The sequence below is a fragment of the Impatiens glandulifera genome, chromosome 5, assembly GCF_907164915.1.
Source record: "Impatiens glandulifera chromosome 5, dImpGla2.1, whole genome shotgun sequence".
Taxonomy (NCBI): domain Eukaryota; kingdom Viridiplantae; phylum Streptophyta; class Magnoliopsida; order Ericales; family Balsaminaceae; genus Impatiens; species Impatiens glandulifera.
In genome coordinates this window covers 47,810,398-47,871,345 of record NC_061866.1, presented here as the reverse complement: position 1 = coordinate 47,871,345, position 60,948 = coordinate 47,810,398, and the positions used below count along the sequence as shown (strand labels likewise).

At 30.8% G+C, this 60,948-nt stretch overlaps 5 protein-coding genes across 6 annotated transcripts; 3 read left to right on the top strand and 2 right to left on the bottom strand.

Annotated features, from left to right (window-relative positions):
• The first annotated feature begins 1,096 nt into the window (after positions 1-1,096).
• LOC124938145 (cytochrome c oxidase assembly protein COX15) lies at positions 1,097-3,268 on the top strand. Its single transcript, XM_047478521.1, has 7 exons — positions 1,097-1,403; positions 1,521-1,822; positions 1,903-2,128; positions 2,218-2,463; positions 2,538-2,648; positions 2,718-2,849; positions 2,933-3,268. Exons 1-7 carry the CDS (start codon positions 1,185-1,187, stop codon positions 3,101-3,103), a joined length of 1,407 nt encoding a protein of 468 aa, XP_047334477.1. The 5' UTR covers positions 1,097-1,184; the 3' UTR covers positions 3,104-3,268.
• Positions 3,269-10,153: 6,885 nt separating this feature from the next.
• On the bottom strand, positions 10,154-23,288 carry LOC124940204 (proteasome activator subunit 4-like). 2 transcript variants are annotated; one of them, XM_047480689.1, is made up of 35 exons: positions 23,045-23,288; positions 22,747-22,849; positions 22,547-22,659; positions 21,516-21,638; positions 21,294-21,395; positions 21,041-21,206; positions 20,351-20,467; positions 20,199-20,266; positions 19,995-20,096; positions 19,659-19,875; positions 19,181-19,399; positions 18,979-19,100; positions 18,741-18,858; positions 18,444-18,662; positions 18,193-18,348; positions 17,966-18,042; positions 17,647-17,855; positions 16,941-17,157; positions 16,775-16,854; positions 16,549-16,666; positions 16,283-16,453; positions 15,863-16,031; positions 15,715-15,758; positions 15,581-15,623; positions 15,369-15,514; positions 15,152-15,246; positions 14,181-15,067; positions 13,192-13,452; positions 12,319-12,414; positions 11,596-11,774; positions 11,350-11,431; positions 11,052-11,179; positions 10,865-10,960; positions 10,492-10,645; positions 10,154-10,413 (listed from the first exon to the last, which is right to left on the bottom strand). In XM_047480689.1, exons 1-35 carry the CDS (start codon positions 23,203-23,205, stop codon positions 10,372-10,374), a joined length of 5,400 nt encoding a protein of 1,799 aa, XP_047336645.1. In that variant the 5' UTR covers positions 23,206-23,288; the 3' UTR covers positions 10,154-10,371. The 2 variants fall into 2 exon arrangements, with proteins under 2 accessions (XP_047336645.1, XP_047336646.1); XM_047480690.1 differs by having other exon boundaries at positions 22,547-22,654; positions 23,045-23,061.
• A 5,592-nt stretch (positions 23,289-28,880) lies between these two features.
• On the bottom strand, positions 28,881-30,826 carry LOC124938519 (probable calcium-binding protein CML21). Its single transcript, XM_047478965.1, has 4 exons — positions 30,543-30,826; positions 30,091-30,315; positions 29,774-29,976; positions 28,881-29,396 (listed from the first exon to the last, which is right to left on the bottom strand). Exons 2-4 carry the CDS (start codon positions 30,287-30,289, stop codon positions 29,127-29,129), a joined length of 672 nt encoding a protein of 223 aa, XP_047334921.1. The 5' UTR covers positions 30,290-30,315; positions 30,543-30,826; the 3' UTR covers positions 28,881-29,126.
• Positions 30,827-32,925: 2,099 nt separating this feature from the next.
• On the top strand, positions 32,926-37,054 carry LOC124938210 (uncharacterized WD repeat-containing protein C2A9.03-like). The gene is made up of 10 exons (XM_047478607.1): positions 32,926-33,091; positions 33,614-33,792; positions 33,871-34,038; positions 34,108-34,194; positions 34,526-34,660; positions 34,723-34,833; positions 35,264-35,355; positions 35,457-35,562; positions 35,985-36,071; positions 36,260-37,054. Exons 2-10 carry the CDS (start codon positions 33,652-33,654, stop codon positions 36,671-36,673), a joined length of 1,341 nt encoding a protein of 446 aa, XP_047334563.1. The 5' UTR covers positions 32,926-33,091; positions 33,614-33,651; the 3' UTR covers positions 36,674-37,054.
• A 701-nt stretch (positions 37,055-37,755) lies between these two features.
• Positions 37,756-38,415, top strand: LOC124940583 (photosystem I reaction center subunit V, chloroplastic-like). The gene has a single exon (XM_047481109.1). The coding sequence runs from the start codon at positions 37,837-37,839 to the stop codon at positions 38,284-38,286; it is 450 nt and encodes a 149-aa protein (XP_047337065.1). The 5' UTR covers positions 37,756-37,836; the 3' UTR covers positions 38,287-38,415.
• Positions 38,416-60,948: the final 22,533 nt, after the last annotated feature.

Below are 60,948 nucleotides of genomic sequence, written 5' to 3'. Positions count from 1 at the left end.
TTCTCTACAAATGAACATTTGATTTATGCAAAAGTAAAAAAAACAAACAAACATTTTTTATACCATTTCATTTATGCATCAAATTAAAACATAACCATAACAAACATTTTCTATACCATTTCATTTATGCATCAAATTAAAACATAACCATAACAAACATTTTCTATACCATTTCATTTATGCATCAAATTAAAACATCTATACCATTTCATTTATGCATCAAATTAAAACATAACCATTTCTCTACAAATGAGCATTTGATTTATGCAAAAGTAAAAAAAAAAACTATAAAACGCCATCTATTGGAATCGAACCCACAACCACATGATTAAAAGCCACACATTCTACCAGCTGAGCTAAGACGACTCATGTTTACATATTTAGCGAAACGATAAGTCCTTAGAGAAACGGGAAGTCCCTTCGCGTTTCGCGAAAAGGACAATTTCGTCAAAAAAAAATAAAAAGACCACGAGCACAATTTAATTATTAAATTACCACCAGCTCAAATAATTGAGGTTATTTAGTCAAATTTCCCAATAAGTGAGGGGAGGATGAATTTGAAATTAATTGTCAATTGATGTTGTCATGTCTTGCTATTTTGATATTTGTTTTGGTAAATTATTTAAAAATATTGAGTTAATTATTGAAATTTAAATGGTAAGATTCAAACTGATAAATAAACCCTTAAACTAATTAAATTTTTAAAATTTAAAATTTATTTATTTTATATTATTTTATAAATATAAAGTTAAGAAGAGTGATAAATAAGAGAAATTGAGAATGGGAATAAGAGGAAATGACATAATAAAAAATAAATTTTTTTTTTTTTTATTACTTTTTCAATAATCAGATTACGTCTACTCATTCCCTATTCCATTCACTCTTCCAAATTCCTCCTATTATTTTTCTTTCTAAAGTTAATTTATATTTATTTAAAAAAATATAATATTCAAATAAAATAACTCAAACAAAATATCATCTAAAATTTATTTTTATAAAAAAGGATTGGGCTTGGCCTAAGTTGGTATAAATGGGCTTGTGCCTTAAAATTAGGCGCGCCCACTGTTTGTTGTTACTTGGTCGGTACTCTATTACATCTCCCAAAACCTCACATAAATCTCCGGCACCGTTGATCGGAGAAGAGAAAGATTACCTCCGGCGCCGTTCAAGGGAGGAAGGTTACCATGTTCGAGAGTAGACTTGTTTCTCTTCTGAAGAGGAGCAAAGCGCTCAACGGCATATATACTGCAAGAGGAAGAACATTCAATAAATTTCTGAATGAGCTCTCTGGACCGTCGCCTGCTTTTCCGGTTCCAAATCCGTCTAGATCATTCTCTTCCATGATTGGACCTTCTGCGAGGAACTCCATCGTCTATGGCCTCAGATCCTTCCCTCATCGTAAGGTCCTTAATCCTTACCTTACCTTACCTTGTATCTATTGTTTGATTTGAATCTAGACAATTTCTTCAATATGTTTCACGAATTTTACCAATCAATTTTCTAAATGCTTGTCTTTTTAGTGGATCAATGGACAAACTTTTATGATGATATCCACAAATGCCGCTGCTGCAAGCATAAAGAACAAGGAAGCTTCTAAGTTTCTAGTAACTGCTGGATCTAAAGCTCAAAAGGCAGTTGGAATGTGGCTTTTCGTTTCTGCAACATGGGTTTTCAGTATGGTTGTTCTTGGCGGTATCACTAGGCTTACACGTTCTGGTCTTTCCATGACTGATTGGAAGTTCACTGGCGGACTTCCTCCTATGACAAATGAAGAATGGGAGATTGAATTTGAGAAATATAAGCAGTCACCTGAGTACAAGCGGTTAGTTCAAGCATATTACTTTAAACTGTTAATAACAATTGAGCCTTGTCAATTGAAAAAAAGAAGTGAATGTCTTGCAGAGTAAACAAGGGGATGAATATTGATGATTTCAAGTTCATATATTGGATGGAATATGCTCATAGGATGTGGGGAAGGGCTTTGGGGATTATGTTTGCTGTACCATTTTCATATTTTCTACGAAAGGGTTATATAACTGTTAGACTTGGTTTAAGACTTGGTGTTTTATTTGGTCTTGGAGCTGGACAAGGACTAATAGGTTGGTGGATGGTTAAAAGCGGGTTGGAGGTATTTTTCCTTGAAGTCGAATCAATTCCCAATGTTTATTGAATGTTATCGTTTATTTTGTTTATTTACATTTTGTCGAAATTTTAAAGGAGCCAGAGTCTGAGTATTCTCAACCAAGAGTAAGCCCTTATCGCTTAGCCATACATCTTACTTCTGCATTTGCGATATACTCTGGCCTATTCTGGACTGCTCTTTCTGTGGTTTTGCCTGAACCGCCTGCTGAATCGATAACATGGGTTCGTGGGGCGGCAAAGGTCAGGAAATTGGCAATTCCTGTTAGCATTCTTGTGGGAATTACTGCAATCTCAGGTGCATTTGTTGCAGGAAATGATGCTGTATGTGACCTAATTTTCTTTATGATTTGCTGCCAGATCTTCATACGAAACTTATGACTTGTAAATTATGTCAGGGTCATGCATTTAACACGTTCCCAAAAATGGGTGATAACTGGATTCCAGATGATATATTTAACATGACTCCAGTTATTCGCAATTTCTTTGAAAATACATCAACTGTCCAGGTAATAAGGTTCTCCTTGTGTATCATAGAATTTATTTGGTTTTGACTTTTGATTAATGTTGTTGGACAGCTTGATCATCGCATTCTTGCAACTGCGACATTGGTTTCGATTGCGACCCTTTGGTGGTCGACCAGAAAAGTGGACATTCATCCTGCTATACGTAGTTTGATAGGAAGCACTATGGGCATGGCCGCTCTTCAGGTATAGTATTCTACATTTGGTTGATGATTTGAAACGATTCAAAAACAAAGGAGGCCTAATATTTGAAATTTGTAAACATACAGGTTACTTTGGGAATATCAACATTGCTTACATATGTGCCAGTTTCATTAGGAACTGCTCATCAGGCTGGAGCCCTAACGCTATTGACACTCATGATCATGTTAACTCATACTCTAAGAAGGCCATCTCCAGCACTTCTTAAATCTCTGCCCTCTGTTGCCAAGGCATTATAAGCCGAAAACCATCTTTTTATTTTTCTCTATTTGCTTTATTTATTATAAAACCCTATTTTTTTTCCCAATAAGCAAACCATGTTAATGTTCATTTATGAACAACTGTATGTATGTATGTAACCACCACTCTTATTAGAAGTTCATCATAATGTATTTGAAAACTTCTTAATGTTATGGCTACGTGTAGAGCGGATTAACTATAAATACTTTAAAACTTCTTATTCAAAATCAAGGGAAAGCAACAAAAAAAATGGCTTTCTTGGCCCAATTATATTTTTATTTGGTTATTCCGTGGAGGGATACGGAGGGAATTTACGAAAGAGAATGATGTCTCACCATATTATTCGCTGAAAAAATGATAAAGGGTGAAGAGAGAGAACAAAGAGAAAATTTGTTATTTTTTTAACAAATTAGATTGTGTCACGTAATTTTCTTCTCTTAAATTCCATCTTTCAATTATTTCTCATATTTCTCCTATAACTTTATAGAATCGAAGTGTACTTACTTTCTTCTATTTTTATCGTTCAGATTTGAGTTGGTATTGCATTTTATTTGGGCCAACATCATGTTTAGATGGATCGTTTTTTCGTCATAATCAATTATTGGTGGGTTGTTTGTTGCTTATACCTTTCGATTGTGTTTGTGATTTTTTATCAAGTTTGTGTATCTTTTTTTAGCAGCAAAAGAGATGAAATAGTCGGATATACGAAAGATCTTTTATATGTATCTTCATCATTTGTATAATTTTTCATAATTTCGGCCAAAAAAATAATAGGGAGAGCTACGCTGGACAGCGACTCTCCAGTGACGCCCCACTTGACTGCTAAACCCTAAACCCTAAACCCACTTGACATGTACAGTGGAAAAAAAAAGCCACAGTGGACTAAAATAAAACATATTTTAAAATTTTTTTAATCCCTTTCTTTCTCACTTTCTCCATTTTCGATTTTTGGATTTTGAACCGTTTGTCTTTCTTCTTCCTTACGCGACTTCGTACTGCGGCGATTTCTTCTTCCTTTTTCGTGACTTCGGCGATTTATTCTTTCTTTCGAGCTTCAAAAATGGTAAGTCCTAAAATCAATGGCGAACAACAATATTAGCAAACGACTAAAACCTTAAAATTGTTTTACTTATATTTTTTAAGAATAATTAGTTTCTTTCAACTACATCCAATTCCAACCTTTACAGAAGGTAAGTTCCGGAACATGATTATCCTATAGTTAGAGTTTTCCCGAACATGTTCATGTTCAAGAACTTGATTTAATATTTGTAAACTGTTTTTATTTTTGTTTTTGGTTTGTGTTTCTGAGTTAGAAGATTTGAGAACATGGTATAAGTGACCATGTTATTCATAGGTTGAAAATTTCTTTGGATAAGACTGTAACCATGTTATTCATGGATTGATTATTCATAGGTTGATTATTCATATGATTGTTATTCATAGGTTGATAGTTTCATAGACTACTTAAAATATTCCCGAACATTGTCATATTCGGGACCATATCTTCTTTGACTAATATAATTTTTCTTATTTGACTTTATTTGCTAATATACTGTTTATTTTTTTAAAGTATATAAAAGAATCGTCGTCGACCCTCGACAACATATTTTTCATTGCTGGCCAATACTGCTACAATTCTCTCCGATCCCTCACCTCCAACTCCCACTGTACCATTCGCTTCCTCATCTCCAGCTTCCACCACACACTCCGTTCACTCATCTCCAACTTCCACTTCACCCTCCGTTCCCTCATCTCCAACTTCCACCCCACACTCCGTTCACTTATCTCCAACTTCACCTTACCCTCCGTTCCCTCATATCTAGTTCTCACCTCCTCCTTCCCCAAGACAATCTAAACACAATATTTTATTGACTATGACCTCGTCAAATGACCTTTCAAACTAATAAAACAATTGACAAAAGAACAAAAAGAGGTCATGAAAGCCATAGGCTTCGAAGAGCTTCTTACACTTGACTTTTCAAAATGTCTGGGCGAACTCTCTCGACACCTCATCGATAATTGTACGATCAAACTACATAATGGCGAGAAAGTCAAAATTGAAGAAGAAGATGTTCAGTGCATACTAGACATCCCTATAAGGGAAATTGAAATTATTGAGTCTATTGGAAATGATATAGAGTCCCCCGAATATGATGAACAATTGAGAGACTGGAGGAGACGACGGGGAATGAGACAAAATAATTTTGGTCCTAGAACAACTGCAATGCCAAAGATGATTTTAAACAACAGAACAACTAACAATAATTTTAAGATAGATTTTGTAGTTTATGTTGTCATTAACTTTCTTTATACCTCACATAATCAATAGTGCAAGTATACACTTACATTCTCAAAACTTACAATCCAAAGCATCATTAAATTATGTACATGTTTCTTACCCAAATTTTGTACATCCATATTTAAAATCCTGAAATCTTTATTTGATGTCAATAATATCTGAATTTTAATGGGTGCAAATTCATAATGAAAGGCTTAGTTGAAGCCTACTAACAGTGGAAGAAGAATGAAGGTCGTCATTTTTTTGGACCGCAGACATTTTTCATTGTAAGTAATTTTTGTCAGTACTTTAATTCAGTGATTTATTCAAATGTAAATGTAAATGTACATGTTCTAACATATAATTTATTATTTCAATTGTTATACATGGATAAGATTGCGGACCCTAAACTTCAACTACCTTACGAACGGAAATTTTTAATATTGTCATGTTTGAATGACAATAAACTGAGAAGTATGATTCAGATGAAAATGGAACGAGTAATATTCGGATATGAAAGAGATGTTCGATGCCTTTCACTTCAAACACCCACCAGGATGAACCTGAGACAGTGACCGATGAGGTGCGAGATTGGGTGGAAGATTATTTGATAGATCAGGTGACAGATCATGTGGAGGAGCTCAGATTGGAGAGGATGAGCTTAGGTATTAACTTCTGCCATCGTTAAAAATGCATTAAACACTATTGTTATATCTGCACAGAACATCCTAAATCTGCACAAAACATGCCTAGATCTGCACAAAACATGGCTAGATCTGTACAAAATATAGCAAAAGTAACACAAGTGTTGGCAGATGTAGCAACATCATCACAACAATAAAAACTCAACCCATTTGTCCTATTTGATTCCTCTATCCATGTCTTGTACAAGGCTATGGACACATGTAGAAGAACACAATTATTTTAATGTTCAAGTTGAAACACCACCCGAAGTGGTGGTGGAGGATGCAACTATTGCAGATCATCAACCCACAGATGTTCGAGTTGAAACACCACCTAAAGTGGTGGTGGAGGATGCAACTGTTGCAGATTATCAACCCGTAGATGTTCGAGTTGAAACACCACCCGAAGTGGTGGTAGAGGATGCGATTGTTGCAGATTATCAACTCGCAAATGTTCGAGTTGAAACACCACCCGAAGTGGTGGTGGAGGATGCGACTGTTGTAGATCATCAACCCGCAAATGTTCGAGTTGAAACACCACCCGAAATTGTGAAATCTAAGAGGAAGCTTAAACTTGAAGCTTATACTCGCAGATGTTGGAGAATATTTTTCAAAAACATGGACATGTTTGAGAATATTTCCAAAACATGGACATTTCGCGAAGATATTGTATACTAAACTGTAACTTATTTTACATTAAAACATTAACGTTGAATATTGTCCCCACAAGTATTATATTACAACATATAACATTATCTTCGATGAATATTGTCCCCACAAACATTATCTTCGGGATATGTTTGAGAGGACAAAAGTGATGTGAAAGAATATTGAGTCGAGACATTGTTGTTGTTGTTGTTATTGTGCTGAATCATGCACTATTGTTGTTGTTACCGTATTTCTCTAATACAAAAAAATGGAATTTGCATTTCATTGTAGTTTTTATAATAGTTTACAAAAATATCCAAATAAAATAACATCTTAGACTAACCTTATTTCGACCATTTTTGTTCATAACTCTTTCGATTACAAATTGTTTACGTTTGGTTGGTGGTCGACCTCTAGCCCTTACTTTTACGGGAGAGTGAATCAATTGTGTTTGTGCAAAATGTGTTGATGCATAATATGTATGTGAAGAAGGTGTTAATGCAGAAAGTGTATGTATAGAAGGTGTTGGTGTAGAAGGTCTATGTGCAAAACGAGTATGTGCAAAAGTTGTTAGTGTAAAAGCGAATGTTGTCAAATATGTAATAAACTTTTGATAAGATAGTTATAGCGATTTCTTTCAATGTCACCCATATTAGAATCGTAAATGTTATTGATATTTTGATAACATTGTTTAAATCTTTACGACAACGTTTAAGATATAATTATTCGGCACCATATTCACCTTCATTCTTCACAAACCGCCAAAATATGTCTACACAGTAGTCCTCTAAGCTCAGACAGTTGACATTGACAATTTACAAAATATGTCTCCGTCGGGGGTGAAGTTTACCTTTATTTAAATATCTCTCCAATGTTCTCCATCATGACCAGGGGGCGGAGCCAAGTACAAGCCGGCCCGGGCTGTAGCCCGGGTAGCTTTAAACTGGTTGTATGTATTTTTATCAATAACGACGGTAAATTACAGTCGTTATTGGTTATTTTCCATCGCTAAGAGTCATTGGTGACAGCAAACTATAAAACTAGCCCGGATAGATTTTTTAATAAAAAAATAGCCCGGGTAGGTTTCAAATCCTGGCTCCGCCCCTGAAATATATTTGTCCTCCCATCATCTTCAAGTATGGAGGTGTCCCAAAATATCAACCATTTCACCTCATTTTGGAACAACTTAAAAATGTCGTTAGTATACACACTCTAAAATTATTTTTCCAATGAATACAATTTTTCCTTTCTCTATGTTCCTCTTAATAGCCTTGTCATATTGCTCTAAAAATTGTTTTAAGGATGTTTTAGAATGAAGAAAATCATAAAAAAAACATTCATAAATTCACTTCTTTAAGATGTTAACATGCCTGTCCATAAGTGACATTTAACATACACAAGAATTCATTTTTCACGTTCTACGTGTAAGGAGTTCAACCAATAATTGTTATACTACTGAAACTCATCTATCATTTTCATTCAACTATTTTCATACTAATCGACTATGATTGAATTATAGACAATGTTCTTGATTGTCTTTTTTATACTTTTATAATGAGCATATGTAGAGAATTTAGTGGGGAGTTTCTTCATTATATGCCAAAGACAAAAGCAATGAAGGGTATTCGAAAAGACCTTTTCAATTGCAATGATCATTGATCGACATTGGTCAATGATTATTACCTTTGAAGCACATCCGTTCATACATGTCAACCATACTTTGAAAAGCTAGATAAATGATTTTTAATCCTCATTGAACATTAATCCGCATCCTAACAAAATTAATTGTCCATGATAATTAACACCGACAAAATGAGCAAATGACATATCATAGAAATTTGTAAAATATGTTGTGTCAAATGTGATGACATTCGAAAAGTACTTGTATGCAGCCCTGCATCTTCCATCAGCCTAAAAGACATTTTTTATCAGTTTTTTCTCGTCCACATCATATATATTTAAAAAAAACAAACATCGGCTTTGAATTCGGTAAAAATACTAACATAGCATTTTAGCATCACCATTTCCTAACCGCAACCACCTAGTTTGTTAAATATAGTTTTTACAGCTTTTCTCATAAAAAGTCATATTATCATATCCACCAGCTTCAACTACAAGTGATTAATATATTTTTGTCAAAGTAATTTCAGCTTCGTCGTTTAAATCTAATATTCTCTTCGTACTTGGATCTAGAACCTTGTGAGATCTAAGATGTCTTGACTTTTCAGGATTCAAGATATGGTTATGGTCATAGAAAATACTAATTATCTTAACAACACATTCATTCTTGGTGGAATAAGAGAGAAACTGTATTAAGAAAAAAATAATGTTTTGGAAAAATATTCCCGAACATGGTCATGTTCAAGAAGATATGATTCTGAATATAGAAATGTTTTAGACCAATTCATCCCCAACATGGGTTTTGGACAATTTCTTCCCAAACATGTTCATGTTTTTGGACCATTGTGTACCCAACATGAGCATGTGCTGGGTGGGAGTATTTCGTCCCAAATAGACCAATATTACTAAAAAAATCATAAGTTTAAGTAAAAAATCATTACATTTTAATTCGGTGGTCGTCTTTTTCGCGGTAGTCGTTTTCTTCGCAGTGGACTTCACGGTGATCTTCTTCTAGGTGGTCTTCTTCGCAATAATCATCTTCTAGGTCGTCGTCTTTTTTGATTTGGGTTTCTCATTGAAAGAGAAATCTAAAACTTGTACTTTTGAGCTCTTTTTGATAGAATATGTTATGATTTGATCAAAACGAAAGAAAAGCACGCCATTTTTTTTTCTCTCATCTACCGTGGCTTTTTTTCCACGGTGGCTGCCATGTGGGAGGTCGTTGTCCCATCGTCGTTCTCTCTATCATTCTTTTTTAGGCCATATATGTAGATGGTCAATTTTTGCTTGACATTACTTTTTTGGCGTTGCTTATTAATCCTCAACTAAAATTTTTTTTAACTGCAACTCAGAATATTTGGTAGAGATTTTTTCGACACTGTTTCATTGGTTCGTTCAACTTTCTCTACTTCAATATTTATCATTCAATAACTCATTTGTTTAGAATCTTCAACAAATTGAATGATCGTTGAATCTTTTTCATTGAAAGTTTTGTTTTTACAAATAATTTATAAAATTTAATATTTAGATCATCAATTCAATATTTTAATTTTATATATTTTATTTTTTATTATATGATGATTGCATACGAATGTAAACATAAAATTGTCCCTAAAATTATCCATTTTTCTTTTGTTTTCTTCACCTAATACGAGGAGATTTTTCATCAATATAAAAGGAATAATAATCTTTATTTGAGGATGCCTAGAAAAAGTCTTAGGTTATTTAAGGAAAAAATGTTTTAACCTTTTCGATAAAGATAAGGTAATGGAATTAATAGATATACCATGTGAATTTAATGAGAATTAACTCTATAAAAAAAATATCAATGATATATAATTTTGTTTGAAAAATTATACAAACTTTTGAGAAGCAATGTGAAACAATAACTGTGACTAGAACTAGAAGCAATGTGCTTTGGTATATACCAATATTAATCACCATCTCCACATTGTTGATGAACACTATCAATAAACTATAACTATTTATGGACTTCCCTACACTTTTAACCCATAAGGTGTGTGTGTATAACAACTCCTCAAGCGAAATAGGACGAAGAGGATGATGTATCAGCCAGAATCTGCATGTACCCAAGTGTGTTTGATTATAAACTAATAAAGATAGGTTATAACAAAAATGAATCAAATTTTCTTTATACCTCGAGTTGGTCTTCCGTAAAGGAATCTTTCTGAAAATTCCATGTATCTGCATGTGTTCTTCGGAACTCAGCAACTGCTTTAGTCACAGCTGATTTCACTGGCGATGGTTCTCCAACAAATTGAGCTAGCAAGGTAACATGCTCCGGTAACCAACTGCAGTAAGAAAGCAAGCAACCATATTCAGTTTATTAGAGAAGGAATGCTCAATTTTAAGTACTTAGTATGTGAAATTAATGTTGGGACTATTTTACCCATATTAAGTGATGCTAACTGCTAAGTAGCAATTATTGAATGAACTTAGTTCAAATAAACACTAAATCATTTAGATTAAATGATAAGTTTTGTCAGATACAATGGAAAAACATTACATACCTGGGCATGTCATAGGGAACAGATAATACACAAGCTGCCAAGGCAAGAACAGCACCATGTGTAGAGGCTACCGCTTGGCCACGAATAGAAGATCTTCTGCATTTGCACAATCAGAAAGCAACTATCTCAATGAATTTCAACAATGATCAGAAATTAAAAAATAAAATAAAGAGTAGGTAAAACAAGCCTTTGCTGCTTTCTCTTCTTAAATATGATGCTCGCGTCTTCAAAAGCTCTATTTCGGAAGTCTTCAGACATATTTTCATCTCCACCCTTCATTAGTCCTGCTAGAACTGCTGCAGCATGCTCTCTTACCTGTACACATGTTTAACCCATTAGTTCAATCGTTTTATATGCTAAAATTAAGGGTTTGGTCATCGTTATCTGTTGTAATGTGGTTGTTTCATATTAATGAAATCTAACTTTGAACCCCCTAAAAAAAATTAACATGAAAATCAGAATTTTGTATCAACTAGATAACTTGCCTCTACTTGATTGTCTTTGAGGAGATCCTCCACTGTTCTCCAGATTTGTCTTTTCTCCCCATCAGAAAGGACAAAGATGTGCCTGTTATTATTATTACAAGAGTTCAAAAGAATTATTCAAAGGAGTGCTGTGTTTATACAAGGGATTTAACAGATGCCAATGAAAAGGAAAAAACACCACTACTTTCTACAAAACATGAAAACCTTCTTCAAGTTTGTAAAGTTGGTTCTATCAAATGATCATACCTATACATAAATGTACGCAAGAAGGTAAGAGTGGCGGATCTAGTTCGCCAGTTGGAATCGGTGGCTGAAGAAAGGATCACAGACACTGCTTTTTGTAGATGAGGGACCCATAAAATCCTCCATTTCAGCAAATGAAAGGCTGTCTTGGCCAATGTTGACAGGTCTTTATTTGATGTTTCCTGCAAACAAAACCACCATCAAGAAAAAAAAACTAACTAATCTAATATTTCATTTCCTCCTTCCCTTTTCAAGATCTATCAAGTTAAGACACTACAACATTAAAATGTAAGAGTGATAATGGCAGCTATTGAAAGCAGGGACTATGGTCTGTTTCGGTATCAGTTTTCTTTCATGTTGATCATGATCGAAAAAATCTATATTTATTATGTTTGCAAAAACCCACAACAATCTACAAAATAATCTGATCATGATTGACAACAAAAAAATCTATACCAAATGAAGCAAGAAAATTACACTTTAATTGGAACATTATGGAGATAATGATTTGTATACAGAACGAAGCAACAAAAATCACATTATAATCTAGATCATGATACCCAAAAAAAATTATCTTATTCCAAAAGGCTCACTAATTGGGTTAAACTGTTAACAGCACAAAAATGTATAGCAAAAAGTCATAAAATGCTTCAAGGAAGTGAGAAGAGGTCATGCATGATTCACACACAATTGGCAGACAATAACTATAGATAACCCTACACATACCTGCAAAGATATTACAGGATAGAGAAGACCCACAATAACATCCAGTAGATATGAAGACCTTCCTGACTTACAAGATGAGATAATAAAATGGAATACCTGATACATTGAAGAGAATAACGTTAGTGGTACAGGATGAGTTTCAAATATACATAAAATGCATAATAGGTCGTTTTGTTATCAACATTTTTTCATGTTGATCGTGACCTGAAAAATCCACTTTTGATATGTTTGTGAAAAATTATAATGATCTAAAATATAATTTGATCATGAAAAAAATCTTTATACCAAATGAAACAACAAAAAATCACAGTATAATTTGGATAGTAATTAAAAAATAACTTGTACACCAAATGAAACAACAAAAATGACAGTATAATCACGATCTAATAAATAATCTAATCACAATCTCAAAAAAAACTTATACCAAAAAAAAAGTTACTTTTAATTTTTTCTTTTGATGATTTTCAATTGGGATAATGATTGTAACAAAATTCAGTGTTCAAAAAGTAAACAAGAAAAGGCTCATGGGGCAACTATATGTGGGGATTTGACAGAAAATGACCTACCATATGTTGCCATCAAATTGTGGCGTTTTGCTTGATTTTACAAGTTAAGGGGCATATTTATGAATTTCTCTAAATATATACTTGAGAGGAAAAGATGTACCGTTTCCATCCATTTCATATCATCTTTAGAGAAATTCAGTGTTCAAAAAGTAAACAAGAAAAGGCTCATGGGGGCAACTATATGTGGGGATTTGACAGAAAATGACCTACCATATGTTATCAAATTGTGGCGTTTTGCTTGATTTTACAAGTTAAGGGGCATGTTTATGAATTTCTCTAAATATATACTTGAGAGGAAAAGATGTACCGTTTCCATCCATTTCATATCATCTTTAGAGTCACCATTTGAAATGTCATTTCCATGAATCGCATCTGATTGCACATCCATTCGATCAGAGTTCCCGGCACTCTGGATGTTGAGGACAACTGCAGAAGCATGTTCTATCAAGTATTGGTCCCAGCTTCTCCCTTCTATTCTAAAACCAACATCATCATCACCAGTGAAGAATGTGTGAAGTTGAAGATTTGAGCACACAATGGATAGAGTAACACCAATTTTTTCTCTCACCTATACACACAAAGCAGAAATAAAATTAGAAAGCTTCAGCATGGAAGCTAAAATCCGAAATGTCCATATCTGATTTTGAACAGAATGTAGAACCTCCATAATCTGTTCTACAGTTCTACTATGACTTTTAGTAAGTGCAAAAGGAGGTCCAAAATATTTGAACAGAAAAAATATGGATCCTTTTAGAAATCTAGCTTCTGCCAGAACTTTTTGAAGGAAACTAATCATCTTCAGAAGGATAAAAATAATATAAAGTGGCTGTATGCCATTCAAATTTCCGTATGTTGGCTGGATTTAGTGGTTGCGCCATATATGCCCAAAGCCTATAATTAGCCTTTAACTGCAAAAAGATGATATCGAGCCGTGACAAAGAAATATTGCCTTTTGAAAGTAGCATTTTTTCTTTGGAGGAGGTTAGCACATCAATGACCCCCTACTTCTATTAAGCCCATAATAAAATCTCAAACCTCAGCCTTTTAGTTCAGCACTTTTACCACTTTAATTACCCAGGGTGGATATTTTTTACTTATTTTTATTTTTAAATCAGGGATTATTCCCTGAAGGAAGTTAGTACAACCTCCCAACTTCTAACAAAGCGTTTTTAGTGGGAATCGAACCTGAAACCAGGGGTGAGTCATAATTTCATCATTAAGAAATACCAAAAAAGAAAGTACATCATAGAGCACAAGAACCACTTAAGTATGAGATAACACAGATTGATCATTCACCTGTGCAGATGAGTGCCTCATATTGTCTAGCAATTCCTGCATAAGTTTCCAGTGTAGATGAATTTCAGACACGGGCATTCTAGGTGGGGAGACTTCTATAAGGGCTGCTGAAAGAAATGCTATACGTTTTGCGACTACAGTTGTATTTACTGTTAGAGGTAAAGGCGTTGCCAAACAATCCAGAATCTTCTCACGAAGAAGCGGGATTCTCGTTCCACGTTTCCCCTTTCCAGTAACAGAATACCGTATACATGTGGTCCATTCTGGTATTGATTCCACAGAAGGAGAAAGAATAACATTCTGTAACTGAACCATCATCCAGCTGTCCCACACTTCTTGTACACCACTAACATCAGAATGCAATAATCCAGCAAACACTTCAGCAGCAACACACTGCTTAGACCTCTCCTTTGAATTTGTAAACTCATCCAATGCATTTTTCAAAGAAACTAAAACAGGCATGCCACATTCTTGAAATAATCGCTTAAATATGCGTGCAAAGCTTGAGTAGAAAGTATCACTTCTCAGCATAGAAGTCCAACTGGGAGTCCTTGGCCATGAAGACGAAAATTCAAAATAGAAGTGGGTAATTGACTTGTCTGCGTAACTCTGAAAGGAAGCACCATTGCCCCTGTTTTCAGCATCACTAATGATGTGAAGATGAGAGAGACAGTTTAGAGTTTCGATGAAGAAAGCTTCCTCCTGAAAATTTTTGCTTAAAACTTCTTCAAGGGAAGACTTGGTTTGTTTTTCAACATCCACTGAGAAAGTAAGTTGTTTCTCAGCTGTTTCTTTATAAGGTGATTCTTTTAACAGTAAATTCAATGCAGAGATGGCAAGTATTCTTGTCTGGGGAAGTTGGCTCTTCAAGTTTTTCAAGAAGTGACCTGAAAAGGACATGTATGTAATAATAGTCATGTGCAAAGTTAACAAGCAAACAAAGGCATAAGGTGAATATTATGTGACCAAACCAGCAGTTTCACTCAGAATTCTTGAAGATACATTTGGGTCATTCCTAGATGCCATTGCCAGCAAAAGTAGAGCCCTATTGGACATAAGGTTATACCTGAGAAAAGATAGATAAAAAGGTTTAGTGATCCAAAGCACCATCATTATAAGCAAGCTTTCTTCATATGCCTAGTTCAGATAAAAAGGGACTAATGAAGTCACAAATGTGAGAGCATTTACCGCCAATGTAAGTTGGTTGACTCAAAGCTCAGAGAAGCAATATGAGAAATCAATTCTGGAAAACTAGGACCATCCAGATGGTTTCCAGAAACCCCAAGAATTCCTTTGGAGATGCCCGCAAAATTCATGTTATATTTGACAAAAATCTGTGGATATTTGAAAGTAAATTGTTATAAAAGCAAATATACCCTGTGTAGTCAAGAAGGTCTTACCTCATTAATAGCCTTCTGAGCTTTGAGTGATTCATGATGAGAGCTTCCAGAAGAAGAAGAAAATAAGTCAGAATAAGGCACGTCATCATTAATCACTCAGACAACTTGGACAAAACATGAGAAACAAATAAAACCTTGATAAAATTCCAATGGCGAACGAATGAAATGCCTTCAAATCCTAGATTGAGGAAAAAAACATACAAGTAAAACCTTATTTTAGAAAATTTAAAAGGATTATTTTTTCCAAGTTAATTGACTCAGGGATCACACCCATACTATTACCGTTGTAAGATGCTTGTGCACTGTCTGTGAAGAAAGAACAGAACAAGAACCTAGAACAGCATGCTCTGGCGTATTGAGATTAGATAAATTTGCTGACATGGTGAGCACACACTTAGAAGTCAAGGAAGGCCATCTTCTCAACATTTTCAAAAGGGCCTTGCATGCAAGTCTGGAATCAAGGCAAATCATTGACATAGAAAATGAAGAAAATAGAAAATCAGCACAAAAGAAGAAAAAGAGGAAGGACAAAATCATCATAACTAGGCATGTGGTAAGAAAAAACTAAATTTGACAGGTACTAAATTAGATGAAGAGATCAAAAGCTTTAGCCAGATAGCTTTTACATGTGCCTAATGTTTACAGAGAAGTCATTTGATAAAAACATTATAGTTTAATTAGACTGAAAACATTAAAACTTACATGCGCACAATTTCATATTGGTGCACTGAAAGATTAAGAAGATCATCCACCAAAAGAATCAAATGGTCTGACGGAGATGTCTTTGCACTTGTGCGGAACAGATGGTAAGATGATTGTGAAGCCCGCCAGGTGTGATGCATATATGCTTTGTCAACAAGTGCCCAACGAGGCCTAGGACAAGACAATACTTCCATGGTCAGAATCTTACAGAACCATCTAGAATTTGGATATATGAAAGAAATAACACATTGAAAAAGAATTCAGACCTTCTCTTCCCTTTAGAATGAGATGAAATGATGAAGTTTATTGGCGGTTCAATTATGGAAGGAGATTCCAACTTCCAAGCATGCCTGTAATGTGTCCAGTCATCATATTCAGCACTTCCTGTTCAGGCTCAGATAGAAATGATATCAGATTTAACAGTATAAAATGCAGAGCATGTAGCTTTCAGTTCTAATCAACAATTGGATCATATAATGCAGTTTCCATTACCATAGTTACCCAAAGCATCCATAATGCGAACAACAATTAGGAGTAAGATGCTATCATCAGCTTTTTCCTCTAATAAGTATCTGTTAAAAAATGATATTATGTGACGAACGAAGGCAAAAAGCTGAAAATTATTCCTAAATTACCAATATATATAAAAGAAAATTACTTGCAGGCTGTATGTATGACTCCCGCTGCTTTTTCCCTCAATTCAACAGTGCCAACACTAGCACCATTAGCACCAGCTATTAAGAAAGATAAACTACCCAAATCCTCGATAGATCTGTTGTTAGCCGATGGTCTAAAATCAGGCAAGCATGATAAGACACCTTGCAATGAAGAATTCAACCGCAAAAGTGTCACCTTGAGGTGCTCTTTTTCACTTCCTGAAATGCCAAGAACTCAAATGTTACGCAAAGAAATATTGCATAAAAAAGAAAATACACAATATAAAGGCATGAGTGTTGTTTGGAAACCAATGAAGTGAACTATCCAACAGTTTAGATCTACAAATGACAATTGTCGTTGATTCATACTATCAATCAGAAATCACTAAGTGCCTTTCAACTTCATCATCTTGCAATTTGAGAATAGGAGATCAACCAACCAAGGGATCCTTCCAATACGAATTTTGATATGGAGAAGAACTTCTTTCTTGGTTCCCAGGAGTTTCAATCATATCATTGAGGTAAAAATGAGGGAAATAAATCACCAACCATAATGTGCAATCAATAACCATTTCATTTAAAAATTCAACACCAAAGTTATGAGAACAAAAGGACGAAAACAATTTGATGAAACTGGTCGTACAAAAAAGGAGATGATAAAAAGAAGGAAGAACATCAGAAGAGGCTTTTTGTTAATTTTCCTTTTACCTGAATCAGAATGAATTTTAGTCTGACATATTCTGATAAGATCATCTAAAGCTGATCTTAAATGCAGATCTAACAGCTCATTTGCAAATTGAATTTCTTCATCACTAGGGATATGCCACTTGGGGATCAACGACTGTTTATGATCTGAATATTCTTGTGTGCTTATCCACTCCTCCAATGCAGAGGCTACTGGGTGATGAAGAATGCATCTGCAATTTGAGTAATATCTCCATTCATACCAATAGTCATAGACAAAACAAAATTGACAGTGAACTGCAACTGGAATCATTTCCAGAACAAGAAAAGGAAGAGAAATTACCTGTACTGATCAATAGGATAATAACGGATGAGACTTCCAAGAAGAGATCGGAGAACAAGATCACCCGCACCATTAACCTGTTACATTGATTGTAGCATCTCAAAATAGAGAACAAATGTAGTTCTAACTGAATTTATGAAAACAAAAAGTTTACAAGAAACTCCCATCAAGAAGTACTTTTCAATACCATTGAAGATATAAGAAGTGAAAATTTGTGGAGAAATAACCTTCCAAGATGGACAATCAAAGGCAGACATGATAACTTCTTCAAACTGATGCTTATAACGGAGAAGGGAAGAACCCCCATAACTGATGGTGACTGACAACACTTTTAGTTGATAGTCAACTGATGTTTCAAGTGCTGGAGACAGCGTGGCTTTTGCCTGTAGAAAAAGAAAAACAGGGTTCCTTATGGAAAAATTTAAGTAAAATCATACTAAATCAGAAAAAGGGAAAGAAGAGGTAAAAGAAGATAAACCTTAGATGAAAATGATCCATCAGGGATTGACTTTCCTCCGAACCCTGTAGTAGGTGTGCCTTCAAAAGAGGATACAATAGATGCCAAAAGTGGTTCAATAAGGTGAACAGCTGCCTCAGAAGGATCTGAATGTACACATGCACAACAGAGCAATCCAATCTCTGCAACTGCACCAGGAAGAATATTTGTTTTCACGAACTTCGAGATTTTTCTTATTGCCTGCCAATAATATAACAAGTTCAAGTAAAGTTCAAGAGAATTTTCTAGAAGATAACTTGTCTTTTCATAAATCTAAACCTGGGTGTAAAGAGATTTTGAAAGCCTCCCAAACAAGACTTCTAGCATGCAAAAGTATTGGGGATTGTCATCAACAAGGAATGTTCCATATGCAGAAGATGAGTTAAGGCCTTCATTCCTGTACCAATATATTCCATGTTTAAGAGCACACAAAAGATTTGATGTTTACAATTTCTCTAGATATAGACCATAAAACAAAAGAAGTGGGACCCATTGACTCGCTCATATCACCACTTACACAGCACTACTGGGTTCCAAGTGCCGTAGTAAGGAAAACAATCTACACAGGAACTCATCAAGCCATTCAGAAAAGCTAGGAAGTAATGCCCAATCTTCTGCACCGTCTTCCAGTTTTGCCATCTGCCAACGTAAGATAAATAAAGGTCTATTCAAAATTATATGCATCTTAATAACAATGCTTTTAAATAGTTGGTACTTACATTTGAAAATATGGAACCAATCAGTTGCATCGTGGCCAAGGTTTTAGGAGGGTCATTGGCATCCATACCCAGTAAGGCATTTGTCAACGAAATCATCAGTAGATCAGTGAATCCATCAGCACCACCAACTGTAGACGATGACAATGATGTAAAAAATAGTGACCGCCCTGCAAATGCCACAGATGTAACAGCAGTCTTCAACTGGTGGGTGGCTGTGATCTGACAAGACAAAAAAAAAACAGATAATGATTTAGCTGAAACTAAATCACAAAAATAAATAAAAATTTGTTTGTATTTAGAAATCGTGACAAATCTATTAATACAATATTTAATAATAATAAAAAAACAAGAAAGGCAGAGAAACAGACTACTTATAATGAACTACCTTGCCTATTTAATACAAGATCTTCTGGGTAAACCGTACTAAGATTTATAATTATTGCATCAGATTTATGAAAAGCAATGCAGAACAACTAACCGTTTCAAGAGCCATATGAAACCGGGAAGCCAAAAATGGAAGAACAATGGAGGGTTCAACATAAGACAAAATAGAAGTAGTTGCAGCAACCGTTTGAGAAAGAAGTCCGTTTTTGCTATACTGACCACGGTCTATCAATTTAAGCACTGAATTCACAAATGCTACTCTCTCTGATGGTCCCAAACATAGCTCAGCTTGTATTTTGTCATTTTCACCCCTGTATTAATTTTTTTTATCAGTTAAATGTAAATATTGAATGTCATACATGGATTTTTTTTTAACTTTTGGGGGAAAATCATATATGGAAATTTAAGATGGTTCTGCAGAGAATCTTACAGTTGCTCCTTCTGCAAGCGCTTCTGAAATACAGTTACTAAATGGAACAAAAAACGCGCTAAAGAATGAGTCCAGCGACCGCCATTAGAAGGGTGATAGTATCTACAATCATAAATGCCAATACAAAACATGATACGGTTGACCACATGTATAACATCTATAAGTGAGGCTAAAGCAATAATTGATAGTTTGACAGGAACATACTGTTCTAAAAGATTGACCATTTTCTCAAATTGTTGCCATGATGAGCTACCAGGTTTTAACAGATATACCTGCATTTAGAAAATAGTTAAATGAACAATAGCCACTGTATTTACATGAAGGCATAATGAACTATATATCTTTTGAAAACTTACAATTGATTTTGCAATGGACTTCGCTGGAGTGATAGATTTATTAGAAAATAAAAATCTTGTGTTTCTAGGTACATCTGCTGGGAATGGATAAGACCCACTTCCATTTGCGACAGGAACCTATTGACATAACAAGTAGATACTCCGGTTAAGTGGTGAATTGTTCTTTTAATGGCTAACTGATGTACCGGTGTCAACAAGAGTTGCTTCATAAGCCTCTAGAAACTTAGTAACAAAATGTCCTTTGGAGATTTCAAAGAGAAAATATCACTGCATTTACAAATAATATCAGGCAATACAAAATGCACAAGCATCTTAGCTAACAGTCTTTAAAATCTACCAGTCCATTAATGACAAAATCTCTTGCAGGATGAAACCGTTTTACATTTGCAGTCCACCCATCCATTTCAAAGAGTATAATGTTTGTTAGGCCTCTCTCTAATGCAGAAATTGATTTATGTGATATTATGGATGACTGATTGCGGAGGGACCGTTTTGTTTTTGTAGATCTCAATTTCAGCGACAGTTTCATTAGATATCATACAAATAGAATCCTTTCAAGCAAATTTAATCAGATTTCACAGATATATAAATTCATTGGCCTATGTCTACCTCCAAGCTATGGGAATACTTATTAGCAAATGATGTGTGAAGTTACTGAATCTAGAAGGTAAAACTACTACATGAACACACCTCAAACATATTCAAGTATCGGGTAAAAAGAACAGGTAAGAAACTATCCCAGTCAACGAAGGCACAGTTTTTAATGACACTGGAAGTAATAGCTGTCCATTGAGCGTCCCAAAACAGACAATTTGGTATTGAATCCCATTTATCAATACAACTCTTGACCCAATCCCTGTAACAATAAGAAAATGCATTAACAATGTACAGGCTGTGTATCAAGATCTATATAATTTATAGTAGTTGTGATAAGAACGCTTACTGTTGAAAGAAGTCCAGATTGTCCACATTTGTAGGGAGAAACAACCTTACAAATCCAGCCCCTTCATATGATGAATTATGCCATGGATTTTCCAGAAGATCTCTACAAGCCCATTTTAGGGCAGATAGAAGCATATTAGCCACATAAGCAAAATATGCAACACACTTATTATACTTAAAATGTCATAATTGACAAAGAAAATACAAAAACGGAAATAAATACCTAAACTCAGACCAGATTTCAGAGGCAGCGCCTGCGTGAAAGAACTTTCGGCATGATATAATGAGGGAAGTAAGTGTTAGAAAATGTCTTTGTCTCAGGTTCCATCCTTCTGGACCCGTATTCCTAGAAGAAATAGTAGAAGAAATTTCAATGCCATGTATTATTAAGAAGCAAGAGTAAGTTCAAACAAGAGACAAGTGCTAGCTATTTGAAATAATGAGACTTCGGAATTAATGATTGGCCAATATGGCAATCTCCTTGCTAGTGGGACATGAATTAGATAATTTCGATTAATGTCGTGTCAACATAAGGAGCCTATTTGGAAACTGGTAGACACGTTGGAAACGCCAAAGTTAAAATTGAAAGTTAGTTTATTGATCATCGTCGGATTATTTTTGGATAATGATCTATATTACTTTTTTAGAAATCTTTTATTTTGTTTTAATAAAATAATAATGATCTATATTATAGTCTGATTTTTGTTGCTTCTGGTATCCAAATTACTTTCTAGATGACGGTCCAAATTATAGTATAATTTCTGCTTCATTTGGTATAGAGATTTTCTTTTCCATCATGATGAAATTATTTTTGACAAACATACCAAATCTACACATTACGATCAACATGAAAAAATTTGATACCAAAACAACGCAAGCTAAGCTATGAACTTCTCTTTGTCAACACCACAGAATCATATAGGATTATGAAAAGTATATCATCAACTTAACGAGAGAGATTATTGCAGAATCATAATGAATGTAAGACTATCACTCTGGGTTAATTTCACAGTTACTTTGTAGCTTTAGATGATGTCCATTATGGAAGATATAATAGTATTCTTAGCCCTAGAACCTAAGAATTCAACATGATTGTAGGCTTAATGGCAGAGCTTGAAAAATGAACAGAAGGGGAGCATTGACATACTATTTCAGCTGGGCATAGTAAATAAATCTCCAGGGACAATTAAAGTAGTAATTTTGAAGGAGAAAGACAAGAATTCATTGCTTCTGTGAGGAAAGGAGTAAACTTGCCTACTAAAATGAGTATTGATTAATGTCTCATATAAAGACCGCCATTGAATTTTCAGTGATAACTTCTTCCTGTGTTTATTCAACAACTTCACAAGGATGCTTCCCCATCTAACCTAATGACAGAACAAGGACTTCCATAACAAAAGAAAACAATGCAGAGTATATATATGTGAAACTTAAATCTAATTTGATAAGCAAACCTGGGCATAAAGTTTGCAATCTGATTTAAGAAATATTTCTAAACCCAATTTGACAAGAGCAGACACATCTTCTGATGAAACATCACTTTTTGCTCTCAGAAAGCTACATAAAAATTAAACCCAGAATTAGTAAGGAGAGAAGTAATGAAGTGAAACATTCAATTGCATATCAGTTAATTGAATTGATTCTCATGTCGGCGCAGAGCTGACAATTACTACTACTAGTAGTAGTAGTGATTCATCGCATTTCAGTTTTGAATTTGACTGACTATAAATCTATGATAAATTGGAAACTCACAGGTCAATGATTGGGACCCATTTCAGTGTGGCGTAGACCGATTCGGGATCATCCGGCAAGTACAATTCTTGCAGCGAAGTCACCACGAGGGCGAACGATTCCTTCTCTTTCTTAGTTTCCTCCGCCACGGGAGGAGGAAGCCAAGCGTTATACAAATGCATTTCCACTTCTTCTTCTTCTTCTTCTTCTTCTTCTTGACTGATCAAATTACACCTATGGAAATGGAACGGAGATAAAGGAATGAAGATGATGATGATGGCTCGACTATTATATATATAAATGCGTCTCCCAATAAAGAGAGGAGCAGCTCAATATTAATATTGTAGTAACGCATCTAAATAAATAATTTAAACAATAATAATAATAATGGTAATCATAATCTGATTAATAATATTACGACAATATTTATAATATCTCTACTTAATATTTTCAGCATTTTTTTCTTGTTTCATTTATTATGATTTTTTTTTTATGATTTTTATATTTTATTTAGTAAGATTAAAATGTTCAAAATTCAGCCTAGATAAACCTAAATGGGTTGTTAATTAATTAGTTTTTAAATGAAGACAATAAACAGTTTCAATTTTTTTCAAAATAAAATAAAATAAACTAGTATGAAACCCTACGTTGTACGGGAAAAATATAAACGAAATTTTTATAAAATATTTAATTTAATAAAAGAGAATATATTTATATGAAGAGAAAATATATATAATATATATATATATATAATTAGAGAAAAAAATAGAAAAAATAATTATTATTAATTGTTTCATAATATAAGTAAATTGTATAAAAATAAATAATAAACAAATAATATATAAATAATTGTAAAAAAATTATGTAAGGAAAAATATATTTATATAAAATTATTTATGAAATATATACATGATGTGAGAAAAAAGTTAAAACTGAAAATAATAATAATTCAATACAAACCAAAAGGCTTGATTTAATTTAAACTATTGAAAGCAAAATAAAAATTTAAGTTAACACAATATTAAACAAACATTCATAAAAAAAAAATGTATAACTCTAGTACAATTTAAGATATCCTATATTATAATAATAGTTAATAATGTATACTAATAAAAAAAAACAACTTCCATAAAATGAAATTAAAAAATTAAAAAATAAAAAATAAAAACTAAATTTTTTTTCTTTTTCGTCCTATCTCTTCAACAACTTTGTTGGTATTCAAATATTGGACCTACAAAATTTTTTTGTATAAATATATGGTCATTATAAACTAAAGAAAAAAAATGTACACATTCAAAGAAAATAAAAATAAAAATTTAACCAAAATATGACAATAACCAAAAAAAAAATTGATATAAACTTACTTACGGTGTAATGTAATCGAGAATAATGTTGGTGTAATGTAATCGAGAATAATGTTGGTGTAATGTAATCGAGAATAATGTTATCCAATCTTTTAACAATAACAAATTTAAGAATGAAGAAGTTTATAAAACCCATAAGGAAATATGTATATGAGAGTTATAAATGAGATTAATAATAAATTATAAATTTATTAATAATGAGAGTTACAAATCTTTAATTAAATGATAAACAGTAATTATAATTTATAGTATAATTTACTAAATTACTATATTTTTAATTTTTTGAGAGTTATAAATCTTTAATGTGATTAAGTTGACATAAGTCTATTATATAAATATATATATAATAAATTTTAAATTTATATATAAATAAAAATTATAAACCTTTCCTGTTAAATGATAAGAGTAATTATAATTTATAATGTAATTTATTAAATTATAATATTTTATTTTTTATTAAATTAATACTATATTTTTATTTTTATATTAAATAGGTTTCATGACATAATTTAAGAATGATGAAAAGAAACCTACAAAATCACAAATTGCATTCTATGGAGGTCAACAACTTGATCCTTTTCTCTTATGTAGGAACCTAAATGAAATGAAGTTCAAAATTCTTAAATCTGTACAATAAATATTTACCTATAAAACGTATATATATATATATATATATTGATTATATTCTTATAAAACCTGAATTATAAATCATAATATTTATTAAGTTACTTCTTATTTTCCCAATAAATACAATTAGGATATACTTACTTTCATTCAAACAAAAAAAAAACTTTAAGGAACCGAATTGAAATTTGTTTAAGAGAGTGTTGATTAATATACAATATTTCTAGTAAATCAAACAAAGCATACATATAAACACAATCAAAAATACTTCATCGACAGAAAACCCTCCAGCAACTGGTAAAGGAGGATTGAAATGGAGCTAGACAAACATAATGATCCATTCCATAAAGCATGGTAACAATAAGAATAACATATGAACAGTTATCACAACTTAATAATAAGGTAAACTTACGTTATATCAGAAAGCTTAGTTGTCACTCCATCGACGTTTAAAATAGGTTCACCAATCCATATATCTTTGTAAGCTTTATTTGGTGAGAAATAGTCACAATAAAATCCATTGCAAGTGTTAATCTGCACATTATTAGACAAAGACAGATTCAACAGGGAGGAAAAATAAGAGCATTTAAGACAAGAAACTTACAACAGGATCAGGTGCATCATCTTGCTTGCACATTACAGCCAGTCCAAGCTTCTGTCCATATCTTGGGTTTATAAGCTTTATTTGGTGAGAAATAGTCACAATAAAATCCATTGCAAGTGTTAATCTGCACATTATTAGACGAAGACAGATTCAACAGGGAGGAAAAATAAGAGCTTTTAAGACAAGAAACTTACAACAAGATGAGGTGCATCATCTTGCTTGCACATTATCCAAGGCACGCCAGTCTCTAGCCCCACCGCCATCTCTGCTGCCCATTTCGTGTATTCTACACCAGGCGCCCCAATTTCATACTCCATGGGACCGTATTCATTTTCTATCTGTCATTTCATGGAATTTTTAATTAATCTTTATCTCAAAGGAGGAACCTGCGATAGAATTATAGGGCCCCCCTGTGACTCATAGAGCTCTTCATCTTTCATCATATCCACTATCTTCTTGGTGAATTTTTCCATTGCAGCCTTCATTCATTACATTTTCAGTGTCAATACCAAAACTCAGATTAACATAAGAATTGTGGAAATTACATTCATTGATGGAGGAACACCTTGAAAGGCTCATTATCTGTTCTAAAGTTGATGCCAGAAAACAGGAAAACCTCTGGGGGAGAAGAAGAAGAATGATGAATGTCTTCACAGAGAGAAAAAAAGAAAAAAAGGAAAAGAAGCAGATGAAGATCATAGATACTGTTTTACCTGACGAAGAAGCCACGTCCATGATATAGAGATCAAGAATCTGCAGATTCATGTAGATCTATAAATGAATTTGGTACTAAATATCCAAATTCAATACCATGTCTTATAATAACAGCTAGATGCATTTCCAATTACACCATTTGAAGCGTGAATTTGGCAGAGTAAGAAAGAAAAAAAAGATTCAAACTTAAAATGATACTGGACATCCTTTGAAGCGTAAAAAAATAGCTTACATCAATTGGCTAATGGGTTGTTGAGTTATATTAGTTATTTTTCTTCGCCTTACATTCTCAAGGTGTGTCAGTTGCACATTAACACCTCGCAAGGCCTTCTTAACCTGGAAATAAACATCAAGTTAGATCATCAAATGTAAGTTTCGGTTCAGGTCAGTTTGACACCTAATCATACATTTCTTATCAAATGTAGAAGAAAGCTGTAAATTACCTTGATGCGGTCTTGATCAGATAAAGGCCTAAGTAGATCTCTAATATGGAATTTTTTTTGAATAAAATCTGTCACTGGAATGGGATCAAAAAATGCTCTTGCAAACATATCTACAAAATCAAAATTATATGTTGATTTCAATTCAATATACAACCATACAATTTCATGCATAATACTATAAAAGTCTATCCTCACATATTTTTTACAAAACCTTAATCAAGAATATCAATTGAATCTCCAACTAAGTGTATAAAAGGCTATTGCTGTGAAGATTCTTATAGATGTAAAAAGAATTGAAGACATGTAGATAGACTACAAACCGATATTAAGCGATAACCCCATCTGAGTAGGACGAAGGCTTTGGTAGAACCCTAGCCAATACTCTAGACCAAGGCTTGGGGAAAAAGAATCATACCAAGGCACACCGGGCAGGAGTTCTGCTCTGTAGAAGTTGCAACAGTAGTCTGCACATGTTCAATTGACTCAGTGTATTGCACATCAACTGTGAAAAGTACTCGGCAAGCCTCAACCTGAAGAGTTAAAAGAAATGTACACTTGAAGATTGCAGAAGCAATATCAACTTTCTGGCATATCAGCAAATGACACTAAAATTTCAAATAATTTCAGTAAGACGAAAGAAATACCTCCAAAGATGAGTAAAGTCGGCCATTGAAATGTTGATAGAAAGCATCTGTAGAGCTCTGATCATCAAATTTTATCAATACACTATACTGGTCATCAACTCCATCATTTCTATACCAGAAACATTTCAGAAAAAATATAAAACAGCACATGGTTTAATAAGAAAGACATGAATATAAGATATTCAACCTGACAATTCTCATTTCCAGCATATGTTGAATAAAAGAACCACAAAATTGACAGAAGTCTGCATATGTCATATGGTTGGGAACTCCAAGTACACAAAGAAGAGTCTTCCTTTCAACCTAGGAAGAATCAATCATATAGGAAGAAAGAAAGAAACAGTTGATTATCAATCAATCTTGTATACCCAAATCAACAATAGGGTTTATTAAATCAAATAGAATTTACAAATTTTAGTCCCGCAATCAGAAAGGATTTAAAAATGGGAACTATGCAAGAATTTGAGGAAACTTTACAGGTAATTTGGAAGAAGATGAGGAGAGATCGTTGATGAAAAGATGCATCACGCCTCTGGTCTCTTCAATTCGAGGGTTTCCAGAAGTGAAATGAAAAGCTTGAGTGATGCCGAATGACGCAGAGGAGGTGGCGCTGCTGGAATCACAGGGAACCATAACTGCAACAAAAATGGTAAAATAATAAAAACACAAATTTCATATATACACAAATAGATGACCGACGAAGAAGCACATCGTAGAGAGGACACCTGGTTGTAATAGAACAGAAGCACATGGCAGAGAGGATATCGTTTAACAATCGATCAGATCGAAAGGAAAAACCGACGAAGAAGCAGAACTCACCTGGTTGTAATAGAACAGAGATTACTTCATTAATCTTCGTTATAAAGAAATAGATACGTCTTTCCGGCAACATCGGCGACGGAATTCGTCGCAGGCGAAGATCCAGGCGATACGTAGGCAGTAGAAGAAGAACATTGTCCGTGAGATAAGGACGGCGTTGGATTCCGGCATCGGCACCGGAGATGCATGCGTTGAAGAAGCCACGAATCAGGCCGTCTCCGGCAGCCCTGTAGCCATTTGCTCGATCTCTTATTGAAACGGAAATTTTGAAAGGAGAGAGAATATGTCTTATTGAAACGGAAATTTTGAAAAGAGAGAATATGTTAATGGTAGGTTAAAAGGTGGGACCGTTTTTTTGTTTTAGAGTTTTTAGCTATTCATTTAGGTGATCATTTAGATGAGCGCGTCATATTCACCCTGAAACAAAATAATTAAGCATCATTATATATATATATATAGATAATATATACTTTTTTTTTAAAATAAACTTTTAATCTTTATATAAATCTATATGCATCAACAATCAAATATTTGCCTCATAAGTATGAATATCAATCATATTTTTCTGATTTAACATACAATAAGAAGAAGCTAAATATGTTTTCTAATAATTCAAATAAACACAATTAACAGAATAAGTAATCAAGGAGAAGAGGAACATGATGATATAGATATATAGTATTTGAACAAACGTCGAGATTATTTACAGACAAAACAAAATGCACCAAATTACGATTATATTGTTCTTTCTCGACAAGTTTCAGTTATCGTGCTACTGCTTGTGATGAACTTATCTGACCTGAAGTGGAATGTAAACTGTCATACTATCATTATCTAAGGAAGGTTAGAGATTTATTTACATCTCTTCTTCCTTATTTCTCGGAAATCTCCTCAAGACTCTTCGTCGTCGTCTTCATCGTCGATACCAACCCAACCGGTGAAAGCGAATAGAAATTCTTTAAAGTTCACCATTCCATTTTTGTCCCAGTCCATCTCTTCAAATCGTTTCATGGCTATTCTGCCAGATGACCTTTCCCCTGTTTCGTCTATTGCCTGAATCATCTCTGTTTTGCTCACATATCCATCCTTATTCTTGTCCAAGAACACAAATGCATCCACCAATGTCTCAAACGTTGAATCCAAATTTGGCATCAATGGTTCCTGAAGTAGTCATATGCATCAAAGTGAATTAATTGCAAATGACAGACAAAACCTATCATCAAATAAGCTTGTTTGATGTGGGTTATTTTTAAATGCATTTCAAATAACCCACTATCCAATCAACAATCTACTCATCAACTAGAATACCCTTATTTTAAAAAAATAGTATTTTTACTCAAATAACCTGATTTTCAATAACCTACATGATCTAACAAGATTATTTGAAGATAATCACTTGGTCATTCAAATAACCCAAGATCACATCAAGCATAACACCACTGAATGACAACTGAATTAACTTAATACGAAATTAGGATTGAAATTCCACAGTCGAAAAAGGAAACAACATTAAAAGATGAGAATATATGAGTGAATACCGCTTGAATTGCAGAAGACTTATCCTTCAAAAGGTAGACAAGGCAGAGAAGGACAATGAACTCATTGAACTTGATTCCCATATCCTCATTAATATCACATGCCTGAAAGAGATCATTAATTTCCTCTTCTGTAAAATTAACCTCCAACTTATGGAAACAATGTTTCAGCTCCTCTTGATCTACAGTCCCATTTCTGTCCTCATCTATTACAAGGAAAACGAAAAGGGAACCATTCAATTGGTGTTGGTTGTGCCATTATAGCAACTTGAACATAAAAAGCACATTACATACATCATTTTAAAAGCTGGGTTACCTACCAAATTGCTTAAAGATATCCTTGCACTTTCTGAAACTAGTATCAATCTTGGGAAACTTCAATATAATGCTGTTAAATGATTTAAGAGAGCTTCCTTTAGATGCTCTACCCTGCATAACTTCCACCATTTTAGCTTCAAGCTTGGACTCAACAATATCGGTCTCAAGTGACTCAGTCTTCCCCGAAACAACACCTCCCATAGTAAGGGAAAAGAACCAAATCAATGCTGTAGATGCAAAAAAAACATAAATCAAAAGAACAATCTTTTACATTTCCTTGCATAAATCGACATAAATAGCGCCCAAAGTTCGATAGAACCGGTTGATAAGATCTGTTTGAGCTAGGTTAGACACGATTGACTGAAAATAACAATTGCATTTCATAATATGAGAATAATTTACAAACAAACAAGAAGCGATTACTTGACTTGAAAACCTAAAATTAAATCCTTACGAGAGTTTGAGAAACCGTAGAGCGATGAAAACTATCCTCAGCGTTGCGAAGTGAGCAGAAATGAATATCTAAACAATGATCAGATCAATAGAGATGCCCTTTCGTCAAGTTTTCAGCTTTCAGCTCCATTCTTTCCAAATTCCAATATGGTAACTCTCTTTCTCTCTCTTTCCCTTAATTTCCCACTTCCAGGAGGCAAGATTTGTGCTTTGCCCACCACGTACTGGTCGTCCCTTCCCTTTGATCAGTCGATGTGGGAATTGGGATGGGCCCGCAACGGGCCAATAATCACGGGTTCCAATTTCTGTTATCAAATAGTAATGAATGGGCTGGACGATCTTTCATTGTCATCGATGGAGTCTTGAAAAAACAAAAGTTGAAATCTTTTCTTGAAAGAAATAAAAAAAAGGTGGAGTCTTTTGTAATCAATTCATGAAAGAAAATATCTTTCATCAAAATCATAACAATTGTATACAATCGAATATGAATTTTGTCAATCTCACTTTTACATTTTGTCCCTTTTTTATTTTATTATTTTCTTAAAATAAGTTAATTCTTAAAATTTTAAGAATTTAGGATTTCAAATAAAGTATAAGGTTAACTAGTCTAATTTTAAATAAATTTTTAAATAGATAAATTTTTACGATTTTAAATTATTTCAACGATTTTATATTATTTACCTTAAAAAAATAAATTTATATTTAAAATTAGAAAATAAAGTTATTATTTATTCAAATAAATTAATTAATATAATTAATTTATAAGTATAATTTTTTATATTGATATTTACTCATTATTATTTTTTAAAATAATTTATATTTAAATATATAATTTTTTTTAAATTGCTTAATTATAAAATACTTAATTATATATATAAATAATAATATATAATTATTATATTTTTCAAATTAAATTTTTACGATTTCAAGTAACTTTATATTTTACGAGTTTACAATTGACTAATAATTTTACATAAACTCTCGATTTTAACCGTCTTGATTTAATCCATTTTTATTCTTTCAAGAATGAGAAAAAAAATGAGAAGAGAAGGAAGATTGGGGAAGGGAAATGTTTTAATAAAGTTATATATATTTGAAATGATGGTAATATATGTTTATAAAAATCTTATATTTATCGATTTGAATTTGTTTGATTCATATTTAAAACGCTTTAAATTAAAATGAAGGCAACGATGATACAATCATCCTAGTTTTCTACATTAAAATAATAATATTTTTTTACTATTAATTTGTAGCGGTATAAAACATCTAAGAGGTAATACCAATATTTATAATTATGGGAGTTAAGAAATTGAATATTTACATGTTTTTTTACAAAATTGAAGGAAAACACAAATATAATATTATATTGTTTGGAATCAATTGTGAACCATTTCAAATTGTCAAAACATAATTTAATAACTTAGGTAAAGGTAAAGATGAGGTAACTATGGTGAAGTAAGAGGGTTAACAATTTCATAATTTGACAATTTATTTAAGTCTTATGTATTATTGAAAACAAACATTTTAGAAGACACAATTCATCTCCTTCATTATTTTTTAGATTCTAAAACTTTTGAATTTTATTGTGTAAATATTTTAATTGTTAATTGAAAGAAAATACAAAATATTTTTAATATTATAAGTCAATTTAAAGAAAAATTGATATCCTCTGTCTTTGACCTAACCTAAAAACTTTAGTCACGAAAATTAATCTTGTTTTATTTTTTAAATATACCATATTACAAGTACATATTTTTTTTTACCATTAAGCATTGCCTTTTATTTATTTATTTATTTTTTATTTTATTTCTTAATTAATAAGATTTTTTCTCAGTTCACAAGTTTGATTATATTTTTCATTTAGGGGTGAGTTTAAATCCGTCGGGCGATAAATTTTGCGTTTGATTAAATGATTAAATGTGTATGCGGATTATGTTCTTTAACTTGTGGGAATTAATCGCACTCCAAATGAAAAATATTTACTAAAATATCATTATTTTGTTTTATTTTGTTTTGATTATTACATGTTATTTTTTATTTTATCTCTTAAATAATAAGATTTTTTTTTCAGGTTCATAAGTTTGATTATATTTTTCATTCAGGTATAAGTTTGTGTTTAATTAAATGATTAAATATGTTTACGAATTATGTTCTTAACTTTGCAAGAATTAATCCCACTCCAAATGAGAAACATTTACTAAAATAATATTATTTTGTTTTGTTTTAATTATTACAGGTTTAAATAACTAAAATTTAATAAAACATTGAATAATTTATTAATAAAAAAGAGTTAAATAATATAATAATAATTTATGGGAAATCTAATCCCAAACAAAAGCGGGCCCGGCAGATAAATGATAAAGACAGCCTCTTCATCTTTCTCATTCTCTCTCTTCTTCTTCATCTTCTTCGAGAGGAATCGCGATTAATTTGCCGGCATGAATTTCTTGAAGCATCATTCCGTCTCTCTGATATGATCAATATCTTATAAGATTTTTGATCCGTCCATACTTAGTTCTTCAATTCCGATCTGTTCAATTCTCAAAGGTCAGAACTTTATTTCTCGCCTACTTTAGTTTTTCCATCGTATCTACTCATCTTATTTCATTCCTTCTTGAGTTTCCTTTATCTGTTATCCCATTTTTTAATATGCTGGGTTTTTCCTTCGCGATTATATTTTCATTTATTCGATTAAGATAATTTTTAGGGTTTATTGTATCAAATTATTTTGACATTACGTTTGATTGTAATCTTTATGTCTTTGATATTTATTATAACTTTATCTGTTGCAATTTGCACCATATGGTGCAAAATATTTAGTTAAGGAAACCATTTAAAATTGTATGTTTTTGTTCAAATCTAAAACAATCAAGAGATAAGCGTGCATTTTCTCTAAACGAATTGGATTGTGTTGTGTTGTGTTGCTATATGCATCCCCGTAGTTGGTGATTTTAATTTTACTGTAACTGAAGTGTTACAACAATGATCAGAAAAGAAGGGAATGGTGATTGAGTTGTGGAATGTTCTCTTGTTGTATCTGATTAATTTGTCTGTTGTGATTGATTTTAGGATTTGGGAAAGGTTTCAAACTTTATGTGTTAAAGGTCATGTCAAATCGCCGAGTGGATGATGCTGAATACATGGCTGATGATAATGAAATGGAAGGTGTAGATGATGACATGGATGAAGAGTTCCGTGGAGATGACATGGAAGGCTCGGACTCTGATGTGGATGAATATGATTACTTGGTTTGTTCTACAAATGATATTAAATCGTTCCCTGTTTTTCTTTATTATAATAGAATACGTGTATTGGTTGTTTTGTAGAACAACAAAATAGCTGATACAACTGCTGCTCAAGCTAGGAAGGGGAAAGATATTCAAGGGATCCCTTGGGATAGACTGAGTATTACTAGAGAGAAATATAGGAAAACTAGGTTAGAACTGTACAAGAACTATGAGAATGTTACCAATTCTAGCCAATTGGTTGAGAAAGTAAGTATGCATATCCTTTTAAGTTAAGAGTTGGTAACATTGCGTTAATATTGATATCTTAATTCACAGGAATGCCAAGTAACAAAGAAAAGGGGCTTGTTCTATGACTTCAGACGAAATTCAAGGGCTGTGAAATCAACGATACTTCATTTTCAGGTTAGTTTGCTTATCAATCTTCTAAATAACAAGTAAGGTATTGTTTGATGCGGGTTATTTGAGAATAATTTCAAATAACCCAACATTCAATTGACAATCGTCAACCAAAAAACATTTTACTTTTTTCTTTTCATCATATATTTATATCCCTAATATCTCCTTATCCAAATAATCCGATGTTCAATAACCTTCATCAAACAAGGTTATTTATAAATAACTACTTGGTCATTTAAATAACCTTAGATAAAACAAGACCTAAATATTCTAAATTGGGCGGTGCTTTTTTTAGTCGAGTTTTTATTAAAATCTAACATGTTGCTTGAAAATGCAGTTGAGGAACTTGGTATGGGCGACGTCAAAGCATGACGTCTACCTAATGTCTCATTTTTCCATTATTCATTGGTCTTCACTAACTGGTAACAAGTCTGAAGTTCTTAATGTTTCAGGCCATGTGGCACCATGTGAGGTAAATTCTTGGAATCTCTTTTTTCCTCTTAAATAAACTGATTATCAATTTATATACTCCAGAAACATCCTGGAAGCTTGCTAGAAGGATTCACCCAAACCCAAGTTAGCACCCTTGCTGTGAAAGATAATTTACTGGTTGCTGGTGGATTCCTAGGCGAACTTATATGCAAGGTGATATGGATTAACTGTCATCATTATCTGAACTAGTACTTTTGTGCTTGTATATTTGTGTTCTTTGGATAATTATTGATTATGATCTAATCACATTCCTTGAACTCTAGGAGCTTGTTTGATGCAGACTGTTTTTCTTTATATCAATAATCCATTTTTTCTGAAAAAAACAACATTGTTTGATGAAAAGTGGATTATTTAGGTTAAATGTCGAAAACATTCTTTGCATTTAATATTTTAAAATGTCATAAAAAATAAAGTAAGGCCATTTTAGTTAATGATTGGATTATTGATTGATGATGAGATAAAGGGGTTATTTGGATTTCCTTTATCAAACAAGGCCTAAATATGTCCAAAATTGGGATAAAAAGTTATGTTTGGTTAAGGTTTCAATGCATCACTAATGAATGTTATGTTTTGGATTTCACAGCATTTGAACAGACCTGGAGTATGTTTCTGCACAAGAACTACTTATGAAGATAATGCAATTACCAATGCTCTTGAGATCTATACTAAGTCAAGGTATTTAGCCCCAACAATGTGAAAACTGAGAATTGTATTCACAATAGGTTTGTCTTGTTTTGTTTTTCAGTCGTTTTCCTTCTAAACTCTCTGTTTCCCAGTGGCGCAGTACATTTCATCGCTTCAAATAACGACGGTGGAGTTAGAGAGTTTGATATGGAGAAGTTTCAACTGTGTAACCATTTTCGCTTTCCCTGGCCAGTGAATGTGAGCTATGGACTTCAATCTTCAATTCTAATTTTAAAATCAGATTTAGAATCAGAAAGAAAGGGATGAGAAAATGGAACTGGAACTACCATTTCATATTCAACCTTAGCTTGCAGTTGAAAATCTCATAACTAGGCCTACTCATATCCTATTTACATGGAAAAAAAAGCTCATTTCGCTTCCTTAACTCAGGAGACATGTTGTGCATAGTTTTTATAGAGTCAAATTATGAGTTAGCAGAGTTAACCAAGAACTGACAACATGATTTAGTTTGAGCCATTTATAAAAGTACATGAAACAAAACGAGCTTATGATGCAAGTTTATATAATATTTACAATTCTTCCATTTACATCTATATACAATACTTCTATTTATATCCTGCGTGAAATAATGATGTTTCTACTGGTTCCTCTATGTGCAGCATACATCTCAGAGTCCTTGTGGTAATCTTATAACAGTAGTAGGAGACAGTTCGGAGTGTTTGTTGGTTGATTCGAGAATTGGAAAGGTACTTATTTCTCCCTTCTCTCTTTCTTTATATTGAAGAACCACCCACTCAAGGCATGTCAAGTGGGAAGAGTCTTTGACCCACTGAGGGCTCAGGAGTTCCCACTAAGAGGCAGGTGTGATACTGTGTTAGCCTCCTCCTTCATAAAATAAAAAAAACGTTTATTTCCTTTGTTCTGGCTTCTGCAGACTGTCGCTACTTTGGTAGGTCACGCAGACTTCTCGTTTGCATCAGCATGGCATCCAGACGGGTTCATGTTTTCTACAGGTAATCAGGACAAGACATGTAGAGTATGGGATATACGTAACCTAGCGAAGTCTGTCAACGTTCTGAAGGGTAACCTAGGAGCCATTCGATCGATCCGTTACACATCGGACGGTAGCTTTATGGCGATTGCAGAACCAGCAGACTTTGTTCACGTTTACGACGTGAAAAATGGGTACAAGGTGGAGCAGGAAATCGATTTCTTTGGAGAGATATCTGGAATGTCTTTCAGCCCCGACACAGAATCACTATTTATAGGTGTATGGGATCGGACTTATGGTAGCCTCTTGGAGTTTGGCAGACGACGAGACTATTCCTACCTTGACTGTATCATTTGATGGACATCCGAAATAAATGGGCGACTACTATTCTTGGTTGTGCACTCTCAAGTTCTTGCTAGTATTTGTAAATGTTTAAAATGGTTAGGGGTGAAATGGTGGTTTCTTATGGTGCTTAGTCTTGTGAGAGTTTTGAAAGTGTGAACAAACGACGACAATTATTGCGGAGGTTAAGAAAGAGCAAAAAATTGTTAAAAGCCGAGGGTTCCCGGATGGGAGGCCTTTGAGATTTCTCTATGTTTTTGGTATTATGCTAAACTTTAATTGAATTTCGATACACATAACTGAAGTGTTTGGAAATGTGAAAAACTATACATGACTTTGTCCTGAATTGAGTTTGTTCTTGTTTAAAATGTTCAATCTTGTTTGTTGTTTTTAGTGGCAGCGGCTAGTCTGTATAGGTGATATATTTTATTGCAATAAGTTTTATATTTGTAAGCTCTTTTACGAAATTTTGAATAATCAAGTAGTTATTTGAAAATAACACCTATATCTGAAAATTAAGTTATTTAAGAGCTTGTTATGGTTTAATTTATTAGAAAATGTTGATAGACAGGTGATTATGGTTAGATTTAAAATAAATAACAACAAGCTCTAAGATAGATGATTCAGCGGTTTGCCTATTTCGGATGGTTCTCTATTACGGGTAAGGGTAAAACAATAATTTTTTTAAATGACTATTTTGCCCTTTCATGTGAGGGAGATAGAGTTATAAATATACTTATTTAATGAATATTTTGATATGAGTTATTTGTGTAAAATAACTTCCTAATTACAGTGAGAGTGAGTGTTATTTTGAGGTGAAATGAACATAATAGAAGTATAGAACCATGCACTAATGTAAATAAAATAAAATAATGTAATGTTTTATTTATATGAGTAAATTATTTAAAAATAGTTTAAAATAACCAATGTGAATCCTAAATATCTTTTTAAGGATATATGATAGTTATGACCATTGTCAGTAAGATGTCAATAGATATCTGATCCAGAACAAGCCAATAAAAAAATGCCACGTCAACACCCAAATCTATCTCCATTCATTCCCATCCTTACAAACTTGCTCAGTTTACTTTGTCTCCTCCAAAGATCCATTCTTTCTTCTTCATCACTCATTTCTCTCTCAAGAATCAAGATCATTCTCATAAAAAAAAACCCTAATAATGGCCTCAGCCTTGTTCTCATCTCCAACATTCCAGGGTTTGAGGCCTCTGAACAAGCCCACGGATCACTGTCTATTCGCCGTGTCCAAGAATTCCACCGTCCGGGTAGCAGGGAAGAGACAAATCCAACGTGGAGCTGCCGTGAAAGCCGAGCTGAATCCATCTCTTGTGATCAGTCTTAGCACAGGACTGTCTTTGTTTCTTGGAAGGTTTGTTTTCTTTAATTTTCAGAGAGAGAATGTGGCTAAACAGGTGCCGGAACAGAATGGAGTGACCCATTTTGAGGCCGGAGATTCTAGGGCTAAGGAATATGTTAGTCTTTTAAAATCGAATGATCCGGTGGGATTTAACATTGTTGATGTGTTGGCGTGGGGATCAATTGGTCATATTGTTGCTTACTATATTCTGGCTACATCTAGTAACGGATATGATCCAAGCTTCTTCGGATAAAAATGTTATCTTTTTGGGTTATGATCAAAGCTTTTCATGTATAGTTGAAAGCTTTAAGAAAAATATGCATTTGTCTATTTGTATTTCTTTCTTGTATGGATCATCATATCAATTATTCTCTATTTCTCATTCTCTTTCTTATTATTATATATTGCCTTTTATTTAGTTTTTATCAAATTGTTTTGCTTCTAGATTAGGTCTTGTTCGGTTATGGGTTACTCTTGATCACAATTGTTTCTAGCTCCCCCAAATAATCATATTTTTTGGTTAATTTGATTCAACTTACTCAGCTGATGAATTGAATTCATTAGCGGATTAGGATTAATGAATCTTTGGACAGTTGCTACGAAGTTTGAAGTTTTAAATCAATTGAGTTTGTGGTGAAGTTAATCGAAATATTTCGAGGAATTAAGAACTTGATAATTTATTGAGTATTTTTTTTTAATTACGGTCTTTAAACTATATATTTTTTTTAATATATTTTTTTTTTCAAAAATAAATAAATAATAAACAACTTATTTTCTCTTTATTTTCATTTTTTTTCTTAATATTTTCAATTCATTAAAATAATTATAATCATGGTTTGGATATTTAAACAAAAAATTAAAAATAAAGATTTTGCAAATTTAGTTAAATGAAAGTTCTGTTATAATTTTTTTTTATGGTTAAAAAAATAATTGTTTTTTATTGTAAAAAGATTTAAAGAATATATTAATATATAATTATAAAATAATTTATTTTTAAAAATAAAAAAATATTTTAATATATTAATTAATGAATTAAGTGATATAATTAATAAAAAAAAATAGTGAAATAATGTTTAATTATGTTAAAATTATTTAAAAAATATTAACAAATTTATAAATGTTTCATTCAGCTAATTAGTCATACTCTCTTATTTTTTTATTTATAAAACTAGTCCATTCATTGGAGCATTTTTTTTATTTATATAAGCATCTAATTTAAAAAATAAAGAATATTGTATAAGTAATTTTCTGTTTATTCACAAAACATAACAAATACAATATATAAAACAACCATATGCACTGAAAATCCATTGCTATAGCCTATTGTGCAAAAAGTGTAAGATTAATAGAAAAAAAATAAAATAAGCATCGCTAAATTGATGAGAGTCATTTTTATAGTTTTCGTCGCTAATCATTATTAGTCGTCACTATTACTTCCGACATTTTGATAAATATTTTTAAAATTAATTTTTTCTTGAGTCAATAAAGATATAAATATTAGCTGTGACCCTTTTTTTCACTGGTGTTAATATTTCTTTATTTTTATATATATTTGAACATTTAACTCATTTAGACATTAGATTTGAAATTATTAACTACGTATATATATATATATATATATATATATATATATATATATATATATATATATATATATATATATATTTGAAAATCTAATATTTATGCAAAATATAAATAACAAAAATTAAATTCTGCTAACAATCTGAAATTTTTTTTTATGTAAAATTAGGGTCGGCAATTTTAGACACGACACGAAAACACGACCTGGACTGAACACGAAAAAATCAGGTTAGGGTCATGTATTTTTTTGTTCGAGTCAAAATCAGATCGACCCGATTAACCTGATTAATAACCATGCCAAAATCGGGTCGACCTGACATAACCCAAAGTAGACCCGATAACCCGTTTACAAGTATCTTTTGTTGAGTTTTGTGTTATTTTTTCTTAGTCACTCACTCATTTTTTTTTGTAAAATTTTGTAAAAGTGAATTTGTGATTTAACTTCATTTTTATTTTGTATTGATGTCATTTTAATTTGAAATAGAGAGATATAAATTAATTACATCGGGTTTGGTTCGAGTTGAGTTAGGTAAATCGGGTCAAACCGGTCAAACGAGTCAGGTCCAAGTCAAACACAAATAAACAGGTCAGTTTTAGGTTAGAGATTTTTGACCCGAATTATTAAACAGGTCAGGTTTAGGTTAGAATCGTTGAACATGTTAACCTATCAACCCGAACCTGAAACTTACCTAAATTGTCAGCCTGTGCAAAATAATAAAAAATACAATATTTTACTAATAATTAAAATTATTGAAGAAAATGGTTAAATGCTAGTCAAACATGAGTAATCCTATTTTGTTAGTCTTCAAATATGAGTAACCTTAAAATTGCCTTTGTATTCTCACATAGGGGCTTTTTAATGTGTAATATTTGATCATCACTTAATTATTTAAATCAAAATATCTCCATTACATTTCAAATATTAAATACTATATATATTTTTTGATTGTTTTTTTTCAAATAATTCTCTTTTACATAATTTTACAAACCCTCAAGATCAAACAAGATCTAAGAAGTTTTTACTATGATTTGAAATTTGAATATAATAGAAGCCCTATTAATTACAAAGATGTAAACAAAAATAATCCTTTTTGATGTTCACACAAGTCAAAATATATCTTCTCCGTCAAACTAGTTAACCACATTAATAACACATATTTGCATGAGATAATCACAATTATTTAATTTGCTAGAATTCTTCACTTATACAATATAGTTTATATATTCTCCACTTATTTTCACTTATAACTTATTAAGTAGTTTTAAAAATGAGTTATTAAATAAATTGAATTTAAATAATTACAAAATACATTCAATTAAAGTAATAATGCTAATTTACTTAACACTGCGAATAGGCTTAAGAAACTTATTACAATGACTCTTTATATTAATTTTAATTAAAAGGGAGAGATTATGATAATAAGCTTTAGCCTTTATAAAAATAAAATAGTCTATGTATTATTTTTTTATTTGTACTTATTTATAAAAAATATAATATAATTAAACATCATCTCATATATATATATATATATATATATTATCTGATCATTAATTATATTATTAAATAATTCATTAATTAAAATACTTTTTTCTTTTTTCAAATAAAATATATTTTAATATTATGTATTAATATCTTTCTAAATACTTTTATTAAAAAAATTCACTTTTTCAAAATCAAGAATAAACAAACATTTTTAAATAATATACAAGGCACTTTGTGTAGCAGTTAGTCAACACTAGTTTGACAATATATATATATTGCTAACAAATATAATAAAAAAATAATTAAAACAATTTTCATAATAAATTTTGTGATTTACATAATATGTGTGGTGGTGTGACAGTTTTTTCGCCTTTATGAAGATTATAAAAAATATTATTTTTGTAAGTCATGAGATTGGAGTAAATGGAAAATATTATTAACTGTAAGTATAAGTATAATTAATCTATAGTAATATCACATGTCTGACCCAAGATCTAGTATCACAATTTTATTTTTGCCTAATTTGCGGAGCAGACGGTATTTCGTATATAATTTTGAATTTGTGAATTGATAAAATAAATATTAACACTAGGTAAATAACATAGACCATGATTATTTTTCTATCTAAAACTAATATCATGATTATTATGAAAGATTTTTTGTTTTGAAATTTGAATTGATAATGTTTTTATTAACTCATTAACTCGTATCACACATGTTTCATCTCAAATCGAAATTTCAAACCATATCGCTGCGAGTAATAAGTTAATACAAAAAAAGTACAAAAAAATACCAACCTCAAAATGAATGAAATAAACAAACATTCAAATCATCAAAATCAAAATTCTCAAATAAACTAAGTCAATTTGAAACAACAAATTATTTTGGTACTAGCTAATTTGATTGAGCAATCTTAATTACCTAAATTTTTTGTTGCTTCGTTCAGTCTTAAAAATAAATTTTCTTGTATGATCTCTTGATAAATTACTTGTCAACTATTAAGCCCAAAGTGAAAATCAGCCAAATGTGAAAATTAGAATTTGATCAATAATATAATCTCCTCACTTTCTTTGTGATTCTCTCATATGCACTCAATTGATTCACATGCTATGAGTGTCCTTGAGAATCCCCTCTCATCAGCCTCGGTGCAAAGTGGAACGCAGTTTGAACTTTGCCCTCGATCTCTTCATATTTGGTGAATGTCCATGTCATAGTTCGGGTTCTACTTTTAGGCTATGTTTGGTGTGAGGGATAAGAATGTAGATATAGGATAATTATATCTACAGTAATTTAACATTGTTGTTTGGTTGATTGTTATTTATATCTACATGATTAATTAGGTATAATTTATACCTTCAAACAGGTATAATATAGTAACTAGTTTTACTAGTTACAAGTATGTATAATCTTTAATATTTATTTTTTAGTTTTTAGTTTTATAAAATAATAAAATTTTAATTTCTTTATTATATTTAAAATATAATAATTATAATATAAAATTATAACTAAATACTTATTTATATTTAACTATGTTTAATTTTCTAATTTAAATAATAATAATAATAAATACTTAATTATTTATTTTTATTTGATTATTTAATTTTATATATTTTATTTATCTCTATAAATAAAAACTTATATTTTTTAAGTGTAAAAATTTAAATGTGAAAATTATATATATATATTTAAATATATTAATTATTTTAATTAAAAAATAATAGTTAGTTATATATAAAATTAATTTATAATTTTTTTTTTAAAATACAAATATTTATAATGATACAAAAATTTTAAATATAATTATTAAATATTAATTAATATATAGGTTTTATTTATAAAACTATATAAGTTATCTCATGGATGCACTTTAGTATAAATGTATTTAATTTCCTATTTTAAATGTTTGTTGGGTCTATCGACTCACTATGCTTATGCTTATGTGAGATAAAAACTCGATGTGGAGTGGAGCATTGCGCAGGAAATGCGTGTGGAAGGAGGGACAGAGACCGTACGATCGACTTTTAGATCACCATTTCAATAGTCATGTTAAATAGGCAACCTAGTGCTTACACACATATATAAAATAATGTAAATCATATAATAGTATTATTTATTTAAAAAATAATTTTATATAATAATCAAATATTAATTTTAATATAATTAATAATTAAAATTATTTGTAAGATAAATATTAAAATAATAATTAAAAATAATTTATATAAATATAAGGGTAAAATGGTCTTTTATATTTTTTTACTATTTTCTTTTACCACTAACCAAACACAAAATAATAAAACCTATATAATTTATACATATTTTATATTCTCAACCAAACACATTAAACCTATATAATTTATACATTTTAATACCTCCTTACAATTTATACCCATTACAACTTATACCTATATAACTAATACCATCTACCAAACGCTACCTTAAGGAGTGTGCGGGATCCTACTCATTAGTAATGCTGCTTTCTCCAATTTTTGGTGACACAACAATAGAGTCGAAATGCGCATAATCCGTGGTCTCAATTGGAGTACTGTGTACATCAAGGATGAGTGTCAAATAAAGAACTCACAACCTAGTTTCCTCTCAATCCAAGTGTTTTTAACAAAATGCCTCTCACCGATTTTTAGCAAGTGGTATAGGCGTATAGCCTCATTTTCCCTATAGGCATAATGCAAAACTATTAGTGGCATTGATCTATATATAAATTGGTTAAACAATTGAGATTCATTAAAAATCCATTTCTCAAATAAAAAAAGAGCCTCTCATATTATTACTAACAAATAAAGATAATTGTTTTACAAAAATTACAAATAACTAAATAGCCCTAAAACCGAATATCATGTCAATTAACAAAAATAACTCCTCATCCAAAACTTCATCAAGCGTTTCAACATAATGTCCTCTTCTTCGAGAGGTTTTACTTTGTTCGATTCCTTACAAGAAGACATATATATATATATATGGTTGATTTTATAATCATTTTTGTTTTCTATTAGTAAGGATCAATATATGAATATATGGTTGATTTTTTTTATTGGCCTTCTTGGTTAATGTAAAGATGTTTATTAATTATTTTATAATTTTTATATGGATATTTATAGTGAAATCTATTATTAATATACAAGATGATAATTTTATAGAAAAATATAGCAGTTTAAATTAAGATTGGAAAACAGAACCAAATCAGTACGTAGTCTAAATTGAAGATTTTTTTTTCTGTATGATATTTTTTCCCTTAAAAACCAAATAATTACAAAAATGAGTTAATTAGGACAACAATAATTATTGTTAGTTATTCAAATATATTTGATTTTTAATTTAAAATCGCGAGTTTGCATATTTATATATCCTCTTTTTTTATAATATATTTATTTTAGTATATATGTGAACTAATTAAAAGTTAACTTGTTTTTCTATTTATTAAATATTGTGATAAGAACACAATTTATACACGTATTTAAATTACAAAATTATTTTATTAATTAATATTTGGATATTTGAATGTCTATAATTGATTAAACTTTATTTGGTATTGACAATTAATTACATTTATATAGTACCATTTTAATAGTATTCCTATTAATTAATTGTGTGCATTAAATTCATGTTTTTAGATAAGGAAGAAAACCATTAATTAAGAGTTAGTTTGATTATAAGAATATTTTCATATTATTTATACTTATCAATATATTCTTTTAAATTATCAATTAGCATATTAAAATTTATTTTAAAATTATTTATTTATATATATTTTGTGACTGAGATTTACTCTCAAGTAACTAGCATTCTAGCATGACCTTATTTATACTCTCATTGTCTCTTTAATAACTTAAATATATATATTTATTTATTTATTTATTTCCCAATCCAGATGAAATATGGCACAAGAGATTATATATAATTCATTTTTTGTTTTTGAAAAAACAAACTTTTATTAAATAATAGGCCTCATTTTTTTTTTTAATTATAAAATAAAACATATTAACTTATATTTGAAAAAAATATTATATTTTTAAAGAAACACCCACAATTATAAAGAATAATTGTATCAATATATTTTTACCTTATGTACCAATATTGTTTTCCCAAAAAAATTGCTTGCTCTAAATAACCTCTAATCTCTATATATATATACCTTTTATTCTTTTTATCTTGATCTTATCGATGTCCATGTTTCATCTAGTTATAACTATTCATAAAATGGATGCTATTTTTGTTTTTAATTACTATAGCTCAAATATGTAGTTTCTTATAATCATTTTATTTATTTATTTATTTATTTATTTTTGTTTGTGAAAAATGACTGGATGTTTATATAGTTTTTTAGCAAGCATAAAATTCGATGATGTAACTGATTTTGATCAAAATTTCCTTTCCAACGTATATAGTTGGGACAGATAAATATAATTTTGAAATTAATATATATATATATATATATATATATATATATATAATGAAATTAATAAGAATAATGTCTATTTATTATATCAAAGTTTTACAAGCTTAATAAACTTATTAAATATTGTTTTTTCTTATTTTTTATTTTTAGATTTTTATTTTCATGCTATGTTTTGTAATTATGTGTAAGTATTTTTTTTTTTCATTTTTAATATATAGGAACCTTTTTCAAAAATTTTTTTTTTATCAAATTATTTATTTAGATATGTATGAAAAACGAATTAAAGAGGCTTTTTAAAAATAAAAAATTAAATAAATGAGAGATATTTTAACATAAAATTAATAATTAATTGAGACTTATCAATGAAAGTTAATATCATTAACAATGTCATTATCTATTTTGTTTTCAAATAAAAAATTCATTAATATTAGAAAATTTTAAATAGAAAATAAATGAATGTTTTATTTTTGGTGTGTTTAGTTTCACTTTACTCAAATCTTTCTTTTTCTCAAATATATCTACTCTTTTGGGTCTTAAGATTTCAGTCAAATTCATCTTCATCTTCATCTTTAGAGAGAGAGAGAGAGTACGAGGAACTGAAGAGGAAGAACAAAGTGAGAGCTCATTTTCACATCTGCAGTTCAGTAAGTAGAATCACTCTTCATTGTTTTTCTTAAACTTCTATTTTCACATACACTCTCTCTAACTTCATTATGTTTTTCATGCAAGTTTCGATCTTTATGATTTCAAAAAACAGAAGCTTCGATCTTAGTTATCTAGTCCATGGATTCTTTGAACAGTTGTGCTTCTTTTGTGGGTTTCAGATCTTTAGCTATCCAATTCTATTCTCTCTCTAGCTTCTTGATGTTCATTTTACTCTATTTTCTCACTCTATATATCTATCTATCTGTGTATCAGTGTATATCTATCTATCTATCAAGATCTAAAATTTATATAAAGATTGTTAGTTGGTTGTTTCTAAATTCTAACACTTTACACATATATGTATGTTTAGGGTTTGAGCTCGATTGCTAGCTAGCTATATATGATGATAGACAAAAGAAATGGTAAATGGCCGATGAATGAATCTTCGGACAAAAGGATAAAAACCCCTAATCCGAATCGGGTGAAGAAAGTACAGCAGAAGAAAAATGAAGATCCACGGGATTGCTCCATCTGTTGCAGGCGTTTTTCAAGCGGCAAAGCTCTGGGTGGTCACATGAGAGTTCACGGTTATCCGGAATCCCTTTCCGCCGCCTCCGGTGAAGTAGAAATGAGTTCAAACAAGCTCATACCCGATACAACCAGTAACATCATGTTGTCTAAGAATCTGAAGCTTGTAATCAAAGATTCGTCGAAACAAATCGACGATGTCAGTCTAGTTGATGTAGATGTTGCTACTGTTTATGAGCATTGGTGCGAAACTTGTTCGATTTGCGGTCAACATTTTCATTCTCTGAAATCATTGTTCGATCATAATACCGGATGCCACCCTGAGAATGAGGTAGTAGATTCAAATTCTGGAGATGGTTGTTTTGATCTCAATAATCTGGTAGTTTCATTACCGGGTAATTGGTTGTGTAAAGCAAAACGGAGCGAAAGAAACCCATTGAGATCTCATGAAGTAATACAGGCTGCTTTGATTCTCATGAGCATGTGTAATAGTCATAGAAAGATCAATGGTCAGCTAGAGATCAGCGATTCCGAAAGTTTCAAAAATCCACTGTTTAATTCTCCGTCGATTGATGAGATAGAAAGAAGCCGTAAAGGAAAGTCACCAGCTTTTCCTGAAAACAGAAACCCTTCGAATACATCATCTTGGTATGATCTGGGTTTGCCTAATTTGCTCACAAATTGGCAGAGAATTGGTGGTGGTGATGATAAAGATCGTAGCTGTAAAGGAAAATCATCAAGTTCGAGTATTTCCCCGATGAAGAAGAGATCACCAAAGATAAAAGATTTGGCAACAATTGATCGTAGTACCGAAGCTTCTTATCGGAAGGAGAAGTACACGTGTAGCATCTGTTACAAAGCTTTCACAAGTTATCAAGCATTGGGCGGCCATCGATCCAGTCACAACAAGCCGAAAAACCTAGTACTAGACATTAATACTGTCGGGAGTAGTTCTAAGGCAACAGTAAACAGAGCAACTGACATCCCACATCAGTGTACGGTATGTAGTAGGGTTTTTCCATCAGGTCAAGCACTTGGGGGTCACAAGAGGTGCCATTGGTCGGATCAAGATTCAAACTGGGAGCTGAGTCTGTTCAAGAAGATGAAGAAAGTTCATGAATTTGATCTGAACCAGCCAGCAACAATGGAAGAAGAAGACCCTTATTATGTTCAGGAAGAAGAAGAGGAGAATGATCATGGTACTAATGACGATGGTGATATCGATGATGATGATGATGATGATAATGTCAATGGAACATCAATTCCTTCTTCATCTCCTTCAATTGGTACAAGTTCTAGTTCTTGAACCCTAAATAAGTTTATATGCGCTTCAGTGCCTCAGAATTGAAGTTATCATTTATTCTTCTTAGACGGAGATCGATCGGGGCTGCTGATTGGATTTATATTTAATTTAGTTTTTTAAAATTATGTAAAATTTGGACTGCTTAACAGATGCTGTTGTTGTGATGGAAAAGACACCCTTAAGAACATGTTGTGTTGTTGTTTTATGTTGTTGATTTGCTAGATGAATGAATAAAGTTTTAATTATTTTAAGGTTGCAGTTTATGTTGGTCTTGTTCATATAAAGTATAAACCCTAATAATAATTGAAGAAAAAGTGTTGACCAATTAAGACTAGTAGAACTAATTGGAAAACTAAAAAAATCAGCCAAGATTGAAATTTGAACCAAACGGGTTGTTGGATGGTCAGTCAAGGCATGAAGAATAATGTGGTTATTGCATTGAATAGATTGTTGGATGAGTCAAATCCTGTTTGGATTCTGGAAAAGTAACTTAAGATTACACCCACTGGCCCTTTCTTCTCTGGTGAGTTTTCTCATGCGTGTGTGAGAGAGAAAGAAAAAAGGTTAACACCTTTGAAGAGAGAGAGAGAGAGAGAGATTCTGCATGGGATTGAGAAGCATCAATGGCAGATAAGAGAGAGGCCAGTAGATATCAGCCTATCAGGCAACAGGTGGACTCAATTTAAGCATCTACTTAATTATGTTTTTAATTAATCTTGTTTTATGTTTTTGAAAATTGAGTTTTTTTAAAGTACTTTTTTACAAGTGAATTAACATAAAATTATATGGAAATTGAAAATAGTCTGTGTTGAGATAAATATATAATAATTTTATACAAGTGTGAGGTGTGACGAGTGGGATGATGAACTAGAGTTGAACAAATAATTTTTTATTAATTATATATAATTAATTAAAAAAAACTTTAAAAATATTTTTATCTAAATTATATCCCCAATAAAATATTAAAAATAAAAATATTATTATTTTCCCCAAACTTAGAGCTATTGGGGTTAAATAGTGCGAACATTGATAATTTAGTCAAAAGATATTGTTGAGTTGAGATAAAAAATATATAAGCATAAGAAATTTCAATTAATTCAAAAGATATACCCCATTTAGATTGATCGAATTTATTTTTATTTTTAATTTTTTTTGTTATTATTAAATGTGATTAAATAGATAATAATTTTATAAAATTACAAGTTATAAATATAAAATAATTATAAATACTGTAAATAAAGTAATTTATAATTGTTGTTTGATTTATATATCTTCCTTATTATTTAGTTATAATTTATAACTTGAAAAATGTATAATATAATATTTATTCAAACTTGTTACAAGAATACATAATTTTTTTTTATAAAATTTAACATTTCACTTTTATCACTTAATTTTATTAAAGTATTAAAATTTTATTTTATTTTTATTATATTTTAAAATATAATAATAAATTATAATTAAATATTTATTTATATTTAAGCATGTTTAATTTTCTAATTTAAATAATAATAATTTAATGACTTATTTTTATTAGATTTTTTAATATATATATTATATATATATATATATTTATTTATTTATTTATCTTTTGTAAACAAAAATTATAGCATTTTAATCACATTAAAAAATTTTAATGTGATAATTTTATACATAATTAAATATCATAATTATTTTTAAAAACTAATAATGTTAATTATAAATAATAATCATATATATATATTTAATTTATAAATCATTATTAATAAATGATATTTTTAATTAATTATATAAATTAGTGATATTATTACTATTATTTTTTTTTGAAAACGGTTAGAACCATTTCATTAAAATCCGCAAGGTGGGAGGATTAGAAATCAAAACTAGACAAACCTTAACTATGATTAAGGATGACAATCAAAAACTCTAAAAAACTGATTAGACAATCAAAACTAGACAAACATTAGCTATTATTAGAAAATTTTCGGTTTTGACCATTCCCAACACTTAGAATTTTTTCAACTATTTTTAAAGAAGGGTTAAAACCGAAAATTAATTTGAAAATTTCGGTTTTAACCATTCCCAACACTTTGAATTTTTTCAGCTTTTTTTAAAGAATTGTCTAAACCGAAAGTTTATTTGAAAACTTTTGGTTTTAACCATTCCCAACACTTTGAATTTTTTCAGTTTTTTTTAAAGAAGGGTCAAAACCGAAAGTTTATTAGAAAACTTTCGGTTTTGACCTTCCCAACACTTTGAATTTTTTCAGCTTTTTTTAAAGAAGGGTCAAAATCGAAAGTTTATTAGAAAATTTTCGGTTTTGACCCTTCCCAACACTTAGAATTTTTTCAGCTATTTTTAAAGAAGAGTTAAAACCGAAAGTTTATTTGAAAACTTTCGGTTTTGACCCTTCCCAACACTTAGAATTTTTTCAGCTTTTTTTAAAGAAGGGTTAAAACCGAAAGTTTATTTGAAAACTTTCGGTTTTACCCTTCCTAACACTTAGAAAATTTTCAACTTTTTTTAAAGAAGGGTCAAAACCGAAAGTTTATTAGAAATTAAACTTTCGGTTTTGATCCTTCCCAACACTTAGAATTTTTTCAGCTTTTTTTAAAGAAGGGTCAAAACCGAAAGTTTATTTGAAAACTTTCGCAAATAACCTGGGTCAAAAGCGAAAGATTTTCAATAAACCTTCGCAATTACCCCATTTTTTTCCCAATTTTTGACAAAAGTATAAATCAAACATGTTCTATAATTTTCTCAAATAAAGGCAAATCCAATAAATAAAGGAAAAAAAAATCATAAACCATATAAATAAACCAAAAGATAATAATAAATCATAATTCAAAGTAAACCAAATCTTTCATCAGTTCGAACGAAAAAAAATTACACATAATAAATTAAACACTAAAATCTACTAATTAGTAGATGAATGGGGAGGAGGGGGTGGTTGATTATGCTTCTTAAAATAATTAACTTGTTGTTCGAGGTTCTCTAGTTTTTGCTTCATTTTAGCATTATTCGCTTTCAGTTCAGTAACCAATTAACCTCTTTCTACGTTCCTCAATTGAATTTGCTCCAATTCCAACGCTATTTGTCTCACATCTTCCTCAACTTTTGATGCTGCTATCAAATTCTGGTATTGCCTGGACAGTTTCTCTGGTGTACGTCGAAGATTTTTCCATGAATCACTCATCCTGAATGCATTTCATATATATTAATCAAACAAAATAACCATAATCCAAATCTAATATAACTTAAATCAAACTTAATAACCAAAATATATCATACATTTAACAAAATCTAACAAAATCATATATATTTAACAAACAAAATATAATATAAACTAATAGAAATCTAATCTAAACAATAACAAATCTAAATCAAATTACCAAACAACTAATCTAAACTACCCTAAATCTAGATATCTAAATTTAATAATTAACAAAAACAATATAAATCTAACCTGAATCGGCGACGAATGCAAGAAGAAGAAGAAGGGAAGCGACAGAGGCGAAGGCGGCTGCGGCGCGGGCGGAAGAGAGAGAAAGGAGAGAGTCGAATGAAAAAGTGAAGGGGTAGGGTTTGTATTTATAAAGGTAGTTACCGAAAGTTTTCATATTACTTTCGGTTTTGATATTAGTCAAAACCGAAGGACTATTGAAAAACCTTCGGAAATACCCATCACCAATTTAGAATTATTTTTAATTGTTTTGGAGTGAGGCAAAACCGAAGGTTTATTGGAAAACCTTCGCAATTAAGAATTTCAGAAAATGTATTTTCGAAAGTTTATTGAAAAACCTTCGGAAATAACCATCACCAAACTTAGAATTATTTTTCATGTTTTTTGGGATGAGTCAAAATCGAAGGTTTATTGGGAAACCTTCGTAATTAAAAAATTCAGGAAAGGTAAAACCGAAAGTTTTTTGAATAACCTTTGCAAATACCCAATTTCCAACACTTAGATTTTTTTTGATTTTTTTAGGAAGGGAAAAACCGAAAGTTATATACATAACTTTCGGTAATAATTTATAAACCCGAAGGTTTTACACGACTCTCGGAATCTATTTTTAATACCGAAAGATTTGTTCCTCTCGGGATCAATTAAGAGAGTTTTATAAAACTTTCAGTAAATACTGTTGGTAAAGGTCGATTTTTTACTAGTGGTAACATTCATACATTTAAAAAAAATAGAGATTACAAATAGAAAAGACTACATTCAAACTAAACTATCTCAGCCTAGCATTTTTCCATGCCATTCGTTTTCATTGAGAGACTTTCTTCTCCTTCCTCTAGCGATGAAAGGATGTTGTATTGAAGAGGATAATGAGTATTATTATTTTTATTTTGAATTCTCTCTTTGTACGAGCCCGTTCTAATTTGATAGAAAGAATTGTTTATGAGAATTTCAGTGCTTTTATCTTTGTTATCTTCAACTTGAATTTTTGTGTTCTTGTTTTCCTTATCTTCGACTTCAACTTCAGACTCTCACATTGGTTTTGGAATCTTCTTTATCGACTTTATATTTTTTTTGTTTTAGCTTTGAAATTCTGGGTATCTTCCTCTTGTGTTTCCTCAACAACAACTTGAGGTTCATCTTTCATTTACATCCCTATCCTTCGCATTATAGCAAATTTTATTTTACTCTTCACCTTAATTCTCTTTACTTTCTTTCCTTCACTACTTTCATTTTTCCCAGAATCCTTCTTACTTCCTTTCTATATCTGTTTGATATTTGAGTTTAGCCTCCTCCATTTCCTTCTTTTTCTTTTCTACTTTTGGTTTTTCTAGTTTTTCTACTCTTATTCTTTAGCTTCATTACATTTATTATACAGGAAAGTGTTATAAAAAGTACACCTCTTTGATTTCCATTCATAAGAGATCTCCATGATATTGTGCTTTCATTTCATGTCATCAATTGTCATTTTCATTGGCAGAACACTCCTAGGATGCATTTCAATGCTAATTCTAGCAAAGGACAAATGGTCTCCTCCTTTAGTTATTGGGTATATATATAATGATTTCCCAATTGTACCTGCAAAATGACTAATTTCTTCAACATTATACATGTGGGCTGGAATGTTCCAGAGTTTGAACCAAATCTAAGCCGTTTCCTTTGGTCTGCTCTGTAGATTTATCTCTTCTGACCACTTTTCCAGCTTCATGCAATTTGATCCTATGTATATATGCTATTTCTCTAGGATTTCTTTCAGATTTGAGCCCTTTTTGAATTGTAGGAAGTAGAGGTCATGTATGTTTGTAGAAACTTCTTCAAACCTCTTTTCTCCCCACTATTTAATTAGAGCCTCTTTGGTAGTTGAGAATGATACTCTGTTTTTCCTAATGAAGTTTCCAATCACCACAAACTCTCAATCTTCAATACATTTCTCCTATACTTTTGAAGGCAGTTTGAATTCAAAAGGTGAGTTGAGTACCTCTACCTTTGTTTGGATATCTCACAAGTAGATTTTTTCTTTGTAAGCATAGTCTTAAATTTCTTTTCTGCTATATTCTTCCATAATTAATATTGTTTTAATATACAAATATTTATAATAATACATAAATTTATATAATATATAAATAAGTTAAATTATAAGAAATTATATTTAAAATAATATAATTCATATAATAGTATTATTTATTTCAAAAATATATTTATATATTTTATTTTATTAATTTCAATATAATTAATTATACAAACTACATATAATATAAATATTAAAATAAACCTACAAGAGCCTAGTGGTAAGAGTCGGCTTAAAACAACAAAATATTACGAATTCGATTTCAACTAGAAAGGGTTGAAGCGGGACTGTGAGGTGTCATGCTACTTATTCTTAATTCAAAAAAATATATAAATATTAAAATAATAATTTAAATAATTATAAGGACAAAATATATCTTTTATACTTCTTACTACTTTCCTATACCATCAACAAAACACAAAATAATAAAACATATATAATTTTTATTCCCATCCAAACACTAATAACTATATAATTTATACATATATAACTAGTACAACATACCAAATACTACCTAATATATAACCTTACAAATATAATTAGAAGGTTAGCATTATAATATTATTAGGTTAGACATAGTGATTCACTTTTTCCCGCTATTGTTATGGACACCCTCTAAAAAATAATGGCTTTCGCAGAACACTTGGACTCATCCGTGGAGTGAGTTGTGGGTCAAAAATATATCATTTTTCCATATCACATTTCCTTTTCGCTGATGACACGCACTGTTGAGTTGTGGAACCTAAACTTATAATAAACTCCACAAGAGTTAAAATAAAGTTTATTGGGGTTGGGCTTGGGCCTAATCAATAATTATTTAGGTTTAATTACCTTAAAGTTTACCCTATAAATATGTTTATGTTATTATTTTATAAGTTAAGACATAATTATAGAGAGATAATGTGTGAGGCAAAAACTCGGTATTTCTTCTTGTTCATAGTGAAATCTGGTGGCGGCTGAAGTGAATGTAACTCATTTGAGTGAACTACTATAAATCTGTGTCTTCTTGTGTACTTCTTTATTGCATTTTTACATGTCAGATTTGGGGCATCCAAATCTTAGCAACTGATATTAGAGTTGTTAGGCTAGATCGGAGCATTTGAAACGATGACTAACAAGAATAATATAGAACATGATATTAGAAGATCCAATGGAACATATTATTCATTTTGGAGGATGCATATTGATGATTATCTCTATGAAATTAAGCTTCATGTTCCTTTGAGTGAGAAATTAGAGAAGATGAATGAAGCTGAATAAAAACTTCTTGATATACACGTTTTGTGAGTTGTCCGATTGACACTAGCCAAGATTATTGCTCACAACGTAGAAAATGAGAAGACCACTATGAGTCTAATAAAAGCACTCTCTGATATAAATGAGAAACTATCTACTAACAACACGGTAAATTTAATAAAAATACTCTTTAATTTAAGAATGGTTAATTTAAGAAGGATTGATAGTAATTCTGCCACTACTAATTTGAATCAATTTAATACAATTGTGAATCAATTATTATCTGTTGAGTATAATTTTGGGTACGAAGTTAGTGCCTTGATTTTGTTAACATCACTACCAAATAGTTGAGAATCTATGAGAACAACAATTAGTAACTCAGTTGAAAATGCTAAATTTAAATTTATTGAAGTTAAAGATCACATTCTTGCTGAAAATATTCGTAAAATTAATTTTGGTGAAACGTTCAAAGGTTCTGCTCAGAATGTTGAAAACATTGGTAGAGGTAATGATAGAAATTTTAAACGAGGTAAGAGTACTAGATCTATATCGAGGAACATGAGGAGTCAATCCAAGTGTGGGAAAATATTTGATTTTTGAAATTGTGGTAAACAAGGTCACTTGAAGAGGAACTGTAAAGCACCGAAGAGAAATAATATGATTAAAATGATGCAGTCAACACAATTACAGAAACTATTACCAATGTGTTGCTTGTGTCATTTAATAACTTGATAGACTCATGAGTTTTGTACCTAAAAGCGTCTTTTCACACCACTCCCCACAAAAGTTAGTGGAGAAGTATGTGGTTGAAAACTGTTAAAAAGTTTATCTCGTAAATGGTGAGCGAGTCACTAAATATTGTAGGCATGGAAGACATCAAATTGAAGATGAAAAACAGTTCTATTTGGAAGATAAAATAATGTGAGATCCATTCCAAGTTTAATGTGCAATATGATTTTTGTTACACAACTTGATGATGAAGGTCACTGTTTTAGTTATGGAAATGGTACGTAAACGGTGACTAAATGAGCAATAATTGTTGTTTGAAGTCACAAAACTGAAACGTTATACATGACTTCAACTTGTAGAGACACGGTTATTGTTGTTCTCGATGACTTGAAGAATAGTGAATTATGACATTTCATGTTATGACATATGAACGAAAAATGGACGAAAATTCTTGTGAAGAATGGTTAGATTCCGGAGCTGAAGTCCGTTGAGCATCAGTTATGCAAAATTTATATTCTTGAAAATCAGAAACATGCGAGTTTCTTAAAAATTGGGAAGGAGCTCGAGAAAGAAAGACTAAAGTTGATACACAATGATGTCTAAGGACCTGCACCCATTTCTTCTATTTTCTAATCACACTACTACATGATATTTATAAATGATTCGACAAGAAAGGTATTTGTATACATTATAAAGAACAAATCTGATGTATTTATTGTTTTTAAGAAGTAGAAGACTTTGGTTGAAAATGGAACAAATTAGAATGTTAAGTGTTTGGGATATGACAACGGAGATGAGTACATCAATTTAGATTTCAGAAAGTATTATGATGTGAATGTGATCAGTATGGTAAAGAATGTTCCCCGAATGCCTCACAAGAATGAAGTAACTGAACAAATTAATTGAACATTGAACGAACGTGCTAAAAGTATGAGACTACACGATGAGTTACCTAAAACCTTCAAGACATAAACTATCATTACTGTTTCTTACTTAATAAACAGAGGACCCTATGTTCCTCTTGAATTTAGAATTCCAAAAAAAGTTTGGAGCAATAAAATTTTAAGGTAAATCATTCTTATTCAAAAGTGTTTGGTTGTTTATCATATGTGCAAATTAATTAATTTGATAAAAGCAAATTTTATCCAAAGTCTAATAAGTATTTTTTTACTGGTAGATATCGAGTTTGATTATCATTTCTAGGATAATCAAAATCGGAAGATCATTCGTAGTAGGACTGTCATCTTCAATGAACAAGTTCTTTATAAAGACAGTGTTGGGAAGACTTTAGGTGGTGATTCCAAAATTGAAGAGTCTGTTATAATCGATTTGAGAGATTTTTCAGCTGAATATATATCGAATGTCGAAAAAGACCAATGTGATGTTGAAGAAGAAATCGTTGAGAACGTGCCCTTAGAGAAAAATCAACAAACATCGGTTATATAGTTAAGAAGATCATCGAGAAATCAAAAACCAGTCGAGAGTGGTCTCCATCTCTGAATTACATCTTATTGATAAATAGAGGTAAAACTGAATGCTACGTGGAAAACAATACAATCTGATGAATAATTTAAATGGGAGTCTATGATGAAAGATGAGATGGACTCTTTGACGTCAAATTAGACTTGACAACTCACCGAATTACCAAAGGGAAATAAAACATTTCACGACAAATAGATCTTCAAGATTAAAAAAGAATATGTTAAAAGAATGAGGTACACGACAATGTTGGTTGTGAAAGGATTTCAAAAGTATAACTGTATTGACTACAATAAGCTCTTCTCTTTAGTGTCAATTGGAACTATTTTGAGTTTGGTTGTGAAAAAAGACCTTCATATTCAACAAATGAATGTCAAAATCTTTTTTTTTCTGGTGATTTGGATGAAGAGATTAAATGCGACAACCTTAAGACATTGAGATAAAAGAAAAAGATGAGACGTGTGTAAGCTTTAAAAGAGTTTGTATAGTTTAAAACAGGCTCCAATGCAATCGTATAATAAATTCAATAACTTCATGAAAACTAACAACTTTATGAGGTGTAAAACTGATCATTACTAATATATCAAGAGATTTGATAAATCGTACTATATTTTGTTCCTCTACATTGATGACATGTTTATTGTTGAAGCAATCTTTATGTTTATTTTGTTCCTCGTACTTTATGTATGAAATTAACAAACTAAAGAAAAAGTTGTCCGAAAAGTTTGCAATGAATGAATTGGGTGCTGAAAAACAAATCCTTGGGATGAGGATCTTCAGAAATATAGAGGTTCTCAAATTTTCACAAGAAGAATATGTAAAGAAAGTTCTTAGTAGGTTCAATTTGTATGATGCAAAACCAGTTACTACCCTCTTAGTTAGTCACTTTAGACTATCTAAAACTCGGTCGCTTTCAACAACTTGTCCACCGTTCTTTATCCCTCTATCATTGGTTGTATTATGTATGCGATGGTTTATACATGATCAAACATAGAACATGTAGTGGGAGTTGTTAGCATATTTAAGCAACCCGATAGACAATTTTGGGAAGTAGTAAAGTGAATATTGTGATATTTAAGAGGAAGTGTGAGTCTCGTTTTGTGTTTTCGAAAGTCTAACATGGGCTTGAAAGGATATGTTGATGCTGACAATGGTGGTAATGTTAATAGTAAAAAGATCATAACATGATACATCTATACTTTGGGAGGTACTACAATTAGTTGGATTTCAACTGTAGTAAAATTGCTGCCCTTTTTAGTTGCGAGATAGAGTATGTTACTGTAATAAAGGCTACTAAAGAGATGATGTGGTTGTAACCTATTTTGCGAGAAGGAATTTTTTTGCGATGCGATTATCAAAATGTCATTCATTTGGAAAAGAATCTAGTTTATCATGGAAGGACGAAGCATATACACGTTATTATCATTTAAACTGATCAGTTTTAGAATATAGTGTGAAAATCTAGCTTATATACTGACGAAAACTGTGACAAATGAGAAACTGATTTTTTGCGCAAATTCAGTGGCCTTCTTTGTTAAGAAATCGGATGGAAAGTCGATACCAATTGAAAGATGGTGAAGTTAGTCTCCAATTGGTGAGATTATTGAGTTGTGAATCTTACAATTGTAATAAATTGTACATAAGTTAATTAACTTAGAGTTTATTGAATTTGTATTTGAGTTTGGGCTTGGGCTAAACAAATTTTTATTTTATGTTTTATTATTTTAATGTTTACCCTGTAAATATGTTGTTGTTAAAGATTTTACCACAATAATTGAATCAAACATCAATGGTCAAATTGGAAATCAACAATTTAAAAAAAAAAATAAATGAATAATTAGATATGCTTTATAACATTCATTCTTTTGTCATAACCTACCCACAAGAAAGACTATCATCCATGTCGAAGTGACATTAATATAATCACTAATAAACACATCATATAATAAAATTTGAAAATTATCTATTCTATTATATTCTTATTTTATTAATAAAATGACATATCATTCACTATAAAAAAAAAATTATTTATAAAAATTATATCGTGTATCATTACCTTTGTTTGATATTTAATTATTAGAATAAAACTCAGCTTTTATCTCAAAACCCAACAATCACAAACAATCACATCACCGATCTAATTAATTTATTTATTTACTAAAATTATTCCTTATTTTTTTAATATAAATTAATTATTAAATAAAATATGGAGAGATAAAATATAATTTGGTAAAAAAATAAAAAATAATTTTTTTATACTTTTAATCAAACAAGAATTTTTGGGGAAAAAACTGAAACAAAACCCAACAAATTCACTTTATCAAACAAGCCTCGCATTTTGTCAGTAGTTATCATTATGATAATGTCGTCAGAGACTCATGTCATGCCTAAATATAAAAAAAAAAATGTCTGTCTTTTGCCATCGTGTCATTAATCGAATGGTTGAGTAGTTGTAATGGGTAATTAGCATGTTATGCATATTGTTGTCATGGTTCTAAGGTTTTATTAATTTTATATATTATATTATAATACTAATGTTAATATATATTATAAATATTATTATAATATTATAAAAGTATTATTAATAATAGTTAAATATTGTAGTAATATATAATTATATATCAATTTTTTATATTTATAATTTAATATTTATAAACTAGACATACAATCTAAATTATTTAATATAATTTCTTTCACTTTCTCTATTTCTCCAGGGCAAATTACCTGGACGGCCCTCAAACTATCTCAATCGCTCACTTTTGGCCCTCAAATTAATTTTTGAAACAAATCGCCCCTTCAACTTTTATAAAGGTCACCAGTGGCCCTTCCGTCAACTTTTTGGTTAAACCTAACTGTTTAAGTTTAAAATATTCTTTTTTTTTATATATTATCTTTAATCTTATATTTTATATTTATATATATAATTATTAAATCGCTTAAATATAATATTATATATATATATATTATTATTAAATTTAAAAGATTTAATAATTATATAAAATTTAATAATAATATATATATAATATTATATATAAGCGATTTAATAATTATAAATATAAATATAAAATATAAGATTAAAGATAATATATAAAAAAATAATATTTTAATCCTAAACCGTTAGGTTTAACTAAAAATTTGACGGAAGGGCCACTAGTGACCTTTATAAAAGTTGAAGGGGCGATTTGTTTCAAAAATTAGTTTGAGGGCGATCGAGATAGTTCGAGGGCCACCCAAGTAATTTACCCTAAAACTTATAATTAAGTTTTTCAATTGAACTATATTCTTATTATTTTTAGTTTGCACAAATTGAACATATTTTATACCAATTTAAAGTAGGGTAATTAATAATTTAGTAAAAATTTAATAAAAAAAAACCCACAAATAAGCAACATAAAACAAGCTCTAAGATGATCGATGTTAGTTATTTTTTTTTATACTAAATATTGAGATATTATATCTTATTTATTTTTAATTATTCAAAATTTCAATTGATTACACAAAATACTAAAATATATTTATTTTAATTTTATAAATTTTAAATAAAAAAATATTCTAGCTATTCAACATTTTAAAACTCAAATAACTTATTTTTTCATTAAACAAGATTTTTTAAATTAAAAAATAAAATAAAAAATACTGAATACCCACTATCAAACAAACTTTAATAGAATTAATAGAAAAGTAAAAATGTGTGTATTGCATTGAATGAGATTTTGAAAATAAATAAATAAATATATTTGGGTAGATTGAGTAAATCCTGTTTGGATTCTTTCTTGGAAAATAACATATTACATCACTTTTTTCTTTATTTTTTCTTTTTCCTAATGTGTTTGAAGGATAAAAGATGATCTATTCAAGAGAGAGATTCTGCATGGTTGGTTGGTTGAGAAGCTTCAATGACATACTTTTTTTTTTTTTTTTTTGTTAAGCTTATTCAAAGGTCTATTCTTATAAGACACTAAATTTTTTATTCTTGTTTTATTTTTATTTTAATGAAAATCAATTAGTAAATTTTG

Coding starts and splice junctions, on each gene's coding strand:
- LOC124938145 (XM_047478521.1), top strand. CDS start 1,185: ATGTTCGAGAGTAGACTTGTTTCTCTTCTGAAGAGGAGCAAAGCGCTC. Junction 1,823..1,902: donor CAGTCACCTGAGTACAAGCG/GTTAGTTCAAGC, acceptor AATGTCTTGCAG/AGTAAACAAGGGGATGAATA. Junction 2,464..2,537: donor TTGTTGCAGGAAATGATGCT/GTATGTGACCTA, acceptor AAATTATGTCAG/GGTCATGCATTTAACACGTT.
- LOC124940204 (XM_047480689.1), bottom strand. CDS start 23,205: ATGCATTTGTATAACGCTTGGCTTCCTCCTCCCGTGGCGGAGGAAACT. Junction 15,068..15,151: donor AATTCTGAGTGAAACTGCTG/GTTTGGTCACAT, acceptor TGTCCTTTTCAG/GTCACTTCTTGAAAAACTTG. Junction 10,961..11,051: donor AAGAAGAGAAAGCAGCAAAG/GCTTGTTTTACC, acceptor GTGCAAATGCAG/AAGATCTTCTATTCGTGGCC.
- LOC124938519 (XM_047478965.1), bottom strand. CDS start 30,289: ATGGGAGGTGTTGTTTCGGGGAAGACTGAGTCACTTGAGACCGATATT. Junction 29,977..30,090: donor GGATATCTTTAAGCAATTTG/GTAGGTAACCCA, acceptor TCCTTGTAATAG/ATGAGGACAGAAATGGGACT. Junction 29,397..29,773: donor AGTCTTCTGCAATTCAAGCG/GTATTCACTCAT, acceptor TGACTACTTCAG/GAACCATTGATGCCAAATTT.
- LOC124938210 (XM_047478607.1), top strand. CDS start 33,652: ATGTCAAATCGCCGAGTGGATGATGCTGAATACATGGCTGATGATAAT. Junction 33,793..33,870: donor TGGATGAATATGATTACTTG/GTTTGTTCTACA, acceptor GTTGTTTTGTAG/AACAACAAAATAGCTGATAC. Junction 34,195..34,525: donor CAACGATACTTCATTTTCAG/GTTAGTTTGCTT, acceptor TTGAAAATGCAG/TTGAGGAACTTGGTATGGGC.
- LOC124940583 (XM_047481109.1), top strand. CDS start 37,837: ATGGCCTCAGCCTTGTTCTCATCTCCAACATTCCAGGGTTTGAGGCCT.